The 63,726-nt window shown below is 45.7% G+C and overlaps 1 protein-coding gene across 3 annotated transcripts; it reads right to left on the bottom strand.

Moving 5' to 3' along the window:
• Nucleotides 1-6,596: 6,596 nt before the first annotated feature.
• Nucleotides 6,597-57,065, bottom strand: APPL2 (adaptor protein, phosphotyrosine interacting with PH domain and leucine zipper 2). Of its 3 annotated transcripts, none has more exons than XM_059402190.1 (21): nucleotides 56,835-57,065; nucleotides 50,230-50,328; nucleotides 38,513-38,572; nucleotides 37,890-37,961; nucleotides 34,242-34,329; nucleotides 30,970-31,011; nucleotides 30,795-30,853; nucleotides 29,919-30,065; nucleotides 26,327-26,409; nucleotides 23,835-23,993; nucleotides 22,247-22,435; nucleotides 21,326-21,368; nucleotides 21,189-21,245; nucleotides 21,003-21,091; nucleotides 16,300-16,458; nucleotides 16,079-16,131; nucleotides 14,489-14,663; nucleotides 10,163-10,199; nucleotides 9,846-9,986; nucleotides 9,017-9,064; nucleotides 6,597-7,691 (listed from the first exon to the last, which is right to left on the bottom strand). In XM_059402190.1, exons 1-21 carry the CDS (start codon nucleotides 56,886-56,888, stop codon nucleotides 7,563-7,565), a joined length of 1,983 nt encoding a protein of 660 aa, XP_059258173.1. In that variant the 5' UTR covers nucleotides 56,889-57,065; the 3' UTR covers nucleotides 6,597-7,562. The 3 variants fall into 3 exon arrangements, with proteins under 3 accessions (XP_059258173.1, XP_059258174.1, XP_059258175.1); XM_059402191.1 differs by having other exon boundaries at nucleotides 6,597-7,483; XM_059402192.1 differs by lacking the exon at nucleotides 56,835-57,065 and adding an exon at nucleotides 55,841-55,938.
• Between the last annotated feature and the right edge of the window lie 6,661 nt (nucleotides 57,066-63,726).

Raw genomic sequence — 63,726 nt, 5'->3', positions numbered from 1 at the left:
GCTTCATTTTCTAAGGCATAAAGTGGCCTAACAGTATAAAGCTCATAGACTGAGAGTTGAGTTAATTTGTGTAAAGCACTTTATAGGTCAGGAAACAGGTACCTACTATAAATGCTAGCTGTTGTGATTACTCATAGGCAACGCTTCATTTTCTAAGGCATAAAGTGGCCTAACAGTATAAAGCTCATAGACTGAGAGTTGAGTTAATTTGTGTAAAGCACTTTATAGGTCAGGAAACAGGTACCTACTATAAATGCTAGCTGTTGTGATTACTCATAGGCAGAAATGCACTTGTCCTATAATTAACTTTACTCATTACTTTTAGGTGGAAAATTTTGAAGATAAACAGTATGTGACTCTGAGTGGGTCTTATAAAAACTATTCCTTTTTAAATGGCCCAGCTAAGTGTAGCCAGTGGGAGTCTTACACTTCATTTTTTTCTTAATTTTTTAATTTTTATTTTTTTATTAACATAATGGTGTACTGTTTGTTTCAGGGGTAGAGGTCTGTGATTCATCAGTCTTACACAATTCACAGTGCTGACCATAACACATGCCCTCCCCAATGTCCGTTATCCAGCCACCCCATTCCTTCCCCCCTTCCCCACTCCAGCAACCCTCAGTTTGTTTCCTGAGATTGAGTCTTTTATGGTTTGTCTCCTCTCTGGTTTTGTCTTCTTTCATTTTTCCTTCCCTTCCCCGATGATCCTCTGCCTTGTTTCTCAAATTCCACCTTATCAGTGAGATCATATGATAATTGTTCTTCTCTGATTGACTTATTTTGCTTAGCATAATACCCTCTGCTTCCATCTTATTGCAAATGGCAAGATTTCATTTTTTGATGGCTGCATAATATTCCATGGTGTGTGTGTGTGTGTGTGTGTGTGTGTGTGTGTGTGTGTGTACCCCACATCTTCTGTATCTGTTAATAGACATCTAGGCTCTTTCCATAATTTGGCTGTTTTGGGCATTGTGGGGTCATTGTGAGGTGGTATCTCATGTGGTTTTGATTTTTATTTCCCTGTAGCCAGAGTGATGTTGAGTACTTTTTCATGTGTCTGTTGGCCATTTGGATGTCTTCTTTGGAGAAATGTCTGCTCATGTCTCCTGCCTATTTCTTGATTGGATTATTTGTTGCTTGGGTGTTGAGTTTGGTAAGTTCTTCATATTTGGATACTAGCCTTTTATCTGATAGGTCAATTGCAAATATCTTCTCCCATTTTGTCTGTTGTCTTTTGGTTTTGTTGACTGTTTCTTTTGCTGTGCAAAAACTTTTTATCTTAAGTCCCAGTAGTTCATTTTCACCCTGCTTCTCTTGCCTTTGGCAATGTATCTAGGAAGAAATTGCTGTGGCTGAGGTCAAAGAGGTTGCTGCCTGTGTTCTCAAGGATTTTGATGGATTCCTTTCTCACATTTAGGTCTTTCATCCATTTTGAGTCTATTTTTGTGTATAAGGAAATGGTCCAGTTTCATTCTTCTGCATATAGCTGTCCAATTTTCCCAACACCATTTGTGGAAGACACTTTTTCCATTGGATATTTTTTCCTCCTTTGTCGAGGATAAGTTGACCATAGAGTTGAGGGTCCATTTCTGGGTTCTCTGTTCTGTTCCACTGATCTATGTGTCTGTTCTTGTGCCAGTACCATACTGTCTTGGTGATTACAGCTTTGTAATAGAGCTTAAGTCTGGAATTGTGATGCCACCAGCTTTTCTTTTCTTTTCAGCATCCTCTGGCTATTTGGGGTCTTTTGGGGTTCCATACAAATTTTAAGATTATTTCTCCCAGCTCTGTGAAAAATGTTGATGGTGTTTTGATAGGGATTCCATTAAATGTGTGGATTGCTCTAGGTAGCATAGACATTTTCACAATATTTGTTCTTCAAGTCCATGAGCATAGAATGTTTATCCATTTCTTTGTGTCTTCCTCAGTTTCTTTCATGAGTATTCCATAGTTTTCTGAGTATAGATTCTTTGCCTCTTTGGTTAGATTTATTCCTTGGTATCTTATGGTTTTGGGGGCATTGGTAAATGGAATTGACGCCTTAATTTCTCTTTCTTCTCATTGTTGGTATATAGAAATGCACCTGATTTCTGTGCATTGATTTTTTAAAATTTTAATACCATAGGATTTTATTTTTATTAATCTCATTTTTAAGATTTTTAATTTTTTATTGACATATAATGTATTATTAGCCCTAGGGGTACAGGTCTGTGAATCGCCAGGTTTACACACTTCACAGCACTCACCATATGTGCATTGATTTTATATCCCGACGCTACTGAATTTCTGTATGAGTTCTCACAGTTTTGGGGTGGAGTGTCTTGCATTTTCCACATAAAGTATATAATCTGCAAAAAGTAAGAGTTTGACTTCTTTTTTGCTGATTCGGATGCCTTTTATTTCTTTCTATTGTCTGCTGAGGTTAGGACTTCTAGTACTATGTGAACAGCAGTGGTGATAGTGGACATCCCTGCCGTGTTCCTCACCTTAGGGAAATAGCTCTCAGTTTTTCTCCATTGAGAAGATATTTGCTGTGGGTTTTTCATAGATGGCTTTTATGATATTGAGGCATGTATCCTCTATCCCTACACTGTGAGGATTTCAATTAAGAAAGGATGCTGTACTTTGTCAAATGCTTTTTCTGCATCTATTGAGAGTATTGCTGCATGTGGCTGCAAAAGGAGAATTACAGAATCAATCCCACTTGGTCGTGGTGAATAATCCTTTTAATGTACTGTTGAAGTCTATTGGCTAGTATTTTGGTGAGAATTTTTGCATCCGTGTTCATCAGGGATATTGGTGTGCTATTCTTTTTGATGGGGTCTTTATCTGGTTTGGGGATCAGGGTCTTTATCTGGTTTGGCCTCATAAAATGAGTTTGAACATTTTCCTTCCATTTCTCTTTTTTGGAACAGTTTCAGAAGAATAGGTATTAATTCTTTAAATGTTTGGTAGATTTCCACTGGGAAGCCATCTGGCCCTGGGCTCTTGTTTTTTTGGGAGATTTTTGATTATTGCTTCAATTTCCTTTCTGGTTTTGGGTCTGTTCAGGTTTTCTATTTCTTCCTGGTTCAGTTTTGGTAGTTTATATGTCTCTAGGACTGCATCCATTTCTTCCAGATTGTCTAATTTGTTGGCATATAGTTGTTCATAATATGTTGTATAATTGTTTGTATTTCTTTGGTGTTGGTTGTGATCTCTCCTTTCTTCTCTTTTTGATCAAGTCCGGCCAGGTGTTTACCAGTCTTACTATTAATTCTTTCAAAGAACCAACTCCTAGTTTCATTGACTTGTTCTACTGTTATTTTGGTTTCTGTTTCATTGATTTCTGCTCTGATCTTTATGATTTCTCTTCTCCTGCTGGGTTTAGGCTTTATTTGCTGTTCTTTCTCCAGCTCCTTTAGGTGTAGGGTTTGGTTGTGCGTATTTGAGACTTCTCTTGTTTCTTGAGAAAGGCTTGTATTGCTATATACTTTTGTCTTAGTACCATTTTTGCTGCATCCCAAAGATTTTGAACAGTTCTGTTTTCATTTTCATTTGTTTACATGAATTTTTAAAATTATTTAATTTCCTGGTTGACCCATTCATTCCTTAGTAGGATGCTCTTTAGCGTCCATGTATTCGAGATCTTTCCAACTTTACTCTTGTGATTGAGTTCAAGTTTCAAAGCATTTTGGTCCAAAAATATTCAGGAAATGATCCCAGTCTTTTGGTACTGGGTGAGACCTGATTTGTGACCCAGGATGTGATCTGTTATGGATAATGTTCCATGTGCACTAGAAAAGAATGTGTATTCTGTTGCTTTGGGATGAAATGTTCTGAATAGATCTGTGAAGTCGATGGACTTCACAGTCCAATGAACACTGGTCCAGTGTGTCATTTAAAGCCCTTATTTCCTTGTTGATCTTTTTTTTTTTCAGTGTTCGAGAATTCATTGTTTATGCAGCACACCCAGTGCTCCATGCAATATGTGCCCCGCATAATACCCACCACCAGGCTCACCACCCCCCCAAAACCCTCAGTTTGTTTCTCAGAGTCCACAGTCTCTCATGTTTTGTCTCCCCATCCAATTTCCCCCAGCTCATCTCTCTCCATCTCCCAATGCCCTCCATGTTATTCTTTATGCTCCACAAGTAGGTAAAACCATATAATTGACTCTCTCTGCTTGACTTATTTCACTCAGCATAATCTCTTACAGTCCTGTCCATGTTGATAACAAAAGTTGGGTATTCATCCTTTCTGATGGAGCCATAATACTCCATTGTATATACGGACCATATCTTATCTTCTTTATCCATTTGTCCGTTGAAGGGCATCTTGGCTCTTTCCACCGTTTGGTGACTGTGACCATTGCTGCTATGAACATTGAGGTACAGATGGCCCTTCTTTTCACTACATCTTATCTTTGGGGTAAATACCTAGTAGTGCAATTGCAGGGTCATAGGGAAGCTCCATTTTTAATTTCTTAAGGAATCTCCACACTGTTTTCCAAAGTGGCTGTACTAACTTGTCCTTGTTGATCTTTTGATGATCTGTCCATTTCAGTGAGGGGGTTGCTAAGTCCCCTATTATTATTGTATGTTTAATTTTTTCATTAACTGGCTTATATAATTGGCTGCTCTTATGTTAGGGGCGTAAATATTTATAATTGTTAAATCTTCTTGTTGGATAGACCCTTTAAGTATGATAATAGTGTCCTTCCTCATCTCTTATTCCAGCTTCCTTTTGATGTCCATTAGCATGGTAAATGGTTTTCCCACCCCCTCACTTTAAATCTGGAGGTGTCTTTGGGTCGAAAATGAGTTCCTTGCAGACAGCATATTGATGTGTCTTGTTTTTTTATCCATTCTGATACTCTGTGTCTTTTGACTGGGACATTTAGCCCATTAACTTTCAGTGTAACTATCAAAAGATATGAATTTAGTGTCACGGTTAGAGGACCCCTTTCAGTATTTCCTGTAGGTCTGGTTTGGTGGTTGCAAATTCTTTGTTTCTGTTTATCCTGAAAGCTTTTTATTTCTTTCTATTTTTAATGACAGCCTCGCTGGATATAGTATCCTTGGCTGCATATTTTTCTCATTTAGTACCCTAAGTCTTACACTTCTTAAAAAAAGGTAGTCTGACAGGGTAGCTAACCAACCAGAGGCAGTGCTGGGAAATGAAAATTGGTGTGAATAGCTGGCTAAGAAAAAGGCCCCGTTTTTCCATCCTCCCACGTTTCATTTACAGGACACTTAATTTTTCATTGTGCTTTCGTTTGGTAAATGTAAAGAAAGGGGAAGTTACCTATTTTTTTCTAAATTCTAAAATTTCTTAAAAATATATAACATGCAAAAGAATATATAATATGTATGTACTATATGGAGAATAAAAACAGAACAATTCAGTAGCCACCATCTGAGCATCCGCCTCAGATGCTCCCATTGTTCCTCCTCAGCTCTCAGCTCCCCTTTCCACTCCAGAGGAAGCCGTAAGATGCAGAGTTTTGATGGTAACTATTCATTCCTTTTCTCTAGTGTCATAACCTCTCTGTATTTTTCTAAACAACATGGTGGTGGTTTGCCTATTTTTTTAATAATTAATATAAAAGGACTTGTTTCTGAAATCCGTCCATGTTGATGGATGATAGCTATAGTTCATTTAGTTTTATTTCTCTAGTATTCGGTTGATGACATGTGGGTCATTTCCAAATTTGGTATACTATGAACAGGGCTACTGTAACTTATTGATATGTGTTAAGAATTTCTCCATGTTTGTACCCACAAGTGAATCTGCTAGGTAGCAGGGCTAAATACAAGCGCAATGGCTCCAATACCTGGCTTCTTCCTTCCCAGCAGTGGAGGAGGCTCCCCATCACTCCATCCCACCAACAGCCTCATTCCTACCATCTGGTGAACATATAATATTGCAGTGGTTTTAATGTGCATTTCCTTGATTATAATAGGAAATTGAATGTATTTCCGTTCAGAAACCCTTTTATTTTTATTCTATGAAATGCTTTTCTGACTTTTTCTGTTTTGTTTTTAATGTATTTTATATATTCTGGGTAGCATTTTTTATTGGTCATCTGTGCTTGCTTAATAAGCTCAGTTAATTTTGTGTTTTCATTCTCTATGATGTCCCCCCCCCCATAGTTTTTTGATAAGTAGTTTTAATGTACTGGATTTCAGGCTTTTTTTTTTTTTCCTTATCATTTGCATGCTTTGTGACTTAACTAAGCCACAAGTTTTTTAAAAGTTACGTTAATGAAAAAAGTAGTTTCTAACAATATTGTTCACGATTAGATTCTTCCCTCCCACCATGAACAATGCTAAACAAGAAAAAAATTCAGGGGACTGTGGCTCTTGACACCTATCAGAGAACTTAGTAATTTAATGTAGTTATGATATACAACTTTTTGTAAGGTATCAGTTAACACTGAACTAATAATTTCATGGTATATCTCCTGCTGGCTTAGATCAGTTCATTTTGTCTCTAATGGTGTATACACAGTATAGATGACCCTATAACAATTTTGGATTAGAAAAATTGTTCTATTAATTCAGAAAATAGCCATACAAAGCAAAAAAAAAAAAAAAAAAAGAGAGAGAGAGAGAGAGAGAGAGAAACAATGATAGTTTTTATTTGCTAGCATTTATTGCTAGGTTAATTTATTACAAAGACAGTGATACTCTGTTGAACTTGGTTATAATTAAACACACTGTGCCAATTCAAGACCATTACACTTATTTCATAGGTAGAGGTGGAAACAGAAGTTTTGTACCAAGCCCCACAACCAGCCGTGCTTCAAGTGAGTTTTAAAATTAATTGGTCCCTTCCTTGAGGAGGGTCTGGCTCAGAGGAATCAGGAACTGGCAGAGCTTCACTCTGTCCACCACTAAAAATATCTAAAGGTCTGTAAACTTGTGAATGCTGGTTCTTAAGTTTCCACTGTAAAATCGAACATCTTTTGTGGTACTCATCTGCTAGTCTTTTTATTGCTTGTCTGGAAAAATTATCCAAACTAGACCTGCATTTTTGCTAGTGCTCAGGCCTCAAAGCAGGGCATGTCACCTAACTGCACAAATTAATGCTATTAGGTCCAAATGTGAGATAAGTTTGATTATAAATACACAATTTCTGGAGTGACAGGCACTTAAAGCTCATTAAGTCAAATATAAAAATAGATTATATTAATAGGAAATATTTAGTGTTTATCAAATTATAAATCTAGGTTTTTGCCATTTTTAAAAAAGGGTACTGGAAACTGAAGAGATGACATTTGAATAAAGTGAACAATGCATTTTTTCATTAATTTTCATTCTGAGCGCTGAACACCACAATCTAAGGAAAAGACTTACCACAAAGCACCTAAAGTAACATTTGTAGATGGGTAGGAATGTTGTCAACCATTTCGAACTGTTTCCCTCCCATCTCTCAGTATCAAGGCATCCAGAGGACATTCCACAAGCGATTGTCAGCATTCTGAAACCAGGTCATGGGCCTGTATGTCAGAGAAGTTGAAAACCCTTAAGGAGGTAGCTCTCCTTCCTGGGTGCTCTTCCCCCAAAGGCCCAAGAGAGTTATGCTTCAGATTCTGCGCCTCTATTTTCACTTGGACTTCCATCATCTGGTTGCTCGTTTAACAGTACATATTTTCCGTCATTGGTTAGTGGTACGGACAGCATTAACTGAGCCAACGCTTCTGGATCCTGAAGTTAGGGGAGTTTAAGAAGGAGAAAAGAAAATGCTTAAAATGCACTTAAGAACCCCTGTGGGCTTGGCATTCGTGATGTCCTATAATCTAGCCTCACTTCTTCTGTTGTGTGTGCCTTCAGGTGAGTCTCCGTGCTTCTCCGAAAAAACTCCATTGTATTATTTCTAAAATCTAGAGCAAGGTTTTGTTTTCAGCCAAAATATTTTTCACACAAATCATAACTGTCTTTCCAGAAGGAATCCAGAGAGGAACTTACAAGACCTTTGTCTTCTAGGTCTTTAGCTTTTCTCTCTCTTTCACACTATACCAAGAGTTGGCAAACTATGGTCATCTGGGCTCATTGCCGGTTTTATTTATTTTATTTTATTTATTTATTCGAGTAAAATAAAATTCTATTTTATTAAATAAAATAAAATTCTATTTTATTTATTTAAGTGAAGTTTTATTGGAACACAGCCATTCATTGATATACTTTATTTGGCTGCTTTTGTGCTACAGTTGCTGAGTTGAGTAGTTGCAACAGATGTGAGCTTAAAAGCTTTACTATCTTGCCCTTTACAGAAAGTTTGTCAATCCCTGAAATATATCGTAAAATACTCACTTGTGCTCCTTGCTACTCTTGCATGCATATTGCTGTTAGTCCTTGGCCTTCCTGCCCTCCCCCAACAGACTGGAACTGCGCATACAGTACTAACTGTATGTTACTGCGCAAATTAAAACTTAAAAATCCAGTTCCTCAGTCACATTAGCTACATTCAGTCTGCATATTAAACAGTGCAGGTATAGGTCATCTCCATTATTAAAGTTCTGGACAATGCTGAACTAGAATCCTTCAGGGGAGGAACCAGAACTGTATTAATTACAGCTGTAATTCCAAGGTCTTCCCTTCAAACATGGCTCTCAAAATCTGTTTGGTGAATGAAAGACTGTAAGTAGCTGACAGACTGGGACGTGTGGGAATCTTCATGTCTAGTACATTTTCAGGTGAGGTCTGTCCGTGCTCTCAGGGACAAGACCTTTGAGCACATGGTAGATACTTAAAGTTCCTACCATCTTAATTTGAAAGAAAGAATATCTAGACAACAGTAGCAAGCACAAAACTGATAATATAAAGCAGGATTGTGGCAGTGATTATTAAGAACTCCACATGGGTTACCAGTGACATCGGACCTCTAGCAAGTTTGGTGGTCAGAATGCTTAAAAGGAAATCTCAAATTTGGCCACATTGCCTAGTGAACATCCTTGCTCCTTTTGAAAGAAATCTTAGTATGTAGAGAGAGTTGGAGCAGTTGTTAAAACCAGCACTAAAAGGCACCTTACCTTCTGAACCTCAATGATTTCTTTTCCCAAATTAATAGCGTAACATATCTGCAAGACAAGAAGAGTAGTTTGGCAAAGGTAGAAAAGGATAAAGAACTTTAGGAGGAAAATGTGACTGTGGAAGTACAGTGAGGTCACTGTTCCTTTCAGCGTGGGGACCGAGGACTTGGCCGTAGGAGACTCATCACGTGGGGTTCTGAACATTAGTGTCCACCTCTCCTGGTCTCCTGTGGCCCATTTGTGCTTAACAAAAATGTCCAGGTTCAGTGGCAACTGAAGTCACTCCGATGCTTAAAATTCTTAATGGAATACTTTATTCCTTTCTCTCTAAATCACACTCAGCTACCACATGTTCATGCACACAGTAGCAAACAGGTGTTTGCTAAAAGAGCTCATTAATTTTGATTAATACTAAGTAGCAAATACCGTCATAAAATTTTTCATACCAAAGGAGAAGAGTTTCCTGATGTCTGTTTCCTTGGTTTGCTCTGAGACTAGATTTTCTCCATTGTAACTTTTAATTTTTTTTAAAGAAAGAACAAACTTGAAGGCAACTGCTTTTTTAACATTTCCCGATATCTCTTCTAAACAACTGTATCCCACCCCACCATTAACACTCTTCATCACTCTGTTGAGGACAACATGCATTTTCCCCAGGGAAACTGTATTCTAGCTGGTTTTCTTTCAGTGGGGCCTTCCTAGAGGTATTCTCTAACCTCCTCAATAGGAAACAAGGAACAGTCAACTAAATATCCAGGGGATGGTGCAAAAACCCCTGTAAGTATCTGGACAGAGAGATTAGGGAGTCTTAAAATGAAAAAAATGAGACCTTTTCGCCTTCTGAGTTGCTTTCAAAAACGTATGTGCTCAGAGCCTCTCCCCCAGTGGATTCAGGCGTGCGGACCACAAAGCCAACCAGTCTTTTGTTCTCTTGATGAGCCGCGAACTGGGTAATGCTGGTGAGTTCAAACTGGAAATAACAGGAGCAGACCGAATATCACACAACTGTTACGCAAAACCAAACCAGTTGTTCTCTGTGGAAACCATCATGGGAAGAGCGCACTACTAGGAGACAGGCAAAATCGGTGAAGTGCCTACTTTGAATTAAGGAATAACTGCTAAAGCCAGTGAGCATGTGGTACTTACATTGGCTCTTGTTACTTGAGTCTGAGGATCTATCAACCTGAAATTTGAAGAGAGTCGTCATATCACACAAGCTGGATACACTTATATTCTTAGAAGCATCTATAGAAGTTGCCAATGAAATCACACAAGTACACTTCAAATATGAAAACAGAAGGCCTGGCTGAGGGCAAGGCGGCACGGCTCCATGTGACTATCCAAAGGGAGGACATGCCATGGTTCCTGGCTCTGTGCAACCTGAGTAGTTAAAGCTCAGTGTGTATCTTCATGGAAGAACATAATAGAAAATTTCCCTTTTTTTTTTTTTTTTTTTTTTTAAGATTTTATTTCTCAGAGAGAGCACAAGCAGGTGGAGCGGCAGGCAGAGGGAAAAGCAGGCTCCCGCTGAACAAGGAACCTGATGCAGGACACGATCCCAGGACCCTGAGATTGTGACCCGAGCTGAAGGCAGATCTGCTTAACCAACTGAGCCACCCTGGCGCCCCGACAATTTCACATTTCAGTGCTTATCCAGAAAGGCCGCATTATAGTTCCGTATATGCATGGGTCATATCCTGAATAGTCGGCTGCTCAACAGCCATTTACTGACTACGGGTTTTCCTTTGAAGCGTTTGAGATACATCTTTTTTTTTTTTTTTTTTTTTTTAAATATGGGGTGAGGTAAGAGAATAGTGAATAGATTTTAACAAAACTATTCTATGTCAGTTTTGGTGTGGGAAGTACTATTTATGGAGCTGTTCTAGATGTATCTTGAATGGCACTCGGAGCACCTAATAATCAGGTTGATGTATCTAGGCAAATACACTAGATTACAGAATCCCTTGCTATCATATATATATATATACACAAATTTCTACTTTCTAAATGTGGTATTATCTATTGCTAATAGGCTATAAATTCTGTGGGTAAAAGCAAAAAAAATATATTGTGTTAAAAAAAAAAAGTTGCAATTCCATTTATATGAAATGTTCCAAATAGACAAATCTACAGACATAGAAGATGAGCGGCTAATGGCTGCCGCAGGCTGGGGTTTCAAGGGAAAGGGAGCGAGTGCTAATGGGTATGGTTTTCCTTGGGGATAATGAAGATGTCTGGAAACTGTGGTGATGGCTGCACAATTATGAATATATTAAAAACACTCTGAATGGGTGAACTGTATTGGGAGTTCTGCCTCAGCAAAGCGGTTCTCTCCCCCACTGGCTACAGTCGGAAATACAAGCAGTTACACTTGGAAAAGCATCAGCTTTATGATCAGGGCTCTAACCTGCTGCTCAGCCCTGGTCCTGTGCAGGTCACCCTGACTTCTCACAACTGCCTCAGCTGTAAAATGGGGATAATAACCCTCCCACTTGGAAGACGTGGTGAAGGCAAGGAGAAATGTGTATGGAATTTTAGCTCTACAGAGCTAAATAAATGTTACTTTTTATTTATGTCCCTATTAATGAACATGAATTTAAAGATTTAAAAAATATACATCATAAACAAGTTCCCTCAAATTGAGCTAAGTTCCCTTACTTAGTTAGGTATTTTGTAAAATTTTTTCATAAATAGAAACTTAAAACATATTTTCTGAGTAACTTAAGAGATTGCTGTCTAAATCAGGTAACATGGATTTGCCTCTTAATATCAGATTTCCTGGGTGCCTGGGTGGCTCAGTCGGTAAGCGTCTGCCTTTAGCTTGGGTCAGGGTCCCAGGGTTCTGCGATCAAGCCCCGCATCAGGCTCCCTGCTCAGCGGGAAGCCTGCTTCTCCCTCTCCCACTCCCCCGCTTGTGTTCCCTCTCTCACTGTCCCTCTCTCTGTGAAATAAATAAAATCTTTTTAAAAAATCAGATTTTCTGTGGGACTTCTAAATTGTCTCAAAACATGAATTCCAGTTCCGGGATATGTGTGCATATACTGCGGTAAAATATACCCGACATAAAACTGACCACTGTCGACAATGCGTCCGTTTACCACACTGTACAACCATTACCGCTCTCAGGCTCCTAAACCATCTTCATCACCTCACCAGGGGGCTCCAAACCCATTAAGGAGTCCCTCTCCATTTCTTCCCTCTCAGCTTCCGGCAAGCAGTCACCTGCTTTCTGTCTTTGGATTTGGCTACCGTGGACTTTTCATGTAAATGCTCATACAAAACAGCTGACACTCACGTCTGGCTTCTTTCACTTAGCAGAATGTTTTCAGAGTTCAACTATGTTGTACCTCATGTCAGAACTTCATTCTTCTTTAAGCCTGAATCATACTCCACTATATGTAAAATACCACATTTTGGGTAAAAATTTGTTGACAGACATCTGGATTGTTTCTACTTTTTAGCTATCATGAATTGCAAACATGCATATATATTTTTATCTGAACACTTGTTTTCAGATCTTTTGGGTATCTGCCAGGAGTGGGATTCTAGGTTTAATTCATGGAGGAACTGCCAGACTTTCCCCCGGAATGGCTGAACTGTCTTAACAATTCCCACCAGTGACAGATTCTGATTTTTTCACATCCTTACTAACACCTGTTACTTTACTTTTTTTTTTAATTACAGCCATCCTAGTGAGTATGAAGTGATACCTCCTTATGGAGCTGATTTGCATTTCCCTAATAACTAATGACAGAGCATCTTTTTATGTGCTTGTCGGCCATTTGTGTATCTCCTCTGGAGAAATGTCTACTCAGGGCCTTTGTCCATTTTTTGTTTTTTGGTCTTTTCGTTGATTCTTATAAGAGTTCTTTATAAATTATGAACATATACTTCTATTAAATACATGACTTGCAAATATTTCCTCCCATTCTGTGGACTGTCCTTGTGCTTTGATAGTGTTCTTGGATGTACTGACATTTTTCACAATGCTTTTACACGTATTTACTCTTGACATTTTTGGTGAAGATTATAAGAACAGTAAGCCAGTGCCCATAAAAAAGTGCAGGACAGACTTGGAGAAAAGTTCTAAATAAGTAAATATAAGGTTTTATTTGTAAGAAACTTATTCTCAGTATAAGGTTTATAATAAATGAAAAGGACTGATTTTAATGAATGGAAGACACTATATTCTGGTATTTAACAAAGTCCCAGTTAACTTTTTTTTTTTTTAAAGATTTTATTTGTTTGAAAGAGATCACAAGTAGGCAGAGAGGCAGACAGAGAGAGGAAGGGAAGCAGGCTCCCCACTGAGCAGAGAGCCCGATGCTGGGCTCGATCCCAGGACCCTGGGATCATGACCTGAGCAGAAGGCAGAGGCTTTAACTCACTGAGCCACCCAGGCACCCCCCCCCCCCCCCCCCAGTTAACTTTTTTGAAGCTAACATTTAACTGAGCACTTTCCATTCTGTCAGCTGTGGTTGTAAATATTTTGTGTGTATTAACTCATTTACTCCTCATGACAACATAATGAGGTATAAATATGGTTATTTTCATCTTATAGCTGAAGAAACCAATGCACAGAGAGGAAAACTTGCCCAGGTCATACAACTAACAAACACCAAAAGCCAGAGGTAAACCTAGAAATTCTGGCTCTAAAGCAGTGCTGTCATCTCAGAGAAATCAAATGTAAACTTCATATATAATATAAAATTTTCTAGCAGCCACATCAAAGAGTGAATCAGGTGAAATAATGTACTTTATTTAATCTACAAGGTCTAAAATAATACTAGCTAGACATGTTATTAATATAAAAGTTGATGGGATATTTTGCATTTTGGGGGGTTAGTATGAGGTCTTAGAAATTTATTGTTTTTTACATTTAAAACATTCAGCTCAAACTTCAGTTCTGTTTCAAGTGCTGCATGTGGACCCAACACTGGACGGTGCGGCTTGTGCGGAAGCTGATGCGAACCATGGTGTGACCGTCCTCTGCTGTTGCTCGTATCCATCTTACCACCTGAGACCCCAAGTAATGTTGGTAACAGCACTTGGTGTCTTTATCTTCCCCCCAACAGATACTCATCAGACTTTATTTGTGGGGGTCTAGTCATCTCGGGCAGGTTCATGTTCTGTTTTCACTGTTAATTTTTATAAATAGTACATTCAGAAAGGAGCAAACCCTTCCTTTTTCAAGCTCTGAGATACACGGAGCAACTCCTGAGTGACGACGTCTTTGTGAACAGTAGGATTCACTCACCACTAAATTCCGGAAAGTATCAGTTCCTTAGGGGAGCACCTCCTACCCAACGTGTCTTATAAAATCAAACTGTAAAAACGAGTAGGGCAGAAACGGGAGTGACAGCCTCACGTACTCCGATCAAATACTCTCAGTGTGAACCTTCTAGATGAGTAAATGTGCCTTGCGTGGGCAACCAGATCAAGCTGTGAGAAGTCTGAAACGAACCAACATACCTCAGAGTCTGACTGGTGACCATCAGGTGGGACTCCGTCGTGCGGAAGATGTTGTGAATAGCCCGAGCGGCCAGTACTTGTCTCATCGCTTCATAAATCACTTCGGTAGTGTTGTCTGTTTTAACTGCCATGGATCCCAGAAACCGAACTATAAACATCTGTTGCAAAAGGGAATCTGCAAGACAGCATTTTCCACTCAGGAGCACACTCGCTTCCTGCTGGGCTGGCCCGTGCACCCCTCAGAGGGGCGGGTCGGAGAACCTGCTGGAAACCTCCCCCACACAGCTTCCTACCCGGCTTCTCAACAAACCCGCACTGCCAAAGCCCCGAGCCTCCTGCTGTCCGCATCTGGTCTCTCTGGAATTACTTCATTGGACTAGACAAGCACCTCTTACTGCATCTACACAATGAGACGGCAGAGCCACAAGGACATCCTTCCGGCGTGAAAACTTGGGTGACTAACGTAGGTGGCACTAGATGCATCTTTTCTCTGAAAATACGAGTGTCTCCACTCAGACAACAGAAAATGCAGTACTTTGGCCCTTGATAAAATCCTCTTAAAGGAGAAAATCTAAGGAATGGAAGACCTGATGGGATTCAAGTCGGTTCACGCACATCGTGTGTTCTGAAGGGCTGTGCATTCGCTTCCCCACCATTTTAAAGGAAGAGGACTACTTTTCCCTCACTTGCTGTATTAATGTCTTTGCCCTTAAAAATAACTTAAGTAACAAAAGACTAGGAAAATGTAACTGATATAAAATTGTAAGTAGTTACTCCCATACGAAGATACTTTTTATAAGTTTGAAGGTTTAGTTTTATAGAGTTACGATGTGGAGTATATGGAAAGTCAGCCAGAGACAAGCGGGCAGATCTGAGCAGACCTGTTAGCTTCCTTCCTCTCCGCCTCCCGCCCCAACACTCTTCTGCCTAATTCTGTAAGGAGAACCGACTCTCAAGTGCTACTTTTACATTTAAGGAAGTGGCAACTCTAGTGATATTCTTTGGCTCCAGTCATGGGGTGTTAGAACGAGGTCTCGCCAGCACCTGTAGCTCCTAAGTTGCCTCGGCTGGGACCCAAGTGCTGCTCTCTGAGGCACAAGGTTACGTCAGCTCCACTGTAAGAATGCACGTCACACATCAAATATCTGAACTTGAATCAAGTAAATACCGTTCACTCATGTCCTCCTCAAATTCAAGAATAAATTGTGTGTCTTTGGCTAAAATGGAACCGCCTATTTGTGACTCACCCGGACTGCATTTTGCTGTGGCCCTTTCATCCCCTATCAGTCCGTTCTGGAGTCCCCTGACACCGGATTTAGGCTCGGCAGCTTTCTTCGCAAGAGCTACCAAAAGGATGTGCGTGAGGCCAACGGTACACCTGTAGAAAATCTGTCTACTTCCCTTCAGTTTTCATCCAAGACCTGCCTTCGCTGCACATGCCCTACTGAGTTTCCAGGGAGCAACAAATCTGTGGGTCATAATTTTGCTTCACAGTCCAAGTCCTGGCTCCCCGGAATGTGACTTCACGTCTCACTTCAAGGACTCGTCATGCTGAGGGGAAAGGGTGAGCGCACCAAACCAGCCACTCACCTTCTGCTTCTGGAAATGTCTCGTCCTCGGTCTCACCAAAAGGGTTGATGCGCCTAGGGGAATGAATGGCCAGAGTCCAACAATCAAGACCTTTTTGGCTAAAAGGACACTAACTCTCCAACTAGAAGTCAGAACAGCAACAGTCTTGGCAGATGGGTGCCGACACAGAGACCCCAAGTGTACCTTCATTTCTCCCAGAGACGGCCTCCCTTAGCCCGTACCTGCTGCCCCTGTTCTGATCCAGGAATTCGGAGGCAGGAAGGACGATATCGAATTGGATGGGTGTCCCAGGTGCGATGAGCTCATCAGTGTCAGGGACAGGGACTGCTGCTGTGGGAACCATCTTGTCGTTCTCCAGCTCTACATTTCTCAGGTGCTGGCTGCGGTATAAAAGAGCGAGGGAAAAATCAAATCCCATTTAGCCTTATTTATGCCTTTACAATCACGTGAACACGTGCTGAATACTGATTCGACTTTTACAGATGGACAAGGGGACGATTTCAGTCCTTCAACTCGTTCTACAAATAAATCTTTACCGAACATCATTCGAGTCCTCGGTAAACAGCTTGAGGACCACCCCCTCCCCCCAGTTAGCTCTGCCGCACAGTATTCTGCATTAGGTTCTGTTACTTAGCACGTTACCTACTGCTCTAGGTCTTTCTTCCTGTCAGACAGGTTTTGGAGAGCGGGGGCTTTAGCTAAATCCTGTTTATTACATGGTACACAGAAGGCGCTCAAAAATGTTAACAGACTAAATACATCTCGGCCCAGCATTCACCACGTGGCTCTTTCTCCTCCACGCACCCTCCCTTGGAGCTACCCCACACTTCGCCTCGTTTCCTCCTCCATCCCAACCCCCCCTTTCCAACACCAGCTCCGATTCCTATTCCTCTACTAAGGCTTTCAAGCCAGCCCCGACCCGCCGTGCGTTCCCGTGCTGCTTCTCTGAGAGGCCCAGGGACAGTCTTGCACGGCGGCGTGCCCCCGAGCTCTGCTCTGTGCGCACACACGCGGCTGACACGTCTGACAGGACAGAGGGGGACCATCAGTACGGTGACCGGTCACGTGCCACCATGCCTCCTCCCTTTCAGTGTCAGGCTGTTGTAATTTAGCTTTTCACATCTTCCTGATCTTTTCCCCCCAGCTCGAGGGTAAGCTCCTTTGAGGGACAAAGGATGTCAAAGTATTTTGATTTCTTACGCTATTTGGAGCACGAGGACGGCTCTGGATATCTCTGTTCATTTCTCTCAAATATGTCAACAACTGAATATACGTGTGAAATGACCTTAAAATAGCCACCTGACAGGTAAGCACGCGGACCGGGAAGTGGCTAGAAATACAACATGGGTGTGGAGACTGTCACTGCAAGGAGAGACTCTGCTTCACCATGGCCAGGACAGGGAAGCGCGGTCTCTAGGGAAGAAATCCTGAGGGCTCCTCGCTGCCACCTTAATGTTCCCCCGACCCCGACGTCATATTGCCTCAGTCCAGAAGGGCAGAATCACATCTGCCAGCTCCCTCCGTCTCTAAGGCAGGGCAGGAGTTCGTATGTGGAGAGCAACGGAGGAAGGGAGAAGTAGAAGCTTAAAGGGAGAAAAGTGAGTCCAAGATTCTGGCTCCCCAGACAGTCTATAAGGAGAGAATACAGGCAGTAACCCCATGAGGTGGGGTCTGCCCTTGAGTCTTCAGCATCGGGAGCCACGGGAGACCCTGAACACAGGAGTGACACAGGGGAGCATCACCTGTGACCTCCATGTCACCCACTCTGATGGACACGTGCTTCCTGAGCGTGTCCTGCTTCAAACACCCGCATCAAAGCAGCTCACAGAGCTGAGCTCTCCTCCCTTCTTGGTTCCTACTGACACCACTTTCCTTCATGTTTCTTGGTGGCTTTGTGGCCACCTTCCCTTCTGCGACAAATGCTGGAGTTCTTCAGGAATCTGTCCGAGGCTCCTGTCTTCTCCTACACTCCCTCCCTCGACGATCTCTTCCACGGCCACGTCCATTCCGTGGAGCTCCTGATTCGTATACTATACGCAGCCCTGGGATGGCCCATGTGCTCCAGAAGTGTGTCATCCGTTGACCACGTGACACTTGCTGGGCTACGTCGCGGGCCCCTCAATCTTGTGTCCAGAAGTGAACACTACCAACTCCTTTCACTCCCTGAATATGCCACCTTCTGCCCAGGTGCTCAACCCAGACGGTGGCTGTCGTCTGATTTGTCCTGTCCCTTCCACTCACACCTCACCATACCGTAAGTCCAGTAGATTTCGCCTCCCAAACAAGTCCCCGAGCTAGCTACTTTTTATGTCCTCTGCCACGATCCTAGTTTAAGACACCATCGCCGTCACCCGGACTGCTGCCACGGGTCCCTGACTCAACACCTACTTGCCCAGCTCTGAGTTCCGTGTCCCCCACCGCAGCCAGAGCTGCCCTTAGATCACGCACAGCGGCTCCACTCTGTCGGACACGCCCACGTCTGCCTCTCTGCACCCTTCGACGACTCCCCAGGGCCCTGACCATGACTTCTCGATCCGTTCTGCCTGCCTGCCTCCCTCCCCGGCCGCCCCCGCCCCGCCATCCCCGCGCGCCCACACTGTGCTTACAGTGGCCTCCTTCCAGTTTCTCAAACGCGCTAAGCTCTCTCCTGCCTTCCGGCCTCCAGACTGCTACCGGGAATGCAGGAGTCTGGCTCTTTGCAAGGGTGGCCAGTTCTCGTGGTTCACTTCTCAGTCTGATACTGTCTCCACAGGCAGGCCTCTCCGTGACAGCACCTTCGTCTCGAACACCGGAGCGCTTTCCTCCATTTTAACTAAGTATGTACCTTCTGCTGGTCTTCACCGACAAGACTCAGCTTTCTGACCTGGCCCAGGCCTGGGGCACAGAGCAGACACTCCGCGAACGAACCGGTACTGGACCAGCTGGAGGGATGAACGTGCATCAGAGCCGTGTTATCCGTGGAGTGAGGGAAGGCCACACAAGGTATTTGCTTAGAAGGGAGTGGCAGTTTCTTCCCACGAACAGTTTCTCTGCTGCTTTCCCCTGTCATCAAAACATTTCTTTATTCCTAATGAGCTGGCCCTGAGAGGGACAGGAGCCCTCCCGCCGTCTCCACAGCTCTGGGCCGCCTGGCAGCCACATCCGTCACCCTCCCAGTCTCTTTGCTGATTCAGCTGCCTGGCTAGAGGTCTTTTTTGTTTCATGATTCTTCTGTGTGATTTACTTATTCCACAACAGGGAGAAAAATCAGTTACTGAATAATTAAATCTGAGGTACAAACTCTGTGGCTACAAACTAAAAAACCCAAACACAGTCTGGGTTGAGGTTTTTTTTGAAAGCCAGTCACACCTTTAATTACTAATACTAGTCAAATGATACATCGGCACCCTAGACAGTGTTAGAAGTGCAAAGGGACTGGGGAGGTCACCTAGTTTCGCATATTCTTGTGTCACAAATTCAAGGAGACAGAGGCCCAGAGAGCTGAGCCTCGTCAGCTCATCTAGCCGCGTTGAAGGCAGAGCCACCAGAAGCTCTCAGAATTCCAAGCCAGCATTCTCCAGCGTGCCTAGCTCGCTGTGCAGCTCACAGCTTTACAGAGGAGGCCAGTGTGTTCACCCACGACGAGGCTCATGGCCTAGCTCACTGGCCCGATCGGTGTTTCCAGTTCCATCAGAGCGCCCTCCGTAGAGCTGCCCTTCACGCACATGCTGCCTGCGTCAACGATGAAACCCAGCACTCAAGTGTCACCTGTTGCCCCTTGTCCATTTTTTACTACCTCTGCTCAGCTTCTCCTGTGCTGTCTTAGATACTCCAGCAGCAGCCTGTCGGGCGTCCCTGCCCTGTCCTTCGCCCCACCACGCCCCAGATCCAATATGCGCTATGTGCAGAGAGCCGCATGACAGCCTGTCCACCCCGGCTGCGACACGCCACTCGCCTCAGTCTGCAGTTCTGCTCCATGGCCCAGAGCCTAAGCAGGGTCCCCAATCACTGACATCAGACTCATGGCCACTTTCTGGCCTTCTCTTCTGCTCCTTCCCGCACACCAAGGTCTCTGCACATGCACACTGGCAACCTGCCAAACAGCCCCGAGGTCCTGGGAACTGAACTCCTAGCTTTCTAATGACATCTGTCTGGACTAGGAGACAGTATCTGTGAACATTTATTTAATGGGTTCTTTCTACCATGCCACAGAAAAATGGGACACCACATACAGTCCTAATCGTAACCCATCTTTGGTGTGACCAATAATGCAGTTCTCTATTAGTTAACCAATTGGAAACTCCCATTAAGACAAAAGGTGAGATTCTTGGAATAAACCTTAAAGCTGTATTCAAGACAAGAGCGAAGCTAGATGCACGAAAGTGTTCACTGTACATGACTGTAGCAAACAGAGGGAAGGAGGCTGCCTAAATATTCAACAGCTAATAATAATAAATCACGGAAGAGTGTGGAGACTTACTAAAGAACAATTATAAGAAATGTAAAAACATGAAAAATATATGTGAAAAGAAAAATTTAACGCACATGTGAAAGTATCTATACACGTGCAGATAAGACCTGGGCAGTAACACAGATGCAAAAAAGGTCATTTTGTTCCTTATTTAAGTTTCCTTTTGGTTCCAGAACTTTGTTGATGCTGACAGAAAAATGCAAGAAGCCCTGACCAGCAGACCTTCGAGGCAAGTCCTGTTTGCCCGGGCTGTGGCTGCACAGCCCAGGGGAAGGGTGGTGCCAGGGTCACCCAGGGTGCCGCGGCCGTGGCTCCCGGTTCTGCCCCTCACAGGTGACGTCACCGTGCGCAAACACCCCACCTCTCCCGGCAGCCTGAGCTCCCCCGCTAGGTGGTACGTGCGGAGAAATAACTGCTGTCCAATTCCTAGCTCACAACTATAGGCAAGCCGCTTTCCCACCGTCCTCTAATTACCTGGGACACGGGCTTTCTTGCTTTTTTCCGAAACTTGTAATGGGAGTCACTGCTTGGAGCGCCGTCTGATTCAACTTGATGGCGACTGCCTACAAACGCGTGGGGGGACAGGCTCAGTCCCGGGAGGGGCGCTCACCCTTCAGACAGAGCGAGGGCCGCGGATGCGGGGAAGGCAGCGCGAGTTACCTCTGGGTTGTCGGTCAGGTAGATCTGTCTGGAGATGTTGTTTATGGCGCATATCCACTGTGGAGAGAGGCCGTTACAAAATCTGCCGGACCCCGGTCACCGCTAGACTAGGACAGAAGTGGAAGAACAAACCCTACCTCCTCATTCTCCTTTCTGCTTTCTGCCTGGAGGATGATTCCCCTGCAATAAAGCACATCCACGTCAGTGCCTCCCGGGCCTCTACCTGAGGCTTAGTCCACACACGCTGAACTCAGCTGGGTCCCAAAGGGAAGGGCCAGGAAGGCAGGATGACAGGAAGGGAAGAAAATGGGGTTCAGGCTCCCTGTTCATTTGCTATGCGATCCTGGACAGATACTTCCCGAGGGATGTGAGTAGCTGGGCTTGGATCTACTAGCTCGAGGCTGGCGGTCCACAAGCCTGGACATGTTGGCTTCTCAGGTGACTGGGGCCACCAGGAGTCCGGCCCAGAGGCATTGGCAGACCCCCCCGCCGCCAAACCCATGGAGGGGAGAGGGGAACTGGACACAAATACCACTGCCCTTCCACTGGGGAGGGCTCCACCCTATCCAGGGACCCCACGGTGGTCGGGGCGGGGAGCATGGCTCTTATCCTGTTTTACAGAGAAGACCAAGGAGTTAGGTAACCGGGACTGGGATCCCAGGCCACTCCTGTCACCCAGGAGGGAGGACAAGGTCTAAAACAGCTCTGCCAACCACGCAGACGGTCTGCACTAAACTGACTTGGCCGGACACACTCCTGTCAACACAGGAGCTCAGTTCAGAGCCCCACATGGGAGCAAATGGAAGCAGAGCAGCCACAACTGAAGGGCGGGCGGTCCCTGCGGATGACCCCAAGTGATCTCTTCTGGGCCCCTGCAGTACATGGAGGTCTGCGGGACAGTACGGGGCCTGAGTGCATCAGCCATCTCGGGTTTCGGCCGGAGCAAAGAGCTCCACTCAGGCAGGTCTGGGGGACCTCCTCCTGCGCCCCCCCCCCCCCCCCCCCCCCCAAAGAGGCCCCTGGCAGGGGCAGAGTCAATAGACCCCCGCCCAGCCTACGATTTCCCGTTGGGCGTGGTGATCTGGAAGCAGTAGCGGCGGTCTTCACAGTCCACGGCCATCACCGAGCAGTTGTCCAGGTCCTGGATCAGGCCTCCGGCCACAGCGCCCCGCGGCTGACACATGAGGTTCCCGCCTTGCGTGAAGAAGTAAAGCCTCTCCCAGGTGGTGGTGACCAGCCCTGTTTTACTGGAAGAACTGTGGTTTTAGAACACCCGCCAGTATGAGGAAGCCCGCGCAGCACCTCAAGGTCTGGCTGCCTCTCCCTGAGTACTGGTGACATTCTAGAAATAGTATTTCTTTACATCAAAGCAAAACTGCTTTGGAAAGAATCCAATGCAGAGGGGCAGATGAGGCGCAATTCAGCCTGGGTGACCCGGGAGTTAGGGGCTCTGCTCACACAGGAGATGCAGCCCGGGGCCAGCCCTGCGTGCCGGTGGCAGTCACCGCCCCCACCCGCCCAACGGCAGCCAAACACTGGCTTCTTGCAAGATCTGGAAACAGAATGAGTCCATCCCCGTTCGGAACTGAAAACCTAGATGCTCATTCCTCTAAGACATGGACCTGAACTGCTCTGAGTCCAGTGAGAGTCACCAGGATCCCCTCAGCTCCCGGCACCCGGAATCCTGGCGGCGTTTACCACACTGAGTTTTGCTCTTATTGGATGTTTTGTGCGCTGCTTCCAAGAGAAGTATCCAGTACCTGGCAAACACCACCAGCCCTGTAAGGTTTTCTAGCCAACACAGACTGACAGATATTTAACTTGTGATCTCAACGAGCTGGAAGAGCTTTGAGGAGCTCCACCTTGATAAGAAAACAGCTGGCCGTTCCTCTCTGTAGATCCTCCATTTGGGAAATATCTGGTACACTTACCTGATTCAGTGTTTATCAAGTAGCAGCTTTGTGCAAGGCACGAGGCATCCTGCCTCAATCATTAGTTATTTCCAAAAACTGGTACTAGCTAGCGTCCGAGTGCTTCCTACCTACTGGAAATGGCTTCATTTGGTCCTTGTAACAACTTTTTTCAGTAGGTGTGGTCATCGGCTCTATTTTGCACATAACGTGATTGAGGCCCAGCTAAGGCGGGGGTGACAGAACCAAATCAGGGTCCTCACCACACCAAATGGCCTCAGTCTGCTCCTGGACACAAGGAAGCCTGAGCCGCCTCCCTTCAAGCCAAAGGGCCGCTAGTGTTACAGCGTGATTCTGTGTGTGAGAACCTGGAGGACCCCGAGGCTGGCTGGCCCTCGGACTCCGGCCTCAGTGGCAGGCCTTGAGCACACGGCTCTCACCTGTCTGGGGCCAGGGCCAAGGGCGGGATGGGACAGAAACTCCTTACAGTCCAGGATGATGATGGTTAAGAACAGGCTATCTGCATACAGTCCCCGCGACCAGGGACAGGGACGGCCCAGCGCTCGGAGTCGGCACACCAGGTTCTTCTGGGTCTGGTTCACGCCCACCTCTCGGTGACCAGGGCGGCGTGGGGGTGGGAGTTCTTCCCCAGCACCAGCCACCCTCCCGACGACGCCGTCTAGCCTCCTGAGGGAAAACAGACTTCAGAAAAAGAGGCACGCAGGGGCATTCTCACCTTCTGAGATTAAGGTAACCAGCCTTCTGGATGAGGTTCCTGTTGATCTGTGGCGCGGCCACGTCAAAGTCTGGGGCGTAAACAGACTCATCAACAGAGAGCAGCTCCTGCTGGGACACGCGCATCTTCTCCGCTTCGGCTTCTAGTTCCACCTGAATGCTTAAGACAGAAGGCGTCAGGTCAGCTGCTCCTCACGCCGACCCAGCACGGCTGAGCAGCCCACGGCGAGCTGTGCCAGGCCTTCCTGCCCCATGGGGCTTCCTGCCCCGGAAGATAGACACGGTGGGACTCGAGTCTGCTCTGCTAGAAGTGGTCCTATATGGCTGCTGTTTTAGAACAGAACATGAGGAATACCACCGGACGACGCCTGAACCCAGCGAAACAACTTCTCTGCTGACAAAGTGGTATCCAGGCTTAGAACTGTTGATGCAATTTTCTTTTAAAAGACTCATTCATGGGGCACCTGGGTGGCTCAGTGGGTTAAGCCGCTGCCTTCGGCTCAGGTCATGATCTCAGGGTCCTGGGATCAAGTCCCGCATCGGGCTCTCTGCTCAGTGGGGAGCCTGCTTCCCTTCCACTCTCTCTGCCTGCCTCTCTGCCTACTTGTGATCTCAGTCTGTCAAATAAATAAATAAAATCTTTTAAAAAAAAAAAACCTCATGCATCCATTGTAGAGAAAGGAGGAGGGGGAGAGAAAGAGCCTGCGCACACAAGGAGGGCGGAGCCTGACATGGGGCTCAACCCCGTCACCCTGAAATCACCACCGGAGCCAAAACCAAGAATCAGAGTCTTAAATGACTGAGCCACCAAGGCGCCCCATGCTGATGCAAACTTTAGGAGAAAAGCTTTGATGAGCCCATCCTCAGGGCTGCCATGCAGGCGCCTACGCTGGAAGAGAAGGACGGTGGGAGGGAAGGAAGGAAACCGCGGTCATGCCTGCCCTCCAGGCCGGCCCCAGGCGCCCTCCCTGCCGGCCCCAGGCGCCCCTAAGGGGAAAAACGGCCACTGGAGACTGGTCCCACCTCCTGCTCTTTTTTTTTTTTTTTTTTTTTTAAGATTTTATTTATTTATTTGACAGACAGAAATCACAAGTAGGCAGAGAGGCAGGTAGAGAGAGAGAGAGAGAGAGGAGGAAGCAGGCTCCCTGCTGAGCAGAGAGCCCAATGTAGGGCTCGATCCCAGGACCCTGGGATCATGACCTGAGCCAAAGGTAGAGGCTTTAACCCACTGAGCCACCCAGGTGCCCCCCTCCTGGTCATTTTCCCAAGTGCAGTGACAATGACAAAGGCAATGCTTTCCCTTTTATGGCAGCCCTGCCACTGAGCCTGGGCAGCTCAGCCGTTGAAGCATTTGACTCTTCCTTTTGGCTCAGGTCATGATCTCAGGGTTGAGTCCTGAGATCCAGCCCCGCATCGGGCTCTGTGCAGAGTCTGCTAAAGTTATTCTCTGCCTCCCTCTGCCCCTCCCTGCACTTGCTCACTTGCTCTAAAATAAATTTTATTTTAAAGGTATCTTGAACTACAACATCCTCAAGAAAAAGAGCAACCTTCCTCTGTTTTTCCACACGACATAGAATCCCACACTCCTACTTCCATTGTGTCTGTCTGCTTCTCAGCTGCTCTCTCCCTTGCCCATGCTCCAGGAATCACGGAGCACTCCCGGAACCAGATCTGTGAAGGAAACAAGCCTCCTTGGGGCTCGCTGTCGTGCACACTGGCAATGGAGGCAAGCCTGGCAGGACAGCCTGAAGAGAGGATGGTGTATTTTTAAAAAATAAGCATTTGAGGGGCGCCTGGGTGGCTCAGTGGGTTAAGCCTCTGCCTTCAGCTCAGGTCATGATCTCAGGGTCCTGGGATGGAGCCCCACATCGGGCTCTCTGCTCAGCGGGGAGCCTGCTTCCTCCTTTCTCTCTGCCTGCCTCTCTGCCTACTTGTGATTGATCTCTGTATGTCAAATAAATAAATAAAATCTTAAAAAAAAAAAAAAGCATTTGCGAGGCTGAGGAGCGATTTGTTAAATTAATTCCAAAAAAGCATAAAGCCCCATGATCAGTCATAAATGGCCATGATGGCCAGTTTCCTAAAGAGTCCCAGCACTTCCGGCTGTCAGCCCCTTGGTTCCAAAGGGGAAACAAGGCCACGTCTAAATCCACAGCCAGCCTACACCGGGCCCACGGACCGTGGAGGCCACTGTGACACAGGGAAGACCTCCCTCAGCACGGGCACTGGGACTTGACGGGAAAGTCCCTTCACAGACGCTTCATCTTTTCTTTAAGCTATATAATCTGTTCACGTGGTGGGCACACCTCTGGGCTCCCCACACAGTGGGGGCGGGGGTACACAGAAGGCCTTACTTTCCAACCTCAGGATTCCCGAATACCGGCAGCTCAGAAGGGGCCCGCTGCCCAGAGTCCCCATGGTGGCGGGGCTCTGTCCCTCCCTCCCAGCAGGAAAGGCAGAGGCCCCCGGACCCAGAGTGGAGTGCAGCCTTACCTCTGGACCATGTCCGCAACTGAGGATAAAAAGCTGTTCATATTTTGGGAAAACATCTCTGCTCCCTTCTTGAAGAAGTTAATCTGAAAGACAGGATGGTGATGTTCTGAAGGTCGCCTAGGAAAGGTGACCAGTGAGCGCATCCAGCGTGGGACTGAGCATAGGGGTAGCGACCCTGGCTGGCCAGCCGAGCTCCCCCACCCCCACGTCCGCGGAGTTCCTCCCAACCCAGTGCACTGCAGCCTGGGGACACTGGGAGCTCTTACGGACAGGCGGGGGAACATCAGGGATAATGTGAGTTCCCTGCCTGGCACATACTAGGTGAGGTGCGTCGGGAGTTCCTACTGACAATTATTTCCGTTGGTCTCATCGTCAGCTCTTCTCCTCTGCGAATTCTGTGAATTTTGGATAGAAAGCTTCTAGGGGGGCAAGGAGCGGGTCTACACCTCGGCGTCCCCAGGGGCTTCCATCAGCGGGTGACAGCTGACGTGCACGGCCAGAACCAGGCGAGCACTGGGTGGAGTGCGGCAGGAGGTGCTCAGAGCAGCAAACCCAGAGGCTGCCGTGAGCCCGTCAGTGAGTCATGCGCGGCTTGAAACACGGGCTGGACAGAGGATGCGGCCGGGATGCTGCCCTTCCAACCCCGACGTCAACCCAGTGGGGACCGTGGGTGTGAAGGAGGCAGCACAGCTCTGGGCCTGAACAGCTGCCTGGACGGGTGAGCTCCCTTCCGGCCCCCAGCGTTCTGGGATGCGGGCTCTCTGTGCTCAGGGGAGGGTGGCCCCAGGAGGGCTCCATCTCCTTTGAAAATGAAACTTCAATTGCTGGCTTTTGGGGAACAAATAAAAAGCAAGTCCTTACTTCCTGTGATTCCAGGGTGTTCACTTTCCAGAAGGCTGGGTTGCCTCACAAGCCCTGATGGGCAGGGCACAGGGAGGGGCCTGCCTCTGTGCATGACTGACATCTGTCACCATCCCGCCCCAAAGCTCAAGTCTCCATTTCTTCCCATGGCCAAGGCTTTAAAAAATCCGAATACTGGGGGTGACCTGTTCCATCTTACGTGCCTAATCACAGAAAGGTAAGAGTTGAAAGCCTGAGTCATGAGTAAAGGGAAAAAAGGCTTAGTTTTGGACATGGGACTTCTCTCACATTCTGGGCCAGCTCAGGTGTCTGATCTGGAAGCAGCCCCTGCCCTGTGCGGTGGGCACGGAACCCGCCCACGCACCCTGGTGAGGCTGGCGGGCTTCGCATGCTCACATCCTGGGGAAGGATGTACCCCCATGCCCTTAGTTTTCACAGGAAGAGAACAGGATGATCACGATTATCCTAATGTAAGGTAATCATGTGGGGCCCTGCTCTGGCCCCGTGATCTTTTAATCATATGGAGATCAAAACAGTAAATGCCCTTCTGAATCTCTGAAACCTCAAACATCAAAGTCTGTTCAAGGAGCCTTCTGCATTTCTAAGGACACAGCCTTCCAGTGGCTTTCCTCTTTCCCCTCCCTGAACTCCCTGGAATTTATACTCCAAATTCCATGGCTTAGCTCCTCTGCTATTCTGTAAGTTCGGGGGGGTGCGGGTGGGGGGCTGCTCCTGCAATCCCTCAGTCTGATCCGAAGGGACGGCAGGGAGGGACGGATGAGATCCTGGCTGCTCCAGCCGCCGGCCATCGGATCTACCCTGTGACTACTATCCTGGACTTGATTTCTGGGATCTCATAAACCTGTACAGGTTTGCAAAACCCGTTTCAGGCATGACGACTGAATGGTGATCTCAGTGCAAACCTGTTCAACAAGGGCCAGGGGAGGCAGAAATGAAGTCAAACAGCCTGCACTGAAGCGGGTGGTGCCGAGAAGCCTGACTCAGTGCCGCATTATCCAGAGACCCAGATTCTCGGGCCTTCGGAGCCGCAGGAAGTACAGTGGTCTGACGGCCACCAACCAAAAAGGTGGACGCTTAGTCAACATGTATTTAAAATGGCTGATGAGGCTGGAGGAGAGCGAATGCTTTGGAATCATCCAAAAGATTTATGGGTTAGACAACAACTGGTCTAAGCAAAGGAGTTATAGTTTTCTGCAGGATGTGAAGTTTGCAGTGGGAGGGGTTTTCTAGTCTTGGTCTTGAAATCTTGGTACTTTGCACATGAAAAGGGAAATAGGCCTCCTCAGTCCTCAAAGATGCTGCTGCTGCCACCCATCAATGACTGCGACATGCTCTGCTCTGTGTCCCCAGGCCTGGGGCGGGGTGGGGGGCAGTTTGCTAGCACCGCTGGGGGTGGCATTCACTTAGCTGACCCCCGGCTCTTTAGAGGCCAGGACTCGTGCTCCACAGGCCACCACTGTCAATCCAGGAAGAACAGACAGAACAGGAGGCATTCATGAGACAGCACAGGCAGCACCGGCGCTCTCCAGCACCCGGGCCCTCCGCCTGGCAGAGGTGTGAGAACGAAGGAGAGAGGCAGCACCAGCGCCCACCGCGAGCAGCTGGACGTTGCAGGGGTCCACTGTGGACCGGAGCCTAGGGCGGGACAGGGCCAGCTTTGGGTTTAACCCGGCTTTACCCAGAGGACACAGACAGATTATAGCACTCTGCTTAAATATCACCCCTGAAGGCAGAAGCCGTCTTGAGTTACCTCGCCTTTCAACGTCACAACCACATGAAAAGACGGATCCCTGAGCTTGAACGCCTGAAGATCCTCCCCTGCTCCCCTTTCCCAAACTGAAGGATACTGATGCTGTTTTCTGAAATACACGTATTTTTTAACATGTATTTTAAAAGAATAGATGCTCACACATGTGGCGTTTTAAATAAAAAGTTGCTGTTTTCTTCTCAACATTCTGCTTCCTGACATCCCCTTCTATTCCTAGGTTGTCAACTGAGAGAAGATATCCGGGTGTGTTTCCTGCATGCTGGGGTGCGGTGTTAGAGTCTGTGTAAGTGGGGCTCCAGCAGGGCAGGGATGGGGGGGTGCCATCCACCATGAATGGACACTCACTCCTGTCCCTGCCAGGGCCCCGCCCTGCCACTGGAGACTCCGGACAGACAAGTGTTCAGGAGACCACTAACGGGGGAAGAAGCCACATCCATCCCGGACAGACTTCAGCAAGCTACAGCAGTATTTTGCCACGGCCCAGATGCCAAGGTGCCGGCGATGACCTCAGCAGTGAGAAGAGCCCAGCTGAGGGTGAGCCTCGCCACACAGAGCAGCAGGGGACTGTGTGTGGGTCCTAAGCTAAAGGCCCAGGTCTACCAACCTGAGCAGTTCTGCTTCTCAGAACATTAGACCAGGCCTGGCTCTCGCCTGGCTCAGAGACAAAGTGTCATGCCAGCCCCCCCCCTCCGGCCCCATGGGAGGCTTGGGACGGAGGCCGTCACTGCCTGCACGTCCAGCCTAACAATCGCCCCCCTGGAAGCTTTCCACGTGCATACATGGAGCCGTCTTGAGTTACCACCCAAGGTGGTGCGTACGTGTTTCTTCCTCTGAAACATGCTTCGGTTTCTCCTAAACGCTAGCTCAGCGGGCACACCGAGTGGTTCTCCCCAGCTGGCTCAGGGCTCAGGGCTCAGCCCTCAGGGGACGGGCACGGCCTACCTGTCCGTGGGCAAAGCCTATCATGGGCTCCATCATGGCCACGCGCTTCCTGTCCTGCAGCGCATTGAGAGCGCAGTAGTACTGGAGGGAAGAGAGGTGCTGTTTGCGTCGCGCGGCCGCCACCTCCTTCACGACATCCATCTTTACCTGGGTGAGAGGCGAAGGCAAACGTCAGGCTGTCTGAGGATGGGGCCGTTCGCAAGAGCATGAAGCTTCAGCAGCGTGTGTTTACTCATGAGACCCATTTCTGTGACCGATACAATAAAACTCAGATAAGGTTCCCCTTTATGTTTTAAAAACTCCCAATTAAAGAAGTATTAGCATCTCCGTGCTTATGAGGCTTCCCCGGGGTGAGGCCAAGTACTCCCCGAGCCTTTAGGAGAACAACTCAGGGGCCTGCACTGAAAGCCACAAACATTTTAGTTCACTCCTAAGACTGTATTCCAAGGAAGTAATTTAGCTCAAGGAAATCATGCAACAGAAGTAGGAATTTAGATGCATTCAAATGGGCAATATCATCTACAGCAGCAAAAAAGCACGAGTTAGAGAAGTGGAGCCAGCACCCATGGCAAGAAATTCAAGTGACCTGAATACGTATGCGGCAGATAAGCACAAGGTACCGAGCTAATCTGAAATCATTGTGCAAATGTAATTACACAGTGGTTCCAAGTTGCTGTCTAATAAACCACGTTGAAAAGCTAGAATAGGAAGGTAGAAGACTACTTATGAGATTCAGAATAATTAAAAATCTACGTATATGAAAGAAGAAAAAGAATTCATCAAGGTACCCCCAATGCCATGAACTCACAGCAGGAATGTAGGAAAGGAGCTTAAGTAAGTGAGGTGAGAAACACCATGTCACGTAGCTATTCTTACCTTCTCATTCTCCTTTTTTTTAGGCAGCCTGCTATATTTTGCCATTGAGAGGTCATGCTCTAAAAATAAAGAGGCATTTTAGCACCCAGATGGGTTGAAAGGCAAGAACATTCATTCAGCATCTCCACCCACACACATACTAAACCCACGCGCCAAGAACGGAGAGGATGCCTACCATTACTGGCGAGTCCAAAAAGATCCTTTAAAGTGCTAACCTCTGAACAAGAGAGAAAAAAAAAATAATCTTAGAGCAAAGGAAAGTAAAATATGCCAACCCCATATTGGCACGTGCTTCCCCAAGAAATAAAAGTCCATGTGCAGAAGGAAGACGGCTCTGTGAGCCCCTCCTCCGGGCCTCTGCCCTCACATGGCTCTGGCCTCCTGGTCTGACTGGAGTTTGTGGCTTCAGCTGCATCCCAAACTTGGGAGCCTGACTGACCGTGACCACCCACTCCTTGTTGACAGCATCTGGGGGGTCCATGAAGCAGAGGGTCCCTGGGGGAAGTGGGCTGGAGTGTGCGGTGGACAGGTGCTCTTCAGGGAGACCTGGAGTATACAGCGAAGCTCGGACTCTCCTGCCCCCCACAAAAGAGTGTTCTAATTAATACCTCTTTCCTCATAATATCTGGACCATACTTAGAACCTAGAAAGGCCCTTTGGCTGGCCATTTTTAACATCTGGCAAAGCCACCACTAACAAAGGAATATGGGGGTGCTTATTTGCAAGAGCAAGTGCACGAGCAGGGGGGAAGGGCAGACGTGGAAGGAGAAGCAGGCTCCCCACTGAGGGACTCCCGGGATCATGACCTGAGCCAACGGCAGCTGCTTAACCGACTGAGCCACCCAGGCGCCCAGGGTATTTGTTTTAATGACAAAGTCTGAAGCTATCTAGCACAGGGTACCTGCGACAAGCCAACACACACCACCATTTCCTCCTGTGGGTGCCACGTGCCTCACGCATGAGGACATATAACAAAGTCCAAGACCGAGAAGAAAAAATGATGAGGTCAATGAGGGTGATGGCTGTCCAAGATTTAAAAAAAAAAAAACCACAGAGACATCTAGAAGAAAGCAATACTTTCTACGACTCTGCCACGATCAGTTTTGCTTCATCAAACAAAGGAAAGCATTTTCATACCTTTTATGTCTTTTTATGTTTGCCTCAAAACTGCCTCCAGCTTTCTAATCTCTCCTCATGTTATTCTTACGCCTTCCGGTATCGGCTGCTTTCTTTCCCTTTCTTCCCCTCTCCCTTTCACTTCCTACCGGAGCACTCTCCGGGGGCTTCCCTTCCTGGGTCAAAGAGCTTCCTTAATCGGTCTGTTCTCTTCATTTAGATATGTCCTTGGATCGGTGCAGAAATGGAAAAGGAGGCGAAACGTCAGGTAAAAACCAGCACGTGGAGGGGAGGCCAGGTTCTAGGCTGGTTCTCGAGCTGACTCAAGCATGACCTGGGCCAAACGCTTCACACTTGCATGCTGGTGTCGTCAGAGAAGGTTACTGTGATTCACTGTTTCCAAAGATACCGAAGAGGCTTCTCTTTTTACTATTACCACATAGTTTTATTCTCTTTAAAAAAAAAATCGCCATCCTAGGCAAATACTACTAATCCACACTTGGGTCCTACAGGCCCGACAAGGCCTGGTCATTATCACTGCCGGGACCCTCTGGCCCGGGCTGCCCCCCACCCCAAAGCTGAAAGACACAAATCTGACAACGCAGGTCGGGGTTGGGGGGGAGATTATTTTCTGTCTAAAAGACTCAGAGTTTGTTCTTAAAACGATATCCCCACACATTTCTATGATTTTAGTTAGAGAAAATCTTTATGAAAAAATGCACTAAGACTCTCAGTTCATACTGGATAATCAGCACAGGACTACATGCAGCTTTGGGATTTGCATGCTATTACAGACGAGCAACATACAAAACCGCTAAAAGTCCTGCTCAAGCAAGGCTTCTCTTCACACAAGATGACCTATCATTTATTGTTCTTTGTTATGTTTCAGCGCTGTCACACTGCCCCTGGCAAATGATCAGGTCTACCCCTGCTCCCTAGAGCCTCAGATGACATGATCACAGGGAATCTCCATATGGATGGGTGTGGGGAGAAGACCATCTTTAAGATGTGCTGTGTCTTTCCTGCCTGAATAAAGTTTACATTTTAAGGTGAGTATATATATATACATATATATATGTATATATATGTGTGTGTGTATATATATATATGTATATATATATGACTTCATTTAAGGTGAAAATATATATATGTGTATATATATGACTTCATTTAAGGTGAAAATATATATATATATGTATATATATATATGACTTCAGTTCAGAGCAAGAGAGCGGGAGAGCGAGCACGAGGCGGGTGGGGGAAGAAGGCAGAGGGAGAAGCTGAATTCCCAGTGAGCAGGGATTCTGATGTGGGGGTCGATCCCAGGACCCCAGGATCATGACCTGAGTCGAAGACAGACACTTAACCAACTCAGCCACCCAGGTGCCCCTGAAGAGGCAGTACTATACTGAACAGATCTCGGAGTACTTGGTTTAGATTTCTTTGGCCAGCAATTTTTATATCGGTGTTCTAGAAAATACAATTCTTCCATCTCTAAGCAGTGAATATTTTCAGTGACATAAAAAACAAAAAGACTAGAAAGTTTGGGTTCCCTTTCCTATTATCAACTACTTTTCCCCCCCAAGATTTTGGGTTCTTTTTAATTCATTTTTGGACTACCTTGATTTCCAAGAGATAGAAAATTACTCTAAAGCTTTGTTTTACTTTTTCATTGAAGAACCAAAAATAGTCTAGAAGGGCAACCAGACTCTCTGAACCAGTCCCAGATCTACCGACCCACTAAAATGTGAGCTCCAGGAAAACAGGGAGCTTGTCTGCCTTGTTCGTGGCTGCAGCTCAGGGTCTAGCACAGGTAAAGCGTGGTCCCTGCCCCTCTGTCCCTCTCTAAGCCACCCACATTACATTCCAAAGCATTCATGGCTCCCCCAAAACAGCATGCCTCCTATAAATGCTCCAAACCAGTAATACAAACCTTGCCATCTTTGTCTCCTTGGTAAACACTTATTCATCTTTCAAAACCCAGCACAGAGATCACCTCCTCCAGGAAGCCCTCTCTGGCACCCTAACTTCAAAAGGGTAATCACACCTTTCCGTGTGCTGTTTTTATTCCTTGTACCTCTCTTTCCGGCTGCCCTCATCACATAATGTTATGATTGTTTCCAAGTCAGTTTTTCTCATTAGCCTGTAACCTTCCTTTAGGGGAGCCAAGAACATAGTGGAGATTCAGTGGAAGTTAGCTAAACTGAAGTGCTCCAAAAAAGAAAGGCATTTCTCAATGATGCACAGATTTAAAGAAATTAATACAGTCAGAACAATTATGAAATGAATTGATGTTTTGCAGGTAACTGGCACCAAACTCAGCAACTTTACCTGTGAGATCCTTTTCTCGAAATTGTATAATAGGTAGAATCATTGTGTCTGCCAACTGTTTCGCCAGCTCTGTATGGAGAACATTAAGCTGAAAAAAGAGAGAAATCTTATTGAGAAAAATTAAACCCACTATAAAGAACACTTCTTTCCACACAGGATCACACTGGACAATTCTGTGTGTTTCAAGAGTTCTGCTACATTTCCTCAGCAAATAAACAACACTTCATGAAGCTGCAAATGATACAGGCCCAGAGGTACTCAAAACTAAATGCAAGGTTCTGAGCGGGCCTCAGTTAGGTTTGCTAAAGCAGTCTCTGAGCCCATGGCTACGGTCTGTGTACGGTGCAATCCAGGCTGAGCCACACCAGCTGGAGGAGAACGCGTTCATGTCCTTGCAGTGAGCACAGCTCACTGGGAGCACTCACCTTAGGTCACACGTTATCAGTCACAGTGCGCATGCTCCCCCTCAGAAGGGCTGAGGTCATACTTGCAAGACCGGCCTGCTAGGAGCCTACTAACCCTAAAACCACAGCAGCTGCAGGCCTGGGAGTTACTCTGGAGAGTTACATGCTTTGTATCCCTTGGTTCTCAGCCACTCTGAGAGTCCGGTCTTACTGACTGTACCCATGTACCAGGTGGACAAACAACTCTCCACATCCAGACAGCAAAGAGGCAGAACGGTTGGGATTTTCATCCTGGGCTACTGGAATCCGAACTCCAGGTTTCTCCCATTATACCGTGTTGGATAGAGAGTCTTGTGCTCACGAAGTTGCCCAAACTTCAAATGTCTGGTAGTCTAGACATCAGCAACGAACACATATTACTAAAGATGTTTTGGGATTCCTGCTTGGGGAACAAAGGGAAATCACCCAGCAGTCTTTTTGGCAGTGTGCATCTGGCCAAGCTTCTTTCAGCGATGACAGCAGTCACATACGAGCCCCCTCTGTACCCACAGCTCTCCCACCAACAGATCTGGTCCTTCAGGGCTGTACTTCCAGAACTGCTCTGAAAAGCTTACAATCATTTGCCAGGCAGGGGAGCTGGAGGCCAAGCAGTTAATGTCCTGTCTTTCAATCATCAAGACAAAGCACGGCAGCTTTGTTCTGCTGAGAACGCAGGAGGACACACATGCCAATAAATGCCACCAAGACAGAATGTGTTAACTACTTTTCCTGAATAACTTCAGGGAGAAATGTACTGTTTTTTTTACTAACAGTTAAGTGAATGAAAGTCAATCAGTGTACCTACTATGTGTCTGGCTGTGTGTTCAATGCCCTGATACACATTATCTCATTTACATTTAATCTCTACAACAGCCCAGTTAGATGGGCTTTCTCGCTGCTGCCACTTACAAATGAAGACACCAAAATCAGGGTGATTACGTGGTTTTCTAGGCATCATTCACTTTTGGAATGGTAAATTTCCTATCGACTCATTGTCTTCCTTATTTCTTAAGGATCAAGGGGTTTGGCACCAACTTTTTGCCCTGGGGTTTTTGAGAGGGAAGGGACAATCACTTCTAACCACCGTGCCTTAGCTCAAGAGAGTGCAAAGAGATTACCTCTCGGCACTTCAATATCGTCATCCTGAAAATAAACCATTCCCTGCATGGTTACCGTGATGACAAAATAGTAACCTGAATAGAAAACACTCAGAGTAGAGGGCCTGACGCACACTCGCACACTCGTTGGCATATCCATAATGATGGTGAATTCCTGTTTCGGGTGCACTCAGTGGAAGTGATCTAGGAACCCTGCCTTTGGGGAAATCAACAAGGACAGAAATTTCTATATGCATACAACACGGAGTGTCTGGTTCCTAGGGATTCCATTAAAAATATGAGCCACAAAAAATCTCTACTTTTAGTTGTGTTTTTTCTGAGTCAAGTCACTTGTCTTGAAAATTTTCCAACCTGATACAGGCCCCGGTAGAGAAAACAACCTGAAAATCTACTCAGAAGCCGCCCACCTGAGCTAACGGCTTTCATGCACATAGGTCTCCACACCAAGAGGCTTGTTTGAGAAGCCCCGACAGGGCCGAGCTTCAGGGAGGCGGTCACACCACCTGTAACATCACACTCCCAGCCGTCCAGCCTTTGGGAATGATTCACTCCCCACCTAAAGCATCATCATTCCTGCCCATGAATGGAGGGTTATAAGTAAGTCTCTTAAACTGGAAATATCGGTTCTGGGTGTCTGACAACTAACCACATTTCCTTAGCAACTGGCTCTGGTCAAGCAAAGACCTGACTTCAGAGGGTGTAGTCAGCTGCTTCTCCCCCTGGGCTCCTCATTCATGGCTAATTAGGAAACATTTGTCTCCTCGCTTCCAAAAAAATTACTTTTTACTCCTCTATTACTTTTTTCCATTCATGCTCCTCCTCTTCTGGAAAAGACATCTAACCATTTTAAACATACACTGTGAAAAGAGTCAGAGTCGTGGAGAAAGTATGAAGCTGAAAAAGAACTGGACGACCGTTCTTTTATATCCTGTTATATCTCCCTTTACAACCTTTTATATCTGTTACAGCCCCAGTGCCTACAACAGTACTTACTACACAGCAGGTGGTCAATACGTGTTTGCTGAACAAGTATCAACGTGTTGGGTTGACTTGTTGACAGAATGACCCTGCAATGTTAGTTTCACATTTTATGAACTGAAGACGGTATCTCTTCTACACCAGCGCCTGGACAGCGAAACGGCACCTGCATATTCTTTTGCTTCTTCATCATCATTTTCTGCTGTGAGAACTGCAAGCTCCTTGAATGATGAAATACAATTTCGTACTGACCCAGTTCTGAAGAGGGTTCTGCTCAGCACCAGGAGCATCTGAGCTGCAGTGTTTATCATAACTGGGATTTATGTACTTCTCTTATAACAATTACCTGTTTTTCACAAATGTTCCCAATGTATTATGCAGTACAGCTACGACGACGGTTGCATGACACCCTCTGTGGTGGCGTGAATCCTGCCCACCCTCATCCTCCCCCAAAGAAAAGTCCAAGCAGAACATGTGAGTCTTCAGAAACGAGGTCTTCCCAGATGTGGTGACGGACCTCCAAATGAGACCACCCTCAGTTATCCAGGTAGGCCTTAATTCAATGACAAGTGTCCTTACACAAAGAAGAGACACAGAGGGAAGGAGTGAAGTGGGGTTGGGAGGAGGCCATGGCAAGGTGGAGACTGGATGCAGCCACTTGCCATGGGACAGTCAGGGGCAACAGAAGCCGGAAGAGGCCACGGAAGATTCCGCCTCGGGCCTCTGGAGGGAGCCTGGCCTTGCCAACAACTTGATTTCATACTCTGGCCTCCAGAAGTATGGGAGAGAATAAATGTCTACTGTTTTAAGCCACCTACTTGTAATTTATTACAAGCAGCTGGAGAAACCAATACACCCTTCTTAGGAAATGGAATTCTCAGAAATCTCTCTTGGTCCATTGTTCACGTATAACAAAGCTTTTCTCCTCACACCAGGAACAAACATAATCGCATACAACTTGTCCTATGAAATGAGCCTTGGAAGATCAGCAAGTTGAGATATACTCTGAGATATTTAAGGAGATATCTAAAATGGAAAGTGGGCCAACACAAAGATGAAATAAAGTTCAGGAAGGAATCAAATCAAATTTTGCCATGTTGTGATCTTACCTCATCTACCACTTTGGCAAAATAGTGGAGTGTAGAAATTACTTCTTCATCGCCTTTGCCAAGAGCAAAATTCTAAGACCAGAGAATAAAAGACCCGGGTATTAAGGCTTGGGGAGTCGGCGCTACCACCCCACCCACGTCCCACCACCCTCCACACCAGTCCCCACTCTGCCCCCGAGCACACAAGGTGTCGCGGTGTCTGGATGCAGAAAACGAGTGCGCTAGCCTCGTCCTGCCCCGCGACGCTCTCAGTCGCCCCTCCCTGACGATCCCTTCGTTGGCCATCGCCCTTCTGTCTGGTCATAACATCATCTTTGAGTTTAGTTCCTGGAACTGGGTTATTTCCTGGAATTTGATTCCTCAGATCACAAACCCTCAAGGCAGTGGGTGACTTCTGTAGGCTAATTAGAATATACCACAAAGACTTTGGGATAATCACCCCAATTAGAATTTATCAGGGGAAAGGAAAAGGCAAGACAAGAGAAAAAACAGGAGTGGACCACAAACGAAAAGAAAGAAGGAAATCAAAGCCTCTCAAGGATGCCCTTGGAGAGTTCCTTACAAGACTACCACTCACGAGGGCCCCGAGCACAGCTTCACATGCCAGGTGAGTCCCCAGTTACCTGTTTCTCATACGCCAGCAGCTGCTTCGAGAGCTGGTGGGTGGCCAGGCACATCTCATTCTGCAGGGAGAGGAGAAAAGCAGGTAAGATGTGTCCAACACACACACAGGCACCAGAGAAACGTCACCTCAGAGAATCCCCTAAAAAAAATGTATGTGTGTGTCTGTGAAATAATTGTTCAGAAATTATTTGGAAAACAAGAGCAAAACAAATTAAAAGGGTTAAAGCTTGTTTCCCCCCACCCCCGCCAATTTACAAATTACTGCTCCTTCTGGTCAGTCAGTACAAAAAAATGCAGCGAGCAATTACGCTGTGCCCAGCATCCAAGAAAGACGCCGTCCCTGTCCTCACAGGATTTACTGGGGGAGCAGACATCAAAAAATGGTTACAAGCATGATGAGAACTGCAAAGGAAATCGCGGACATGTTAGGACTATAGTAGGAGCACGCAGATGGTCTCTGAGGAAGAGAGGTTCTAAGCGGACCCCTGAAGACAGACGAGGACTTAGCCATGGGAACCAGCTTTCTGGAGGAGAGACTCGCATGTGTAAAGCAGCACAGGCTGTCTTATCCAGGGAGGCCTTAATTCAATGACAAATGTCCTTATACAAAGAGAAGACAGCAGAGTGTAGTTGGAGCAGGGGGTGCAGGTGTGCAGGCGAGACGAGGCTGGCTGTGCGGGCAGAGGGCACACAAACTCCAGGGTCCACATCTGGCCTGGATTCTAAGTGCAGTGGGAATTTCAGCAGCACTGGGACCTGATCAGATCCAGCAAACCCAAGAGGGCTAGGTCGGTCCTGCTGGACAGGAACACGGAAGCACAGCTGCACTGTCCTGGAAGGCCTGTTTTGTGCCACTTTTCACTGGCCTATATTGTTCATCTTCCTCTTCTCCGATTTATCCCTCTAATCTCTGGATGTGGGGCAGTTTTCCACCACTAGCCTCCCACAGTCGATGCCCTCCGTCTAGAACACGTGTTTTCCATCTCTAAAGCTCACTGAAAGCTTCTCTTCGGATTCAGGACTCACTCCTAGCAGAGGAGAGAGCCACAGGGTCTGACTGGAGAGGAGGGGAGGGCACCGGCTGGTCTTGGCCTTGGCCTTCACTTACTTTCTAATTCTAGGCTTGCTGTTCCTTTAGGGGCAAGGCCTGAACTCTGCAGGGGCTTGTTTTCTTTACCTTGGTTTTCCTTTGCAAGACCCATAGGAGTCCTAATCCTACTTTTTTCAGCCCTCTTTGCTGGCCACCAGCCAACCTGTTCCCAGACTTCCTTCACTGGCCCCAAGGAATAGGCACTAATTGGCCCTGAAACATGGCTATCCCCCCTTTCCCCCGGAATAAAACAAACACATATAATAAAAGTTCCCGGCTTTGGCATCCTACCAGGGTGTCCCTCCTTTCAAAACAAACGAGAGCTGGTGGCCACAGAGCCAAGAGGAGGCAGGTGAACAGATGCACAAGCACTAGCCCCCCACCGGGGGAGGGGACGCGATGGCTGCCAGCACATGGCAGCCTCTCAACAAATGTGCTGATGAGTGAGTGAGCAAACACGGTTTAATACAACACTCGGAATCAGAGGTCAGAGGAAAATACCTCTAACCCCACAAGGTAACATCACAATGTGGGGGGGGGGGGGCAGGTACAATAAAATACCAAGAATGGACATGCATAAAACAATCTGCCAAGAAACAGTGCCTGTCGATCATCTCCAGCAGTGCCGTTTGGAAGATCAGACAGAGTGCACGGGCACAAGGGTCTTGGCCCACTCACTGGGATGATCGCCTGTTGTGTCAGAAAATCCCTTGCTCCTCTTCTCGGAGTTAGTGATGGGAGGGTTTAAGGTGGATTTGCTCAAGCTACTTTGGCATCTGCCTGGGGGCAGCGCCATGTGGACTGGGATTTGCAGACCTACAGACTTACCCTAACAGTAGCAGCTAACACGCAGAGCATTTAATCCATGACAGATGCCACACCAAGTGTATTCCATGCATTACCTCATTTAGTTCTGACAACCCCGTAGGTTAGGTTCTGATTTTACAGATGAAGTAACTATGGCACAGAGAGGTTAAGACACTTGCTGAAGGTCACACAGCCAGTTCGCAGCAGGGTTGGGATGTGAGCCCACATCTGTTCCATTCTAAGATATACTACCCTCCAGGATCCCAAGTCTTGCTAAGAGCTGAGGCCGCCTATGCTTTAGCCTAAAGTTGACAAACTTTTCCTCGAAGGGCCCGGACAGACATTAATTTTGGACATCGTCTCTCACAACTACTCACTCTGCTGCTGGAACATGAAACAGCCATAACAAGACAGAAATGAATGAGTGTGCCTTCCTTGTTTAAACATTATTTATAAAAACAGGAAGCCAGCCCAAGGGTGTAAATTGCTGATTCTGCTTTAGACACTAAATGTCTCTAGAGACCCACCCTCAGGATGCTCTCCATTAAACTATAATATTTCAAGTTCAAGGAACATATTCTATTTTTTTTTAAGATTTTATTTATTTATTTGAGAGAGAGAAAACACAAGCAGGGGGTTGGGGTGGGCATAGGCAGAGAGAAGCAGGCTCCAGCTGAGTAAGCAGCGTGATGTGGGGCTCAGTCCCAGGACCCCGGGATCGTGACCTGAGCCAAAGGCAGACACTTAACCGACTGAGCCACTAAGCTGCCCCTGTTTTCTACTTTCTTAGGTCATTCTTTATCTTAGCTAAACCTAAAATATTACTGCCCTATATCTCTATCCTATAGCAACTGGTTAATATGCATGCCTTCAAACTAAGCAAGAAACACCAGCTACCTGAATTCTTCTTGACCACTTAGGGGCAAATGTCCCAAATGGAATGGGAAAAAACCTGGCTCCCAGGGGGGGTGCACCTGGGCTCCCTGCCCAAAGCAAAGAAGGGGGCCCAACATTCGCCGCTGCTTTCCGCAACTGCTGCGTACAGCTGGACTCTGCCAGGTCTCACCCAGAAATTTCACCCTGTGACAATCCTGTGCCTTTTTCAGATGTGTGTGATTTCAGGCTGCACGATTCAGCTCCGCCAGTGGGATCTCACTGGGAACAGACGACAGGTCCAAACGACCTGTCACCTGCCCTGAAAAGAAGTGAACTCTGGGCGGAGCACATGCCGTGAAAAAATCTTTTGAACTAAACCAACTTTAATCTTACTCACACTTAATCTATTGTACACAGAGGTTTTATGAAACGCTTTGCCAACATCAGCCAATTACCCCACACCCTGTGAGGTCGGCCCACACGATTATCTCTGCGGCAAGGCTTGCAGCCCTGGAGCTGGGGTGCAGAGTAAGAAATACCAGTAACACAGACACCCGCAAACGTGCAGTGAGTCTTTTCTAGGTTCTTGATGGAGCTGTTAAGTGCCTGTCGTATATTATCACATTTAATCCTTTCAATGCTCCTACAGGTGAGGACTATCGCCATCCTCATTTTACAGACGAGGAGACAAAGGCTCAGAAAGGGCAGTAACTTTCTAAAATCACAACCAATACCCAGCAAGGCAAAGACCCAACGCAGATCTGCTGGACCTAAAATCGACACACGGCGTTTTTAACACCACGCTACTTCCAATCTAAAGGGCAAACGTGTTATCTGGCTGGCACTCAGTGGGCATGTCTCGCGGGGCCCAGGGCTAGGAACATAAATCCCATACTTTTAGTTAGCTGTGGTTCAACGACAGAAGTGGCCTAAAATTCCGACTCTAAATGGAGTTCCGCAAGTAAGATTTTCTGTGACATTCTGGAACCACTCTGGCTATTAACGATGCTATTCAATGTCTCCTAAGTATCCTTAAAAAAGACCACTTCAGGAAGCATTCGCTGACAGCATCTCCTGTATCCCACAGCCCCTTCGTGGCTCCTGCCAAGGCAGCAACTTCAGTGGTCAGCAAACCCGAAAGGAAAACCAAGGTTTTAGCAGGACTGTTTATCTCGGGGTGGCACAGAGAGCCCACGACACTGTCACTGTCACCCCAAACCACCCAAACGCCCCTGCTGGCGACACATCCATGCCGGATGGCTACAGTGAGCTGGGAGCAGGGGCAGAGGAAACCCCGGGGGGGTCAAAGTCACCAAGTGCTTGCTTCCATCCCAGCAATGTCACCTCAAGCCCGTCGTGGAAAGTCTCAGTCACCAGGTGCTTACCACAAAGCCGGGGTCCGGGAGCCCGCAGGCTGGGTCGCGTACAGGAGTAGCGAGGGGCGCGAGGAACGGAGGCAGGAAGCTGTGCCGGGGGCAGGCGCTGAGGGGTGCCCACTGGGGACGGGGACGTTACCCGGGAGGCAACGGGGAAGCCCTGAGCAACGTGGGCAGGAGAGTGACAAGACCTGACAGGAGCAGAGGAAAGCTCAAGAGTGGCTGTGGTGGAGAGGCGCGCTGCAGGGGCCTGGCGGGAGGGCGGCGAGACCACCGAAGAGGTGCTGGAGACCTGTGACGAGTTTCTGAGGCAAAAACAGCAGCATGCAGTGCGTGAGCGAGGAGGAGAAATCAAGGAAAACCGACCTCTGGTCGGAGGACTGAGGGAAGACGGCCCCCAGCGAGGACGCAGAGGACCCGAGGGGATTCAGGAGCGACAACAAAGCACACAGCGGGGCTGTGCTGGCGTTCAGCTGCAGATGTCCCCAACTTGGTTCTTCACCCCACACTTGGTTCTTCTACAGCTCTAACACTCAGAGGGGCCAGGCCTGGTGTGGGCACTGGAAGCGGAGAGTCCACTCTCTGGCATCTCCCGGCCCAGAGGGACAGGGAAACCGCACTCCTGTGCCGGAAGTGCTGGGAGCGACAAGTGCACGGTGCATCCGGGCACACAGAGACACCTCGGAGGTGAGGTCTTAACACCGGGAAGGTGATTTGTCAAGGGAAGGGTTTGATGGGGATTGCTGGCAGCAGGAACGGCAGAGCACAATCTCAAGACATGGGGAGGACCTGGCACATTCTGGAACAGCCAAACAAGAGGGCAGAGGATCAGGCTGATACTCGGTTCATGAAGAGCTTGCGTACCTTTGCTGAGGAGTTCAAACTCAACTGCACAGGGAGCCAGGGAAGCATGTGAAGACAGGGAGGGAGGGAGGTCTGGACGGAGGAGGCACTGAAAGGGGAAGACACTCCTGAAGGCAGGACGATGGATGGATCGGGGACCGCTGGATCGGGTTAGACTGAGCACTCACTCCCCACAGCACCAAGAGGAAAATGTCTTGAATAAAGACCCAGGGACAAGGGCTAGAAACAGATTTTGAAACCGCCAGACTTGCTCAAGGGATCTGAACCCTAGAAGCAAAAAATGAAGCAGAGGATTCTAGCGCAGTTTTAGAGAACACCTGGACTTAAAAGGGGCAGGCAGCAAGGTGCCAAGAAAGGAGAAAGATCTAGAAGGATGGGCAGAGAACTAGGAGGAGACCGGAAGGGACCTTGTCACAGGAACCAAAGCAAGACCGCTTCAAGGGGGGTGCCATTAAAGGATCAGGTGCTGGCCCAGGGCCCGAGGTGGAGAGGCTATGACTCAGGAACTAAACTGCTCCCCTGCGAAATGGAGGAGGGACGCCAGACTGAGGTGGCCTGAGGAGCAGGCATCAAATACCCAGTGAGGAAGTGAAGAGAGCAAGGACGGACTGCTCGGTCAACAAAGTCAGGATCAGAGGACCAAGCTTCTACTGAACCCAAATAACAGTCCCAGTACAATGTGCTACCTTAACTATTGTTATTATAAGACTTAGAAGATGATTAATACCCAGAGCCCTTTGTGCAGGAACTGATCCTCGCCTTTCACAGGTAAACTCTATTAACCTTTGCAACAATCAGTGAGGCGGCCATGATTACGGTCTCTGTTACCTGACAAGGTAATTCGGGCAAACAAGTGACCCTCCCAACACCACACAGCAAGTGGCCAAAGCCAGCACTGGAACTCAGATCTGTGAGTTCAAGGCCACACACTTAAGCCCTGTACCTAAGCAAGTAAGCCTTGCCCAGATTCATCTTCCATACTAATCTGAACACCACCAATGCCATGTGAGGAAAAGCTGTAGGTCCTGCAGCACGCAGAACAAGAGCAGGAATCCCAGTCTCTGAAGCAGTTTCTAGAAACCACTCAGGTTCTCTGCTCCCTCACTGAAGCTACTTTCATATTTCTCCTCAGTCCCTGTCATATCAACCTCAATTTGGCTGGTTTTCAGGGCTACTGAAATGCACTGACTAAAACAATTATGCATTAAAACTAATTCAACAAGGAAAGTCACTCTGGGATACAAAAAGGAACTGGCTCCCCCCTCACATACAGTGGGTCCCCGCTTCCCTGGGGGACACATTCTTAGACCCCCAACATCACAGCTAGTGTGGAATTCTACATATACTGTTTTTTCCTACACATACATACCTATGATAAAATTTAATTTATAAATTAGGCACAGTGAGAGATTCACAATAACCAAATGGAAAAATTACAATACAGTTGACCCTTGAACAACATGGGTTTGAAGGTCAACTTACATGCCAAGTTTTTTCAGTAAATACATACAGAGCTGAAAATGTATTCCTCCTTGTGATTTTCTTAATAACTTCTTTTCTCCAGCTTACTTTATGGTAAGAAGTACAGAATATGGTATGTACAACACCCCAAATATGTGTCAATCAACTCTATGTTATTGGAAGGCTTCTGGTCAACAGTAGGCCATTACTAGCTAAGCTTTGCGGGGAGTTAAAAGTTGTATGAGGATTTTCAGCTGTGCGGGGGTCAGCGCCCCAACCCCTCCATTGTTCAAGGGCCAACTGTAACTATAATAAAAGCTACGTGAATGTGGTCTCTGTCTCAAATATCTCATTGTGCTGTACGCTCCCCTCTTCTTGTGATGATGTGAGACCATAAGATGCCCCCGTGGTGTGATGAAGTGAGGGGAACGGCACAGCTCTAGGCTACTACTGACCTTCCGCGGATACAGCGGAAGGAGGAGCGAGCACTTGCTTCTAGACCACAGTTGGTTGTGGGTAACGGGAACGTCGGAAAGTGAGCCCACAGTTAAAGGCGGAACCATTGTGCTACACAGCTGTTTGGCTGTCTAATAGTGGGGATTGTTCTAGAGGGACAAGAACAACCTTGGAAAGCTCCTACTTCCTCAGCCTCTGCTGCCACTTCTGGAGGACAGTATGTCAAAAGAGTAGAGCGTACTGGGTTCAGGGTGAGAGTGAAGGTCTTGGAGTCAAAGACCTGAGTGCAAATTCTAGTTCTGTCACTATGATATTAGGCAAAATATATCACCTGAGTCTTAGTTTACTGATCTGCAAACATGTGCTATGGTAGTACCTCTCCTTTCTTGTGAGAGCTAAAGGAGATTCTACAAAGGAGATGCCAAGCTTAGTGTGTGGTATGTTTCTGTGCCCAGTAAATGGAGACTATTATTTCTGTTATTACAGTAAGTAGTTCTGACCCTATCTGTTTTCCAAATCCTCCCCCGGCCCTATTATAAGCTCCCACTCCTGGAAGCCCCTCCTCCCATTTTGTTTCCCAATAGGTGCATTAGCTTGTGTAGCTTGAGATCTCTATACAGGGGCCCCCTAAACAATGCAGGGGTTAGGCGGCAAGCCCTGCCTTGTGCAGCCAAAAATCTGTACATAACTTTGAACTGCCCCCGATCTTAATAGCATACTGTTAACCAGAAGCCTTACTAATAACATCAACAGTCAACACAAATTCTGTATATTATATGTATCATATACTTTATTCTTACAATAAAGTAAGCCAAAGAACAGAAAATGTTATTATGAAAATCTTAAGAGGGGGCCTCTGGGTGGCTCTGCTGGCTCAGCATCCCACCCTTGGTTTTGGTTCAGGTCACGATCTCAGGGTCATGTGATTAAGCCCCTTTGGGCTCTGGGTTCAGTGGGGAGTCTGCTTGGAATCTTGTCCCTCCCCAAACTTGTGCGCATGCACACTCTCTCTAAATCTTTACAAAAAAGAAGAAAGAAAAAAGAAAGAAAATCTTAAGAGAAAATACATTTACAGTGCCGTATTTATAAAAAAATCCACATATAAATGGACCTGTGCTGTTCAAAGTCATGTTGTTCAAGTGTCAACTGTATATCAACATTTCTTAAGAAGAAAAATTTTTTCTTATAATACCAAATTTCTGTGTATCTTCTCTTCAAAATATTTTACTCCTATCACCTCCTACAACTTGAAAAGATACTATTCCCACCTCCAGTTTGGGCTTTTAGTTTTTAGGATGTGTAGTTCTGTATTCCAGAAGATTGAAGAACAGTTGTAGAGATAGAACTGTGGGTGAGTAAGTCTGCTTTGCTGAAGGAAAATGAAAGTGGCTTAACAATGGTTCTTACCTCAAAAGAATCCATCCAAAATTTACTTAAAGAAAAAAAAAAAAAGAAAGAAAAAAATTCTATCCAGACTGAAGGCACTGACTACAGAAGTTCATTATCTGTTGGAGGAGACAGATTCCAAAAATTGCTGGGTTTCGCTAAAATTGCTGGGGACATTTCACTGGTCCCTGTTTTCTCACCACAATACTCACAAGGAGATTACTAAGTAAACTTCATTGTAAGATCCTAAAAAATCCATTCTTTAAATATTAAAAATTTTTTAACCTCTCCAAGAAAGAAACAAAATTATGCCAGATGTTTTGATTATTTATGCGATTCTGTAAAATCTATGAAATGCAAAATCTGAGATTTAACTGAATATAGACAAAGATGCGTCTATTCAGACACTAAGGAGATTTTAACCTTATCTAGCCAATCATCCTCAAAACAGCAGATCTTTTTATGTAACCCATCTCTGCTGTTAGTCCATGAGAAATGTGTACTGCCTCCTTTGTTCAAGTGACCCCTAACAAGGTACTCAGTTCCCATGGCCTGCAAAGGCACATGTGACAGTCAAAAGACCAGATGTGACTTCTGGGACCGCCGTAAAATGTGAAAACCAGCTCATGGACGGTAGCTTCGTTCTAGCATATACATGAAATAAAATTTTAAAATTTTCCCCAAATCAGCTACAATCAGCAAAACTGCTCACAGAACTTTCCTCAAGTTTTCCTCACTCTTCCTCTTTCATAAACTGAGGTTCAATGGTTTTTGCCCTATCAGAAAACAGAAATTTACCACATGGTCTGATTCAAAGTGAATCATTTATCACTTACCAGCAGTATATACCTGATTTTTAAAATACATTAATGCAAAAACATCTTGCTAAGTGCCTGTGTTTTTAAAAATGAGATTATAAAACCCTACTAATTTAATTCAACAGGTCTAGGTGCAAAATATTCAAGGAATAATGTTAACTAAACCAAGAAATAACTTAGAGGGAAAAAGTTGAGTGAAAACACTGGTGAAGTATTACTATACATATGTATACACACACCCATAAATATATGTATATAAACAAATTCATCAAAGAGGAGTCAAAGAAGTTTTGTTTTGTTTTTTTTTTAATTACAAAGAAACAAAAGAAGACACCTAAGCCTTCACATAAACCTGAAGACCAACTGACCCTGACCCAGCCGATCTGGATGCCGCTGGCCCCTGTTCGAATCTGTGGCTGAGTCTGGCAGCCTAAGCAGCCCTTCCCGCCAGCCTCTGCTGCAGGAAATGCCGAGGCAGGAGGAAGAGTTTCTGGCCAGTAGAGAACCCATGTGATGATCATGTGGTGTGAATTTAAAAAGCCGGTTTACAGACTCTTGGAATGCACGACCCACTTAATTTTGGCAAAATGTAGTTTTCTGGCTCAAAAGAAAAAAAAAAAAACATGTAAGAAGGCATCTGGACATCTCCAAGCAAATGATTCTGACAGACATGGAGAGGCAGAACAGAAACTTTTGAGAGTGACAGAGACACTGTCCTTTTAGTCTTGGGTCTCCTAAACATTAAACGGGAGACAAATCATTTAATGACAATATTCAAATCACTGAATAGCAAGTAAGTTCCGGTCCAAGTCCAGTGAAAAAAATTTTTATTTTCTTAAATTTTGAATATGTAGGGAATATAAAAAATACAATATAAATAGGGTTTTAAAAAATCAACATAATATGTCCCCAGTTTCTGAATGTCTTACCAAAACAGTATCACACATGAGCACATTTGTTTGGGTTTTAACACCTGTCCCAGTGAAGTTCCACTTGTATAATACATGAGAGATTGAGATTTCAAATCTGTATCTCCAGCCTGAATTTCAGATCTGAACCTTTAACAAGCTCTTTTTCCACTTTGATGTCCCGTGGACACCTCGCAATCAGCCTTTCAAGAAAGAATTATGATTGGCATCCCTGCCACCACACACACACACACACAGACACACACACCCTCCATCTCTTCCTATGTGCTCCTGACTCTCCATCTGTCATTCAACTCAAAGACCTGGACATCATTCCGGACTCATCTTTCACACATCTGACCCTTTCAGGTCCAATCAGTCACAATCTGCCTCCTGAACATCTCTGAAATTCATCTACTTCTTTCCATTTCTACTGCCACTTTCCTAGTTCAAGCTACTCCAGGTTTAGTAGCTGAGAGTTTGGACTTCCAGTTCCAGCTGACTTGCTCTGACATATAGTAATGGGGTGGACTTGGACAAGTCACTTGTCATTGGAATCCTTAAGTCTCCTAACCCATAAAATGTGCATGGTGCCACCAATACCCACCTCACAGAGTTTCTGGGAAATTTAAATGAAAAAATCCACGTAAAAGCCCTGAAATCATGTCCAGAAGCTATGCAATATTCAGTTGGATCTCGACTGTCACAATCCTCTTCCCTTTGGGTGCTGAGCACAATTTCTCTGGGTTAGGCAACCTCTTCTCTTAGCGGTACTAACACTCCTAGATAAATGTTTTCTCTGTTTCCCTACCCAAACATAAGCACTCTAATGGAAAGGACTAAGTCTTCGTCCCATAGACGATATGAATAAATGACTAATAAAACAATGATAACAATAAATGATCACATATGAATATTAAGAGTTATATGAGAAAGGAAACACATAATTATTAGTGTATATTATATACTGAATGTGATATTTCCTTAGAGATCATCAATGAAAGAAACATTGACACACACAGATTTAAGTCAGCAAGGAATCAATAATCAAAAGCATCAGCCACCATAATATTTTGATGTGCAACATAATGAATTTTAAGTAACTTATTCCCTTAGAATATTAACATACACAGGCACTTCTCAATCATCAAAAAAAAAAAAAATCACTTTTGCTACTCAGCAATTTATTTTCCATTCTTTTGCAAGTCGGGGATATTTGTTCCTCAAAACAAAGAAGCCACCCGATAGTTTCAGAAGTGTGACTCAAGCCCTCTCAGAGGAAGCATGTGGAAAACCCTCTCTACCCTCCCGCACTGACATCTAAGATTCCCATTTACGAGAAAGACAAAGAGCATGTCTCAGGATACTGACCCTTGCTCATTCACAAATGTTCTGTTCTGGGGCTGAATTTTTTTAAGAATTAAAACCAGTGACGTGGTCCTTCTCTACTGGTTTTACTAGCTACAGGAAAATGACCCATTTTCTTTAGCAGAGAAAACAGATTGTCCTCAGTTTTTTAAGGTGAAAGGAAGTGAGGGAATTGATTCTGATTTTACTTACAAATTTTCAGTGGCATTGTTCTGACCCCAATTCCTCTGTCCCTTGAGACAAGTTCAAGGTGAGGGCAGGGGGCTCCTACTCCCCTCCTCCCCGGGAGAGGGCAGGGCCGGCTACCTGGGCTCCATAGACGCGCTGCATCGCCTGGAGAAGCTGGTTGGTATAATCCGTGAGGGTGCCAGCATCTTCTTCAAACACACTCAGTAAAGAGCGAGTCTACGAGGAAAGAAGAGAAGTCCATTTATTCCTAAGTGGAAAAGTTACAGAGAAGGTAGAAACACACACACGCGCGCGCACACTCCTCTCTAAAATGGGGAAAGGAGATGCCTATTCTCCGGCTTTATTCTTTTACTGATAATACTAGGGAGGGTTGATTTCTGGAGCTTTAATTTAGAACTACATTCCTCATCCTTCAGACTACAATGCAGGGGCAAACTGAATACAATTTGAATGCTGGGGCCAGAGAAGGAAAGCCAATTTTTAGAGTAAGACTTGAGGGTTATTATCTGTCTCAATTTAGCCCCTACCTAAACACCAGGAGAGTCCATCTAATTGGGAAAAAAAAAAAAAAAAGTTTAAGAAAAGGCAGCCTCTCCTTCTGGCCCATAAACTGAACAAGATGCCAGATCTGTCTGTTTACCTGGGGTGTGGACGCCCAGCAGTGCATCACCCCAACAGCTAACCGCCAGTCTGGTTTTCTGCAAACTTGGACATCTTGCAGGAATGTGTCACTCTTTCCTCTTAAAATACTACAGTCAATTTCCACATCTTTCGTCATCTTTTTATTCAGCTAATTTTAAACTCGTGGCCAGGAAATTTTGTATACCCTGGGTCCACCAGCAGTGGATCTGGGCACAAAACTGAAATTGCAACTTAACAAGAATGCTAGCTCTGTCCCTTCAGGAAGGCTAACTACTCAGTGCCCCAGAGCAGCCGAGCAAGGTCATTAGAGGGAAGGTGTTTCCTGTTGCTCTTGTGCACAGAGCTGGACACATGGAACACTGAAGAAATATTTACATGGGAGATGGTGTCTAAGTAAGTATCGAGGCGTCACGTAAGTGACCATATCTACTCAAGGGACTTTACTTAATGTGTTCAGCACAGTGGGAAATTAAAATATTATGTCAGTGATAATGGAGTCTCTAAAAATAACCCATTAGGCATAGAATGGATAGTAAATTATAGAAATGCTTTTAATAAGATAATATCAAAGCACTTTACAGAGAACAATCTATTAAGGCTCATTATCTCCCTGCATACGCATTTCAATTCCTTCTTTCTTTTTCTAACCTCAGGTCAGAGAGCAGGGATGGACTTCAAAGCACCCTCAATCACCTGGGGGTTTGGATCATTCCGTCTCCCCTGGATTTTGTCTCCCAAACTCCAGTGTATTTTGCAGCAGGACACACTTGTCCTGGCTTCGCTGAGGCCTTCAAGGCTAAAAAATACCTTCTGTGAGACCAGGGTCCTCTCTTCACTATCAATCCTTATCAACAGAGGGACCAGATGCAATAAATATGGAAAACCTAAGACGGATTTTCAAGAGCTCTCAATCACAGCAAAATACCAGAGCTCATACAGTATGTCATTCGTGTGCCAGAGCAGAGTTCTTCAAACCTTCTAAAATTAAAAACAATGGTTTGAAACACGTTACCAAGCAATACTTGTCTTTAATTTTTTAATTGGAGTATACACTCCAATTTTTTCTGTCCTATTCTGTTCCCTTCCACTTGTAAACAAAAATCAGGACTGTGGCCCACTGGCTCTCATAATGGATGCATAGTTGTCAACCAGTAGGTGGAAAACATTGGTTCCAAACTCTTCGTTCTATCTTTTTAAAACAGACTTTTTATTTGGGGGGAGAAAAAAGATTGTATCCATTCCCAGATGCACACATCTCGGTCTTCTTCCTGTATCTGTCAAAACAACGTGCTGGGAACTTGGATTCAGAGGTGATTAGACCCGACTCTGTTCTACAGGAGCTTAGAGCCCGCTGCGCCTCTCAAAGCATCTGGGATCCCCATGGGACCAGATCAGTCCTGGGTCCAAATTCAGGCTCTAACACTGCTGTGCAGGGTTACTGAAATAACAAACACACACAAAGCCCCTCCCAGTGTGTGATGTACAGTGGTAGCAGATGAAACTAATTATGAAAATAATGAATTCTGATTCCTTATTATATGCTGGACACTAAGGGCTTTACATGTATGATCTCATTTTTTCTGAGAACAGAGCTTCCTGAAGAAACAGAGAGAGCAGATATGGACAGGGCATCTCAGAGACTCAGAAAGGAAAGGAGAATGAATCTCTGTAGGATTTCACTTTAACACCACAGCAATACTTATCTGTACAGTTATCTATAAATGTTATCTAATAGGCAAGGACCTTCTGTCTCTTTGTATTCATGGTGTCAGTGCTGGAGGAGCTCACGTTTTTATGATTCTGGTATCTTCCTTTGCTATAACTAACATGTCTAGGAAAATGAGAAGGAAAGAATGATACAACTGGATTGAGATCTCATTTTTCTAACTACTACTGATCTCCATTTAGTCGAGTCCTATTAATTGTTTTTAGAATTCTCAAGAATGAAGTAGGATGGAAAATGAGAAGAGGAAAAGAGAAGGCTTATGTCAAGGTCTTCCAGAAAGAGAAAAGAAAATGAACCCTCCCTTTTACTCTGTACCTCCTATGAGACACTGTGCTGAGCACTAAATATTTACTTCATTTAATCCTTCCAACAACTTTATGAGGTAGGTACATGGATATTTAACCTTATGTTACAGATAATAAAACTGAGGCTCATCAAGGTCAAGAAAGTTGCTCAAGCTCCCACGGCTGGGAAGCAGCAGGGCTGGGATGTCAGTCTCGGTCTGATGGGCACCAACGGCCATGCTTCCTCCCCTGCAGGAGGCTGCATCTGTCACCCAACTGGCCGAGCTGTATCAGTGGGCATGCGCTGTGGTCCCCAGCCCAAGTCCTGCCTGGAGCCAGCTTCCCTTTGGTCATCCTGTCACGCTCTTGCCTATTAACTGCCAAATCTTTATCAGCAGCATTTCATTTGCTCACACTCTGGACATATTTACCGTGACCACCCACCGACAGGAGCACGGGCAGGAAAAATCCAGTCTTTCTAAGTAGGCCAGGATCACGACTGAAATAAACCTACCCAGCTATCTTAGGCACTGTTTGTGATACCTATGTTATCAGCTCCATATATGCTTGAATTCATATCTGAAGCAACGGGAATGTTCTATATCTGGAATGTAAGGAATGAGACCAAGGACCAGCTGAAGGTACACCAGACATCAAAGATTCTACTTAAAAATCCGAAAGACCCTGCTGCCTATCACTTGTAGGTAACAGCAATCATTTATGGAGTTGTTATGACATGAAAGACATGGGAAGGCACTGTACACATTATTCATTCTTCATAAGAATCACATTAAGTAACTATTTTTATTCTAATTGTACACATGTTGAAACTCAAGCTCAGAGAGGTCGAGTAACTTGCCTAAGGCAACAATGTCAGAATTAGGATGTCAGCTCCATCCTTTTCCTACTACCCTATACCTTTAAGAGTATGCCTAGCCAGAAAAACCAAACACACTAGGGCTACAGCCTCAGCTCCACATTGTCCCTCCATCTTAAAGAAACAGGGTGTTCCCTACTAAAATAGTCCTAGACATTTTTTATTCTCCAGAATAGCATCTGACCATATAATGGCACAATTTAAGTAACTCTGATTATAAAATATACATATTATCCTCCACAAGACCTAACCCCAGGTTGTTCTGAGGCACCTTGTTTGAGTAAAGAAAGCCCAGTTTGGTCAAGGAGGGCTGTTCCCAGTCGGACCACTCACTGCATGATCTCAGAACTAAGTCTTTCATTTCTCTGGGCTTCAGTTATGCCAACTGCAAAGGAAACACACACACACACAGAGATCAAGAAAACAGTCAGCAATACTGCTTTTGTCTTCACCTTATCTCAAAAGCGGACTACTTACACAAAAGCCACTGAGCCCCTGAAGAAGTCGGCGCGGCAGCTGCTCAATGCTGTGTTTGTGTTCCTACCACAGCCCATTCACACGGCCCTGGCACTGCTTTCCTTATCTGTCTCCCGGGACAGACTGTGCCCCGTGGAGGGCAGGCACTCCTCCTACCTTGTCACAATATTCCCAGCACCTAGCGGCGCCTGGCAAGGAGTGGAGGCCTGCGACCGGCAACGGAGACCAGTCAGTAACTTTGTCCCCAAAACATTCTGCCTCTCACATATCAGAAATGTGTAACCAGAAATGGTATGTGTATGCACACACCAGTCTTCCATACACTGTGCAGTGCTAAAAAAGGACAAAATGAATAGATGTGTCTAAGGGCAGTCAACTGCTATTCAGCTCTTCTTGGGTCACTGAGTTCAGTTACAAAAGCGTTTGTGTTCACTTACTGAATCATGTGCAGGTTGCTGCAGCAACCCTCATAACTTCTCTTCAAAAAACCAGAAGAAACAAACAATAGATGGTTTCTTAGGATCTTTTCCTTTCAGTGAAACACTGTAGATCACCGATGATAGAAATGCCAGGTGCCAGGTAGCGCGTGAACAACACAGGCTAGCCTGCCTGGGTTCCAATCCTGGCTCTGCCATTGCCATTGAGCAAGTTATTTGACTTCTCTGCCCCTTGGTAATTTTCATAGGAGACCTACTTCAGACGACTGTTGGAAATATAAAGTGAATTATTATAGGCAAAGGATTTAGAATAATGTCTGGTGCAGAAAATGTACATGTGATATAGGTGATTGCTATTGTTTTTATTCTCTACACATGAAAGGAATCAGATTTGCTTTCCTCCAGTTCCAAATCCATGGGTTTCTGCAAGAATAAGGTTGCTTTAGGGACACACTCCATATAAGACTGCTAAATAAATATATTCTGATGACTATCAAAGACCTTGAAAGTTAGCTTCCACTGCACCAACCTCATGAAGAATCCTGGTCAGGTGACACCTAAGTCCCCAGAGCAGTAACAATTCCCTACATTAAGAGGAACATTACATGGGAATGCCAGTGCCACCAGACCTCCTCTTCCACATACAAGCTCAAAGTTATAAACCATGCAATATAATTTTAAGCTTCTAAAGCCCCTTAAAGATCAACTGCTCCATGTGCCTCATTCTGCAGATGAGAAAACTGAGCCAGCGACAGGGTGCGGATAAGTGACTTGCCTCAGTCACATGATAAGTCAGTGGCAGAGCAAGAATTAGGATCCAGTTTTCCCAACTTGTTTGCCAGTCCTCCCTCTGCTTCCTCCCAGCTGAGCAAACCCTGTAAACCACTCAGAAATGGTGCATATTCACTCATGTGACAGTCAGAAATGCAGAATGTGACTTCTCAGTGAGGGAAACATAGGACAATCGGTTAGTGCAACCTCTCTGACCTGGCTCAGCCATCATCAGGATCGGTTAGGAAAGCAATATAGCTTTACACTTCCGGACGAGAAAGCAAACAGAAATCCCTGTCCCAAACGGTATCCTTAGAAATTCTAGATTATTATCTTCATATCTCACATGATGTGTGGGGACGGACAAAATGACTCCTCCAATGGGCTTCAGTCCCATTAAAATGCCACAGGTCTAGAGCTTTCAAAGGGGTCTTTAAAAAGTCAATCAGAGCAGCAGATGCCAATTAAAAAAAAAAAAAAGTCACAGCTTGCTCAAGTTTCTTAACTTGCCTACCTAAGGAAGATCACAAAGAAATGGACACAAGGCAACCAAGCACACTGCCGTTTGACTGCTGATTCTGAACTGGCAAGATGCAGAGTCCATCAAGAGATCATCCCCCAGAGTGTAATGTTCTAAGAAGAAAAAGGATAGGAAACGGAAAGGGAAGGAAAACAGGTTAATCTTACTCGAATTTTTGAGGAGTTGAGACACCCGGGAGGGGATAAAAAGACCGATTCAAATAAACTCAGGAAGATGCAGAACCCGGAGAGTAGATACGAAGCCCGGGCAACGCTAATGCGGAGCAAAAAAGTTCCTTGAAGAAAAGGGCACTGAATTATAAGCTCCCGTCACTCTGCACTCATCTGTTCTATTTACACAGTGGCTTTCATCTGCAGAGCTCCAAGGACTTAACTTCATCTCGAGCGCGCTAATGAAGTCCCCCCCCCCGTGCGACAAATGGGGCAGATGTTGTAATTTTCGCTTGACAAAATGGGAAAACCACTTTGGGAAACCATGGGAAGGTTACCGCTGGGAAAGAGAGCTGGGCTCTCTGCCTCCCATCTCGGCCCTAACCCCGCCAGGACCCATCGCATCAGCAGCGGCAGCAGTAGTAATAACTAAGATAGACTTCTTCTGTACCAGACGTTGCCGCTACCAACTTTACAGGCGTTCCCTTACTTAATTCTGACAACTCTGTGAGGCGGGGACAATGATCATCCCTGTGTTCCAGATGACAAAACTGCGGCACAGAAAAGCTATTTGTCCGAGGAACTCAGCGAAGCTGCGGAGCCCGACTTTAGGCCGGGCAGCGTCCGTTTCAGCTGACTCTGGAAAAGGGGTCACGACACAAAGACTCTGGCCGCGGGGGGCTTTCTCGGGTTCTCCAGCCCCGCCTGAGGGGTGCCCCTTCCCGGCCCCTGCGCGCACCCGGCCTCCACCCCGGAGCTCGAGGGGCCTCCCCGGCCTCCAGACCCCCGGGCGGGGGGACCGGAGCGGCGGGAGGTACCTGGGGGCTGTCCTGCAACGCCTCCTCCAGCAGGAGCTTGTCCACGGCGGGCATGGTGGCGCGGGGCCGGGCAGAAGGACGGAGGGCGGGAGGCGCGGGCGCCGAGGGTGCTTCGGGCTGAAGCGACGAGGCGGACGCTCTGTGCCCGCCGCAGCCCCGAGCGCGCCCACGGCTGGCCAGTGACCGCCTCCCCCGCAGCCTCCCGCCCGCCGGCCCTCCTCCCAGCCCAGCCCTCCGCGGAACCGGATCAACAGGAAGTGTGGCGAGCTCGCGCAGCCCGGCCACCGGAAGTGTGGCGGCCCCGCTTCCGCCGCCCAGCGCCGCCCCTCGCCTCGGGGATATCCACAGAGCATCTAAGCCGACCGGCGGGCTCCGTGCGCACGGGAGGGTGCGAGGTCTGCGGTTAGGCAGCTGGGTACTCCACGCTGGTGGAGGCCCCGAACGGGGAACGATAAGGTTTTATCTATTTGGCGCCTACCCAGAAGACTTTAGAATCGAAGGGGATGGGAAAGAACAGATTTTGCCCCTTGGTCCCGTGCCACTGCTTTAACGGAGGGAAGAGCCTACACACCACTCGTCCCAGATAAATCCCAGTGCCCCCGTGGCATCTCTGAGCGCACCTACTTCTAGAAACAATCATCTGTGTTACTCAGAGGTAGCCATTGTGGAATTCAGAGCTATAGGATGGCAGGCTTCCTGGGCACTTGGAGACTCCAAGGCCATCATTCCCAGTTGGCCGTAGCCAGCACCAGCCTTTCCTGAACCGTTGTCTGACCTCCATGGGGAAATCATTCGGCATCCTTTTTCCCTGCCATATTCTTTCTTCTTGGGTAGAATCATGCCTACACAATGTTTCTTCCTTTTCCTGTGTTTCCTATCTCTTTCATGAGACTGTTCAGTTAATCTCACTTCATAAACTCCCCCAACTCTCCTCACTGAAATCCTCCTCCAAAGGTCAGACTTAAGCTCTTCCTTTCCCCTCTCTGGCCCCAGAGATCACCACCACAGCTAGATCCTTGATTAATACCCAAGGTGGCTTACCAGGTAGTGCTTTTTCTTTCTCTGTGTAGATCTAACTCAATACTCAATATCAATACTCAAATACTCAATACTCAAAATCTTAATACTGAGATGTGGTAACAAATACTTGTTTGCTGTTAATGACACACAACCCTTTTCCAATTAAGAGAAGTTTCCCCCCCCCCCCATCCTTCTAGCCATGGGAAACGAACAGTTATTAATTGCCTGCCAGACAAACAAATAATAAATTGCCTGGTGGTGATAAGAATAGTGTAAGATTGTACCAAGGGAAAAAAGTGCATACATTTTAATATGAAAATAGATGTTAAAAAAGACACAGTGCCCTCCATGATCCTTGAAAGAGCTCAGAAGTCTCCTTGGAAATCACCACAACATTTTTCATGTGCCACCTTATCTCCTAATTAAACTTACTTTTCCTCAAACGCCTGTATTCAAAATTAAGTGTTCTTACACAATGCCATTACTTTTCTACATTCTATTGCTACATTATGGGTAAACAGCCTCAGTGGGATTTCTTGGCAATGAAATATCATTTATAACATTGTTTCTTTGGGAGAATGCATCCCAAATCCAAAACAACTTGAGTTACAAAGCCAACTCTAGGAATACAACACATTTGCAAATTGTTAATTTATGCCCTTCATTAGTTCATCTAATCATTTAATTAAATATAGACTGCTCAGTATTAAGTACTCTGCCTCCCACATATTTTACTGTCTTTACTATGCCTCTCATTTAAATTCTGAAGCCAAATATCCTCCTCTTCAACAGATAATCTGTGAAAAAACTATGTAAGAGGAATTTTTATGCAAACATGAGAAAAATTTTAAATGTTTGATGTAAAATTGTCTGTTTCTATTAAACTACTGTGAAGGTGAATTTCAAACATCTACCCACTGTGTCTGAAATCCCTAGAGAGCTGTGAGGTTGATGACAGGACATACAAAGATGGACAATTTAGAGTTTCCACGTCCTCTGGGGAGAGCAAGAATGAACTCTACAGAGCTGAAACCTTTTACCCATTGAAGATGAATGGGGAAAAAGACACAGGTTGTTTCCATAGACACCTATCTATGTCTCCTGTATTAAGCAGGGCTTTTTCCATTGGAAAGACAGAAATTGAACTCCAGTTAGTTGAAATAAAACATAAAATTCTGGGAGAGACTGAGAAGTAAGGAAACTATATTGCTTTGGTTATTTGCATGCCGAGGAGAATGCCCCAGAAGAGTGGGGGAAACTGAAGATATGAAAAGTGATATGACAATTGCAGGAACATGGTCCTTGAGTAGAAAAAAAGGAGTGAGATCCAAATCACATGTGATGGGGATAGAAACAGGGATAGTGTGTTCAGACTGATACGTGCGACAGTCGGTTGGTAGATTAAATGGGGAGGGTGAAGGAACTTTTTTCTGGTTGCTTTTATTTTCTCAGTAGAATAAGAAGCAAGGGTATCATAAAGTCATCTTGGGGCATGAAAAGATAAGACATAAGTATCAATACCCCCATTTTAAAGATACTACAACTGAGGCTCAAACAAATGACATGACAGAGCTAAGGTTCTAAAGGCCAGGATTCTGCCCACTATACCCCAAAAAGAATGGAGCCTTCTTGGCGGGAAGCCTAAGGTAAGTTGGCCCCAGGATCCCTCTCCTCTTCCCTCCCAGGTGCCCACACAGTGTCCTGACATACAGCAAATGCTTTTCAAATGGTTGTTGAATGAATGATTATTCCTGTTTTCTTCACCAAGACTCCCATGACCTCAGGCTTTCATTTGCTTTACCTTCTTCAGAGGAATCTGAAGAACCCCAAGGATGTTTGGAGTCCTTTAGGTCTTAGGGAATACCATGGAAAACAATAAAAAAAAAAGAGGGGGGAAGAGGGGCACCTGGGTGGCTCATTCAGTTGCACGACTGATCTTGCTTTCGGCTCAGGTCGTGATCTCAGGTCACGAGATCCAGCTCCATGTCAAGCTCCGTACTCAACAGAGTCTGCTTGAGATTCTCTCTCTCCCTCTCCCTCTGCCCCTCTTGCTCATGTGCACACACACACTCTCTCTCTCAAATTAAAAAAAAAAAATTTAAGGAGAAAGAAGAGGAAAGACCCTCATCGGTTCTGAGTATTATCTCATGGTGGGGATTGACCTTTGACTTTTGCTCAAGATACAAATCAGATCATGTCACTCTGCTACTTAAAACCCTTTGGTGATAGTACGAGCAATAATAATAATACCAAAAGGCACTTTATTGAGCTATTAGTATGTGCCATGTACTATTACTTACCTGCATTATCTTCTGGGGCATCTCATCCAAATTCTCCTTGAGTATTTGCTGTTATAATCACCATTTTAAAGATGAAGAAACTGAGGTCTAGGAAGTTTAAGGAACCTGCCCACAGTATGTAATTTCAGAAGTGGGATTCAAACTCAGGCCATCTGTCTCCAGCATAAGTCTCTGGAGGCCTCCTTCAACAGCTGGCTCCCAGCTACAGGGGAGCCTGTGCCTACAGGGTCACATCTGTAGTCCTTAACAGGTACCCAGGCCCCTGCGTGACCTGGTCTCTGATTCCCATGCTGATTTCATCTCCTACCATGACCCTTGGCACAGATGCCAAGGGAAGATCATTGCAGTCCTTGAAAATAGAGTTTGGTATGCTTGTGTCTCTGCAAAGAGTGTTTCTCTCAGCCTCAAATGCCCTTCCATCCATAAACCACTTAAGAAATACACCTTCCAAACTTCAGCTTCAATATAAGTTCTGTGTTCAGTAAAATTCAGTTCAATGCATGTTAATTAAGCATGTACTTGGTTCTAAACGCCAAGCAACATATTGGAGATTTTCTGTAAAAAAGACTTCCTGCCTTCAAGAGACCTTCAGTCTACTGATGGCAGGTAGTTTAAGATGTGACCTTCATTTTATCTTTTTTAAAGATTTATTATTTATTTGAGAGAGAGAGAGCAAGAACAGGGGGCAAGGAGAGAGAGAGAGAGAATCTCAAGCAGAGTCCCTGTTGAGCAGAGAGCCTGGCTCAGGGCTGGATCCTATAACCCCTGAGATCATGACCTGAGCCTAAATCAAGAGTTAGGCACCCCACTGACTGAGCTAGCTTGGCACCCTAAGAGGTGAACATTCTGATAGGTGAGGCACAGACTGCAAGGGAGCACATGGTAGGAGGCTAAGGTTGACATTTCTGGGCATCAGGAGAGGAGCGTGGACCAAAAAAGTGACCACCATGCATAGTCCATCTTTTGCTTGTGGCTTTGCCATGTCTGTGTTTGTGGCCCTGTCTGCTGCTAACGACAAGTCATTCTTATGAGTAAAATACATATTAGTAAGTTTAATATTAAGTTTAAATATTAGTAAGTTTATTTGTATAGTATATTTTATATAAATCTTTTGAACAGTGTTCCAAGAAATAAATTTTCGGGGAAAAAAGTGGATCCTAGAATTCACAATTTGGACACGAGGTACAGTGTAGGGGCATCTGGGTGGCTCAGTCAGCTAAGCATCGGACTCTTGGTCTCAGCTCAGGTCATGATCTCAGGTTCCTGAGATCGAGCCCTGTGTTGGGCTCCCCATTGAGAAGGAAGTCTGTTTCTTTCCCTCCTTTTCTGCCCCTCCTCCCGTTCAAGTTTTCTCTCTCTCTCCCTCTCTCAAATAAATACATCTTAAAAAAAAAAAAAAAGGCACAGTGTAGTGCTATTATCAGTGTTAGAAGGGGCCAATTAATTATTCAAGTATCAGCCAATAACATTGACTGGTAGTTCTCCCCCAGTGTTTGAATATTGACTAGAAATAATGGTTCTTATTAATGCTACCAAACTTCATTTTTCCTGTTTGTTAAACAATTTTAGATAACCATAATAATCAATAAAGAGTACATAATCTTGGAAGAATTTTAAGAATAGCTTATGATATCAGGAATCTCTGAAATTTCCCAAGAATTCCTGATTTCTGGAATTTGGAAACAGGAGTGGGGGCCTGTAGGCCAAACTGAGACTTTCTTGCTTTAGGCCAGTTCTCCCTGATTTCCTCCATCTGCCTATGAGACTTGGTACTCACCCTTACTAGCGCTTGTGTTATCATCTTATTTATTAATGTGACTCAAATGTGAGACCCTAAACAACTAGGTTCATTTCCCACATCTTTATTTCTTTAGCTCCAAGCTCAGAACCTGGCTTTCAATTGGCTTTCAGGGAGAATTTGTACAGTGAGTGAGGGAATTCAGCTAGAGTTCGATTTGCCTATAACTAATTAGAAAAAAATTATTGTGTGTAAAGCACAACTGAAGTTTATTTCTCTTCTGTATTTAAGTAGCCAAGAGGTGGTCAGTCCAGGCCTAGCATGGCCTTCCAGAGTGCCAGTCACAGATTTGTCCTATCATTGTCCTGGCTTCCCTTCACAAAGTCATTCCATGGCTCAGGACAGCTTCTGGTCCTCCCGTCACTAAGTCAGCTTTCCAAGTAGCAACTTGGAGAAGGCAGGAGAGGACATGTTTCCACCAGAAACTGCACATACCACGTCTGCTTACATTCCATCGCATAATCCAGGACTTAGTCATAATATGGCCACACATAGCTACGAAGGGAAGCTGGAAAGTCCAGCTTTTCCCAGGCTCCGTTTGCACAACTAAAAACCAAGGGTTCTCCTCATAGTCTGCTGATGGGAATGTATCTGCAGAAAATAGGCAGCTCCTCAAGATGGGAAACAAAGTTATCATATGACCCAGCAAGGCCCTCCTAGTGTCCACCCAAGAGATGGAAAACATCTGTCCACACCAAAACTTGTTCAGGGATGTTCACAGTAGCACTCTTCATAACAGCCAAAAATGGGAAATAACCCGAATGTCTGTATACTATAGATAGATAAACAAAATACTGTTTATGGTATCCTCATACAATGGAACATTATTTGTTTTAATATTTTATTTATTTGAGATAGAGAGCACGAGAGAGAGCAGGAGCAGGAGAGCAGAAGGTGAGGGAGAAGCAGATTCCCCACTGGGCCCTGGGATCATGACCTGAGTTGAAGTCAGACGCCTAACTAAATGAGCCACCCAGGCGTCCTCCAGTGGAATGCTATCATTATAATTTGGCAGTAAAAAGAATAAAGTTCTTATACATGCTACACTGTGGTTCAATCTTGAAAACACTATACTAAATAAAAGAGGCCAGACACAAAAGGCCACATGTTGTATGACTCCAACTACATGAAATGTCCAGAAGACAAAAATCCAGAAATTGAAAGTAGTTGCATGGTAGCCAGAGAAGCAGGAGGGAAGAGGGGATGGGGAGCAACTGCTAATAGGTATGGGGTTTATTTTGGAATAATGAAATGATCAGGACTTATAATGATAATCATACAAACTTGTGAGTGTGCTAAAAAAAAAACACGTTGAATTGTACATTTAAAAATGGTGAGTTCTATGATATGTGAATTATATCTTAACTAAAAATAATAAATAATTTTTTAAAAATCAGGGATTCTATTATTGAAAGAAAAGAGGAAAAATAACAATTTGGGGACAACAGTCTCTGCCGCAACTCTGTAGAAGGAGTTAATCAGATGAGATTCTCTTTAGACTATGTTTGGGCTAATGGAATAGTAGGAAAAGAAGGTTCTATAAAGAGGAGAATGGGACAATAAACAGAGAAACAGTCTTGAGAAACAGTCACAGAGAGATGTTCTTCTTTTTTTGTTTTTTAAAACATTTTATTTATTTGAGAGAGAGAGAGAGATCACAAGCAGGCAGAGAGAGGGAGGGAAGCAGGCTCCCCGCTAAGCAGGGAGCCCGATTCAGGGCTTGATTCCCAGGACCCTGACACCATGACCTGAGCTGAAGGCAGAGGGCTAACCC

Source organism: Mustela nigripes, chromosome 6 (assembly GCF_022355385.1).
Source record: "Mustela nigripes isolate SB6536 chromosome 6, MUSNIG.SB6536, whole genome shotgun sequence".
Classification (NCBI taxonomy): Eukaryota; Metazoa; Chordata; class Mammalia; order Carnivora; family Mustelidae; genus Mustela; species Mustela nigripes.
Note: the sequence above shows the minus strand (reverse complement) of the source record. Positions and strands in the feature narration are given on the sequence as shown.

Bases quoted from the DNA above. Each gene is read 5' to 3' on its own strand.
- APPL2 (XM_059402190.1), bottom strand. From the start codon at position 56,888: ATGCCCGCCGTGGACAAGCTCCTGCTGGAGGAGGCGTTGCAGGACAGC. The intron at 30,854-30,969 runs GTAGGCATCCTC...CTTTATTTTTAG, and splicing joins TTTTGGACTCGCCAGTAATG to AGCATGACCTCTCAATGGCA. The intron at 21,246-21,325 runs GTAGGGTTTGTT...CTCTCTCCACAG, and splicing joins GCAGAAAGGAGAATGAGGAG to TGGATATGCGCCATAAACAA.